This window comes from Aegilops tauschii, chromosome 5, assembly GCF_002575655.3.
Source record: "Aegilops tauschii subsp. strangulata cultivar AL8/78 chromosome 5, Aet v6.0, whole genome shotgun sequence".
Taxonomy (NCBI): Eukaryota; Viridiplantae; Streptophyta; class Magnoliopsida; order Poales; family Poaceae; genus Aegilops; species Aegilops tauschii.
This window is the reverse complement of record NC_053039.3, coordinates 463,323,065-463,395,153: the sequence shown is the minus strand read 5'-3', so window position 1 is coordinate 463,395,153 and position 72,089 is coordinate 463,323,065. Positions and strand designations below refer to the sequence as shown.

The following is a 72,089-nucleotide window of genomic DNA, read 5'->3' as shown; positions in this document are numbered from 1 at the left end:
TCATGACCATACCACTGTACCAAACAAGTACAATGTGACAATGTTTACAAATAATAACCACCTCGCGCATAAATAAAGGCTACGGCGTTTCAGTTTGCTAATTGTGTTGTACTACTACTTACTTGAAAACGCTCATAGTACTCGTGTATGAGATTGTTAATTGAGTTTTCTTGGCATATGAAAATGCTAATAAATAAAAGATGCACTTTTGTGTAGTTTCTCCACGGTTAATTTCTTCTCGTGTATGAGACGAAGTAATTTATCGATGGTAAATTTCTTCTCATCTACTCCCTCCCTCCCGAATTACTTCTTGCAAAAATGGATACAAATTGATACATCCATTTCTGCGACAAGTAATTTCGGATGGAGGGAGTATGAGATTATTAATTGAATTTTATGGAGTATTAAGTAATTTGTTGACGGTAAATTTCTTTTCGTGTATGATATTATTATTGAGGTTTTTTGGCATTTGAAAACACTAATAAGTAATATGATGTATTTGCGTACTATCTTCTCGTGTATAGATTAAGTAATTTCTCAAGGGTAAGTTTCTTGTCATATAAGTTAGTACAAAGTTGAGTCACTTATTTTGGGACGGAGGGAGTGTTTTCTGGAGTATTAAGTAATTTCTCGAAGGTAAATTTCTTTTCGTGTATGAGATTATTATTTTAGTTTTCTTGGCATACGAAAACGCCAATAAATAAGAGGGTGCATTTTTTGTGTACTATCCTGATGTAGGTTTTAATAAAGGACTCTGCTAATGACCAGTCGATTGGTCGTTAGAGACAGATCCGCACGACTAGTTCCGACGTGATCGTTATCATCCCACGCTCGCTTCCACTGATTTTGTTTCCTTCTCTCAAAAACCGTTGATGGAAATAATAAATCGCTAGTGGTTTTTTTTTGGTTTTTCGTTGCATAATATGAGAAGAAAATAAAAGTGCTTGAAAGAGGATTCGAACCCAGGTCAATGTAATAGCTATTTAGCTGAATAGCCAACTTAGCCACCTTTAGTTGTTGTCTTTTGTTGATAAACAACGTTATTTGAACCTTTGTTATTTCTGTCATATCAGAAAAATAATAAACTTTGGCTTGGTAACTTTGGCATGACCAGCGTGATAACTGTGGTATGAGCAACATGATAATTATATCATGATAGGGCTGGTAACTACAGTACGAGAAGGTTACAACATGATAATTTTAGCATGGGGAAGTATGATAATTTAACACCGAAATTACCGGTGAATGTTTCAAAAACTTTTTCCCTTGGATGAAAGGTACCATGATGTTTAAACGTAAGATAGCAGGTCTGTGATGCATAAAATTTTCATAAACTTACATGGAAGTTATTGAAGGAGTTATGTTTCAACGTTTTTTCCTCGAAGTCAAAGTTAACATGGTGGTTGAACGTAAGTTATAATGTCTTCGATAACATGGTGGTTGAACGTAAGTTATGAGGTCCGCGGTGCATAAATATCATGTCAAAGTACCATGGTCCTAGAAAGTTACCATGGGGTGTACATAAGTTATCATGTCTTCGATATGTAAAATATCATGTCATTTGCACAGAAGTTACCGTGATATGTTTCAACAACTCGCCACCCCCACCTCGGTCGCCAAAGTTTCTTGGACCGGGGTACATACGTTATCAAGTCTACGGTGTGCGAGTTACCATGCTATTCACACAAAAGTTACCGAGAGGATATTTCATCAACTCACCCCCCCCCCCCACCCATGTTACCAAAGTTATCAGGATCGGGGTACATAAGTTATAAGTTCTACGATGTGTGAGTTACCATGCTATTGACACAAAACCTACGAAGGGGATATTTCATCAACTCTCACCCCCACCCCCATCGCCAAAGTTTCCAGAACTGGGATACATAAGTTATCAGGTCTATGATGTGTGAGGTACCATGCTATTGACACAAAAAGCTATGGAGGGGATATTTCATCAACTCCCCCCACCCCACACCCTCGTTGCCAAAGTTACCAGGACGGGGTGCATAAGTTAAGGCGATATGTGAGATACCATGCTATTCGCACAAGAGTTCATCAACTCCCCCACCCCCTTTCGTCGCGAAGGTTACCAGGACTGAGGTACATAAGTTATCAAGTCTGCAATGTGTGAGTTATCATGCTATTCACATGAAAAATTTACTGGGGTATATTTCATCAACCCCCCCCCCCCCTCCGGTCGCTAAAGTTACCAGGACCTGGGTGCATGCATACGTTATCAGGTATGCGATGTGTGAGTTACCATGTTATTCATACAAAAAGGCATCAAGGGTACGTTTACACTAGTTCTGTTTAGGGTAAAAAACGCTACCACGATATTTGTACATAAGCTATCAGATTTGTGGTGCGTATAATTATCGGGCTCATTCAAGAGAATTTGCCGAGGGATGACACACGGGAAAAAGACTGATGTCCGAATTCTACAGGAGCAAAACATTTATTTCTCTAGAAAATATTCATCACTACAAAAAAGAGACATGCGGAGTACAAAACACGTTGCATCAGTCCTTTAAAACACGTTTCATCGTGTTTTAACAAGTTTTTTAGGGTCAAAGTTACCACATCTGAGGACTTAGGTTTGATTCTCACTCACCGCAGCAATTTCTGTTCATTTAAAAATGTGTGGAAAATATAGAACGTATGAGATGCAGGCCTTAATTTTTCTCAGAAAAATCATTCGAGGGCAACGACTCGATCCATATTGAATGGGAGCAGAATCTGCTGTTAGAAATGTACAAAATTGACTTAACTACTAATCAACCACAAGAACTACTTAGAGCAGATGGTTACTACTACATTTCCACTCGTGAGGTCGAGGGATCGAATCCCAGTTCCTTCATTTTTTGGCTTAGCGAGCGCCCAAAATAAAAATGACAAGAGCGGTAGTGGGCCGTGAGTCTCGCCAGGTGAACTGGGCTGGGCCGTGGAATAAAACATGGGCAATTGGGAAGGGAAAGGAGCGATCCCAGTCGAGGTGTGCGGGAAGGGAAAGGAGCGAGCGATCCCAATGGAACGGTAGAGCGGTAGTGGGCCGTGAGTCTCGCCAGGTGAACTGGGCTGGGCCGTGGAACAAAACATGGGCAATTGGGAAGGGAAAGGAGCGATCCCAGTCGAGGTGTGCGGGAAGGGAAAGGAGCGAGCGATCCCAATGGAACGGTAGACCAGTCGTGCGGATCTATCGCAAACAGACAGTCGGCAGGAGAATAGCTTTCTCGTTTAATAAAAAATGTTTAAATAAAAAACATCTGGTAGCTGACAATTTTTCCATATACAAACTTGGCCTGATTGTAAGAAAAAGAATGGTTGGGAACAAATATGTTCAGTACAGATGTTTATGTATCCGGCAAGTGGAACATTTGTTAACAGGAGGCAGAAACAGAAACTAAAATAATAGGTCCCTCGTGAACCAACCTGTGGTTGGATGGTTAGAGGGACTATGGTATCTCCGGTCCACCAGGGTTCAAATCCTGGTGCTCGCATTTATTCCTTGATTTATTTTAGGATTTTCGTCGATGCACATTCAGTAGGAGGAGACGTTCTCGTCGACGACGAGGCACCTATGGTGACTTCGTAAATCTCAAGATGATATGCCGGCTCAGTCTTTCGGAGATGCTCATAGGGGTAGGGTGTGCGTGTATGTTCATAGGGGTGAGTGTATGCGCGTGTATATGAGCACTTGTGTCTGTACTTATGTTCAAAAAAAGATAATAGTTCCCTCCCATAAAAAAAAGAGATAGCAGTTCCCTAATGGAGCTGACTGCGTCTCTTAGGAAATAATTGATTTTGTCTTGTAAATGAAATTGCCGTCTCCTTGCTGGCGTGTGTGTTTGGGGGGTTCAATGGGTCTGGGGACCAAGAAAAAGCGGGCAGCGGCATTTTTTTTTGAATGAAAGTATGTGTCCTATTCATATCATAAAGATCAATGTATAAGTCATATCAAGGACTATTTGACAAAACTGACAGAACAACAAAACGTCTCTCATCTTCACATCAACGTCTGTCACCTGCCTTCGGCACCGCCACAGCAGTCACAAAAAAAATGACGGATCACCTTCTCACCCGAGCTTGATACGGCTCCATCATTAATATATGCAGCTTTGCGGACCTTCATGGTGGCTCACCAAAGGTGAAGCCATTGTTATTAAACGAACTAGAACGGGGCAACATCCAGAACACGTCATCAAACTTCAGACTGACTCCCCACCACGAATACGACACCGGAAATCATACCTGGCATCCATCAACCACGAACCCGGCACATGTTTCGTCTTCTAGATGTCGTCGATGCAGACCACAACTACCTTTAGACGCTGACGCACCTCATCAGAGTGGATGCCTTGAAACATGTTGCGTGACTAAAATTCCGCAACTGACGGTACCTCTGCAAGCTTGCCAAATAGTCATACATCTCGTTCATTCTGGTCGGAGCGTATGCAAATTTTGCACGCATTGTCCACCTAGTGGGAACACAACACCTTGGTAGTCTTTCTTCTTATAAAATTTCAAATATGTAACATATGTGGGAAGATGGTCTCCTGCGCATTCCACCTTACGACAAGAACAATTGATCCTGTGTAAAAGACCTTCCTGCTCCTCACAGCGCACTTCGAATTTTTTATTCATTCTTTCCTTCTTAGACACAACATAGGTGGTAACTTATGATGCATCTAGTACCTCTCTAATCACACATTTGCTGCCAGCATTTATGCTCCATAAGACCAACTTAAACATAGTAGGAATGATAAACTTTGTGGCATGTTTCACAAGACTTGAAGCATTTTCCTCTGTAAATGGAACGGAGCAAGGTATCGATGTCTTGGAGAGCCTCATTCAAGCGTCGTGACGCAATGCAACTCTCATAGTGCTCTAGCATTTGAAACAACATCATATTATCCTCAAGATGCATATGGCACAGAGTTCAAGCTCTCACTCCGCCGATTGCTGCTCAATCCTAGGAAACAACACCCCTCAAGAGATGGAGCACACCACAACTTTCTCATCTGATACATCTAATGCAGCCAGGACTCCTCACTTGTTACTTTATTGCGTTGTGAGAATTGTACCCATTTTCTCTCATGATCTTAAATGGAAGATGAATCGTGTATGAAAGATCTAAATTCCTCCTTTGCCACGTCATCATGCAGATGATGTACAATGTACTGCTGAATGTGCTATATACACAACTTAAGGTTTGAGTCATGCCAGACCACCCTGATTGCTCTCTGCATTGTCAGGTCCTCGTCCGTGAGCACAGATATCAGATGGTTCTATCCCATGGCATGAGAACAGTTTTGCAACATCCACACGTATGTCTAGCTTGTTTCATAGGAAATGATACCACATCCAAAGATAACAATGTTGCGGTGGTGATTCAACCCGACAAACGGCACAAATGGTAGATTGTACTTATTGGTTCTATATGTGCTATAAAAAATAATTGTCTCCGAAAGCCTCGTAGTCAAGTTGGGATTGACTATCAGACCAGAACAGTCCCTTCAAATGGCCAAGTTCATCAACCAAGTACTCGAAGAAAAAAATCTGGATCTCGCTCTCACCGCACCATCATGTGGCTGATCACCGTTTGAGCATCACCGACAGCGATTGATTCCTGCTTACTAGCATGGCAGAAATTGTAAATGTCCCTCCTCGTGCGTCCAACCTGATCACATCCACCGTATTGAATGCACAAAATATCCATAATATGGTGTTTACGGATCCCAGACTATTTCCATGTATGTAATTACAATGTCCGCTTTCTGCTCATCGCTAATTCTTCTGTGTGAATGCAAAAGACACGAAAGATCTCGTGGGGCTAGAGGATGGTTGTGTTCATCGATGAAATCCTTCACAAACTACTGACATGTTTCTTCCTCTCTTGCAATGACCAATTTAGCTTTACATCCAACACGAGTTATACTCTGTGCCTCCTCTTTCTATCTTCCATCTTCCTTTCATGTGCTTCTCTTCTCGAACCCATCACGACTACAGGTAATTTTCTTTAAATTTATATGATTGTTGGATCCATCCCACTCAACATAGCTTCTCCCCACAATAAAGCATCTCTGAAGAGCATATTTTTTATAGAATCTATAAGCTTCATCCTCGCTATGAAACATCCTATTGGCAATATGACAGTACTCGAACATACAATCATCACTTACATCCACCATGTCTTCCTTCATATAACGTACAATATTCACAGTTGGTGTTTATCCATGCTGCAGATGAAAAATAGCTCACATGCAAAGACAAATGCATGCAAAAGCCAGTACGAAATCTCAAATATTAAACTTTGCTCCATGTACCTGTGAGGGCAACCGATCATCAACGTCGATAAACTACTGAACTAAGCATCGACGATGAAAAACCTAAATTATATTGCATGCACTACGGAAACCTAAATCGATGATGACTAAACTAAACTAAGTAGGAAGAGGAGGCTACGAATACAAGTCGGATTCATACCTAAGGATGGCAGGCGGGAAGTGATGGGTCTGCCGGCGTGGAGTTCCTCCAGATTGTAGTGCAACCGTCGTCGCCGCTGATTTAGCCGGCGTAGATGTGGTGCCTTATTCTTCTTCTTCTCGCAGGGCACGTCGAGGACAGTGAAAGGGAGGAGAATGAGGACGAGGACGGTGAATTGATTCCTCTCACTGGGCATGCTGGGGCCAGTGAATGGGACGAGGACGAGGACTTGACCTCGATCTGGATAGGTTATATGTGGTTCTGGTTGTGGACGAGATCGCTTCAAAACAAATTCATCGTGGACCATTATATATGCCCTTCTTGGATTAACAAAATTAAACTTAATCTTTTTTAATCACCGCACATATTCATCGGCTAATAGAAATCAAGGGGGGGGGCAGTACTGGTTAGTACTCCCAGTACTGCCCCAATCACCGTAAAAGAGCTCTTTTCAAATTCGTGTTTAGCTCATGGATTCTCGTTTATATCTCTAACTTCCATGTTCACAAGGAGGTAAATTATCATTTCTTATGTGTATTCTTAATTACCATTGATGGGAATGACGACTTTGTTGAGATGTTGTTGACCATTGAATGACTTTTCGTCCAGAATGAAGCATATTGGCATAATTAGTGTAATTTTATCACTGCTAATTTATTTCAAACCAAGCATGGCTTCAAAGAGTGAAGTCCATATTACAACCTTGAACTACCATAAAGTCTAAAAGACAACCATGAACTATGAAATAGTCTAATTTACAACCATCAACTTTCAAAACCGGACAAGAACCAACCCTGAGGTGGTTTTTGACTTTCTCTAATTGCTTTTGACCGGTCAACATCCTAGTCAGCGCCTAGTCATATGCCATGTCACCATGTCCTGAATTAGAAATTTGCTTGTATTTTTTTATCCATTGGGTAAATCTTGTAAAGACTGTCCAGATTGAGTATAATGGTTGGGTTGATTTTTGACAAAATTTTTAAGTTTTTCTGGAAACTTTTTTTTGGCCAAAATTTGACCCAAAATGGGTCTGAATTCAAAGTTCACTCTAAATGTTTTGGCCACTAAACTGCGCCGGCGCACCGGTGCAACCATTCGGCCGGACGCACCCCACCCGTACGATCATACAGCGCCTAGCCGCACGATTATCTCTTCTTTCGTCAGTCATCTTCTTCTTTTTAGAAAAAAAATGCTTCTATCTCCCTGCCACGAAACAGCTCCTGCGTGCGCTCGCCTGTCGCTGCCCTCACCGCCAGTCGCTGCCGGCCGCTGGTCGCCGTCGTCACTGCCTCTCAGCTTTTCCGTCGCTCCACTATTGCATCCATGTTAAGCTCATTGCACTCTGACCGCAAAACACAAACGTTCCTCACCGGGGCTGTACACCACCGATTGTAGCATCAATGGCGAGGGCGGGCAAGCGAAAAGGCCGGTGGTAGCAAAAGAAACTTGTGCATTTTGTTCCAGCAGAAAATAGAGCATTGTGGAAGCAAAAAAGAAAAGCTGGATCCAGCAAAAAAGGGACACGGTGGAAGCAAAAAATTGGAGCTATTTTTAGTATAGAAAGATGGTGGTAGCAAAACAATTCGCTGGATCCAACTCCCGGTGGTGCCCATGGTAGCACCCCGGTGGCTGGTTGCAACATCTCTGTATCCCTCTTCACATCGAAAAGATGCAAAACGCACGGGTCGTAGCATCCTGGGTGGCTGGTTCCAGCTCTCGGTGGCGCCCGTTGTAGCATCTTGGGCGCCGGTTATAGCACCGCCTAGCTCTCTCCAGTATAATTTACCGTTGTGACCTCTGCAGCTCGCCGCGGTCACCCGTTCCAGCAAACCAGTACGAGGTTGCAACTCCCTCCCAAGTTGGTTGTAGCATCCGTGTGCTCCACCGTCGTGCCTGACGGTCGAGGTAGTAACAACCTGGTTGCCGGTTGCAGCTCTTCCCGCAACGGTTGCAACAGCCCCCTAGTCGGTTGTACCGGCTTGTGGTTGCAGCTCCGCTGCCGGGCCGGGTGTGGTCGCCGGCGTGGTCGCCTCCGGCACCCCGAGCAGCAGGAAAAAAGGCAGTAGAAAAGGGACGCATGGCGTCGGTGGCGCAGCGGGGGAACGGGTGAGGAGCGCTGGAGGTGGAAGAAGAGGGGGAGATGAGAACGGACCAGCGAGAGCGAGGGGAAGGATAAGGTTGGATGCGGTTTGCACGGGCCCACGGAAGGAAGACGTGCTCTATGAGCATGTGATGTAGCGCGTGACGAGGACGATGCCGGCCCAAGTTTCGGCCGGTGCGTCGGATCTAAACGTTTCCCAATTTTTTGTGTGCTAACATACTAATACTAACAAATAACAAGAAGTAGGCGCAAACCTTGTTTTTTCTGCTAATTTGGAGCAGCAGTAGCCAAGCCTTGGATTTCTGCTATCTTGGAGCAACAGCAGCCAACAGGTGGACCGTGCGGTAGCAGGAGGTGGGATGGCAGCACACCTAGCCGAGAGGCGGCAGTAGGGGAGTGCAGGTTGCAGCGGCAGCAGCAACTTGACGGCTGGGGGAAACCAAGGTCAGTGACAGCGTTAAGAAGGGCCAAGGGGGGCATCTTGATGTGTGTGGACACCGGCGACGAGGGGCTAGGCGCCGCCGCTGGTCGCTGGGAGTAGGGCGGCTGATGGATGGGGGAGAAGAAGGCCAGAGACAGCGCAACGAAGGGCAGAGTGGGGGGTGGGCATCTTCACGGTGTTGGAAGCCGGTGACGAGGGGCTGGGCGCCGCCGCTGGTCGCTGGGAGCAGAGGGCCTAGGGTTGCTGGTGACGACGGATAGTGGTGGCAGCGGCGGGTCAGGGACCAAAGGAGGACGCGGCGGTTGGATAAATTCCCTGTGGAGATGCGAGAGAAGAGAGAGGGAGGCGATAGGTTAAAATTTAGACTGTGACATGGCATATGACTAAGCGCTGACTAGGATGTTGACCGGTCAAAACTAGTTAGAAAAGTGAAAAACTATCGCAGGGTTGTTTCTTGTCCAGTTTTGGAAGTTGAGAGTTGGAAATTAGACGGTTTCATAGTTCAGGGTTGTCTTTTAGATTTTGGTGGTAGTTCAAGATTGTAATATGGACTTCTTTCGGCTTCTAATGCACAGAGCAACACTCCCAAGTCAATAGTGGATGCATAGATGGTTTCTGAGCCAATCTAATTTAATGTAGCTTACTTATATGGCTGTCTAGCTTTCACTGGGAAACAAAATTCTTTGCTAACAAACTTGGATCTCACTAGTATTTCTGACTGATATGCATGGTTGTGTTGCTACAGAATCTGTATGTCCTCCTTGATCTGTTTTTTTTTTGTTAAAGGTGAGATCATACACTTATGCAGAATAAAAATATCGAATGGGTGGGAATATATACTCACAGGAGTATAGAAAATGTGTCCGTATTTAGTTTGTGATAGCATAATACAACACCTAAATATATGTATGTGTGACGCGACATACCACTGGTCATTTAAGTAGGGTCATAATTATCATACACTGAAACGGTAATTATGTAAAGAGAAGAGGCGTGACATTAATTCTTATTAGAAAGCCAACTTGCTTTTTTTCTGACTTAATGGGTCCAAGAAAATAACTTGACTTTTATTTTAGATGTCATATCATTACCTATACCATACCACTATAAATACTGCGACACTAGGTGGTTGATGCCACAAACAGGAATCTCAGAATCACTTTATGCACCTATACTACACGCTTTGCCCTTCATAGCAGAGCAACATGAAAAATTGAGTTGAAAACATATGTTAGCTTGTCCTTCTCTTGGGTAGCTGCTGCGACCTTGATATGGACGCAAAACAAAGGTTCCTTTTAATGGTTGAGTGTAGATGGCTGATGTTGACTGACACAAGTTTCGTAGAAGTGGGAAGCATTGGGAATGCTAGGTCAAGATAAAACATGTAGTTTGGTCACGTGTTCGTCCTGAAAGTAAGACAAGCCTTATGAGGCACATCCGGTGACTGCTCTCTGCATCCTAGCATCATCGCATAGTCTGAAACTATACAGTAGAATACTAGGATGTTTAGCAAAATCACGCCTAGACCTGTGACACTTCGTACAGTAGTTCCCTCATGCAGCTCTTGTCATCTTTTTCCGGGAGTGAGAGGGAGAGAGAGACCAGATACTGTGATGGCACATTGATGGCAAGATGATGACCAACTGGACCTCTCAACTAGCTACCACTACCAACCACCTACTCCCTCCGTCCCAAAATATAAGAACATTTTTGACACTAGTGTAGTGTTAAAAACGTTCTTATATTTTGGGATAGAAGGAGTAGTAAGAAAATGATGAGAGCTTGATGTCTTTATGACGATCTTGAGTTCTTGACAATTGTCACCTCGGCAGTAGTTCTTCCATTGACAGGCGTGGCTGGCATCGTAAGCAAACTGAAACATTCTCTATTCGCAACGTATACCGTCCGTGTAACAGCAGTACGGGGATGCGCGGCTCCAGGAGAATACATTTTTGCTTGGCTTCTGACCAAAAGATAATTAATGTCCGAGATGTTCTTCACAGCCAACAAATACGTGATCACTGTCTTTTTGGTTGCGCTGATAGTGAATTGGTTAAACTATTTTGCACTTGAATTAATGTAACCAAATGAAGCGCATCCTAATCAGTGTGCCATGCTTGCAGGCCAGGAACGGAAATGACTGGCATTGCCATGCTGAATTGTAACCAGCGTGCTATGCTATTGTAGTTCGGATGGAATCCAAAAGTAAGTTTTGTTTAGGAAAATAACAATCAAAATATAGCCGGTGATTAGGGTAGTTCCTAGCTCGAGTACTGGTCTGGCTAACTTAGTCAAAGAGAGTCCAATACGATCTATGCTATTAGTTGGGGAAGTCCAAGCTAGTATTTCTTCAGTCAGGATTTCTACCTGGTCACGCATGTGTGTCAGAGTAGGTATAGGATGTTGTGGTCTGCTCTTGCCTATATACACGGCAGCGCGTGAGTCTTGTAACAACGACAAATCGCGAGATTGTACCAGGAGATAACAAGTAGAAGTGGGAGACACTGCGAACATGATCTTAAGTGAAATATGGGGAAAAATGCAAGGTGGTTTGGCATTTGCTTGATCGACGGATTCACGAGCGGTTTGGGCTGATTGTCCCCAGTTCAACCATCCGGCCGATGGACCAGTGGAACAATGTGGCTTGTCATTTTGACCAGAGGAAATTATCCACTTGCACATTAGGTGTTCTTGCCTCAGCCTGCCGCATGTCGACGGGCATCTGACCAGCTCATCAAGAAATTTTTCGCAAGGAGTCAAGTGTTTCGTGTTGCCGAGACGCGACACGACAACACCGGCTACAGAAGCCACCCGTCTTTAATTAAGCTTAACTTGCCGTGAGAGTAGCCCGAGAGCTACCCCTTTTGTTCCGTGTATGTGTGCTTACATGCTGCAACAAGCACTGTGACGCTTTGTTGGGTCACCTGTGACCATTTATTGAACTACCTCTCTTTGCGCTTAACTCTAGTTGTAAAACTTAAGGGCCTTAGTTTAAGGCCGCGTGACAGCCTGCATTCTAAGAAAAGCACTATTAAAGCTTTAAACTTAAGAGGCAAAAGGAAATACTTGCATGTTGAGTATATAAGCAATTTTCTGATTAAATTAATCCAGGAATAAATCACGAGCATGACGTAAACAATAGTAAGCACATGCTAATACTTGATCATATTATCACGTACTAGACGGATAGTAGAAATATCTACGCAAATCGCTAGTACTGCACACACAAAAATAAACAGGAGTGGGTTAAATGTGTTATACCCTCTAGTAGGCCAGTTGGTAGTAGCGGCGGCAGTGCTTGCGGCAGCCCCGTCGGCCACCTTCTTATCAGCAGCTGCCTTATCAGCATCGAGTCTCTCAACTTCGGTGGACATGTTGACGACAAAGGAGACACAGATGTAGTGGAAGCAGACGAACGGAAGGGAGCAATCGCGTAGGAGACGCTCCCAAAAAACCTAATGGCCCCTCTCCCATACAGGATCTAGAGACGGGATTTTAGAGGCCTGGTATCCCTTCAACCGTGTACGCGGTGGACGGGATGGGATCACCGGCGGCAGCAGCGGCAAAAGGAATGACAGTGCGCATGGAGAGGCAGAGCAGATGTGATCTGTTCTTCTGGTAGCGGCTAGGATTGCTGATGCCTCCACTATATAGGCGCGGTTGAGTAGGAGGTCGTGGGCTGGACCCATGTCCTAGTCGGCTGACAGCCCACGATCCAACGTCTTAGATTCGCGGCGCGTCTGTTATGGACTCTTGGTTTCTGGCCGGCAAAAATTAAGCGCATAGGTGTGAGCTCGGCTCGTCTCATTCCCGAAACCACACACTGCATGCGCGTCATGACGAGGCAGGCGGAGGAGGAGCACGTGGGAAGCACTTCCATTCTCAAGCTCCAATAGCATGTGGGGAAGAATCCCTTATAAGGAGGTCAACCTCCTCCTCTAAACTTCACACCCCCTAGTCATATAACCCACATGGGTACTTAGAGATTTTTACAAATTGTTAGATGGGCCTAAGGCCCACCCTATATTTCAGCAGTACCCCACAAGATATCGTGCGCCCATTGTGTTGTCCTCTTTTCTAATTGTTGTATTGATATACCCGTATTTTTAGTGGAGACCAGTTTTTGTTGAACATCCACATAGAACAAGTAACTACACTCCTTCACAACTGAACAATGGACTATGTCTTGAATTGTTAGTTTGCCGTAAAGAAGTTTCACCAAATGTCTTACCAATTCTAGGTTGCGAAAGGCTGACCCCTCGGGTGGGGCATATTAGTCATACTCCTAGCCTATTTATGAACTTACTATAGATCACCCCAATCTCATAGACCATGACTAGCAGTTGGGCTCATATAGATGTGTCCCACTAATGATCGCTCTATAGGATAGCATCTTGCTTATACAAACTTTGAAACTATGACGCCCGGATAATTAGACTACAGTAATTCCCTCCTATTGATGCCACGTCACCTCTGTCACTGTAGTTAATCCCGCGTTAGTTCAAAAACCAATTCAAATTCAAAATTGAATAAAAGGCAAACAACAAAAGTTTTCAAACTCTAAAACTAAAATGTTCGGGTTGTGTCAAATAATGTGTAGGTAATTATGGTGGAGAACCACACTTTTATAAAATGTTCAAATATTCAAATGGTAATAAAACAATAGCAAAACTATTATTTAAATACTTTAAATACTAAACAATTACAAAATATTTTATTTTAGGTGCCAAGTTAATTGTGGCAGTGGACTAATTAGTAATACTAACTTAGGTGCTCATTTGGCATTTTATAAAACTAAAATTAAATGTAACTAAAATAAAACAGAAAAGAAACACAAACAAAAAAAAGTGAAAAGGAACCCCCTGGCCAACTGGGCCAAGCGGCCCAGCCGGCCAGCACCATCCCCCCGGCCGAAAGGCCTACTCCGACCCACCTGGCCCAGGCCGCCCCCACACAGTCCCTTATCCCCTTGCAACCGCTAACCCTAACCCACTACCGCTCTCCCACTCCCCCCCCCCCCCCACGACGCCACTCCCTCTCCCCCTCTCCTCTCGATCCCATCTGGATCGGCGAGGGGCTCGATCCCGCGCCTCCCATCGCCGCCGTGCTCCACCACCGACGCCGCCGCTCGGACTCCCCCCCTATGCCGGACCGCCTCCTCGACCCCGTCGCTCGCCTCCCCGTCCTCGCCCCCTTTCCGATCCATAACTGGATCGGGGCACGACCCCGACGCCGCCATCGCCCCGCGTGCCTCGGCCGCTGTTCCTGCGCCGCGCCATCGACCCCGTCGTCTCGCGCACTCGTCGCCGGCGACCCGGACGCCGCCCCTTCGTCGTCCTCCTCCCCGTGCCCCCGACGACGGCGCCCGTCCTCGGCACTGCTCTGCCCCGTCACCGGACCTCCTTCGCGCCATCCTCTTCCTCGTGCGGCGCCGGCCGGAAGCCATGGCCTCGCCCCTGTCACCGATCCTCGCCGCCCGGGGCCCGACGCGCCTCCACCTCGCCGGACTCCATCGCCCTCGTCTTCTCCGTCAACGCGGCCGTCCCCGTCTGCCTCTCCGCGCCCCACTGCCAAAACCCTACGGCCCCCGTGAGCTCTCCCTCTCCTCCTCCTCTCCCCCTGCCGGATGCCGTCCGCCGTGCCCGACCGCGCCGTCCACCGCTCACAACACCCGCCACCGACCGCAGCCCCCCCTGTGCCCGCCGTCGAGTGTTGCCCCGCTTCGGCCGCCGCCTCAACCCCGCACTTCGCACGCCCGTGTATTCTTTGCTCACCGCGGCCGCCCGTGGGACGACCCAGAATGACCCCGCCCGTTCGCCGGCGACCATCTTCGCTCGTTCGGGCTGGTGCCCGTAGCAGCGCCCACTCGGGCTGCGGGATGCGCCCGCACCGTCCTGCACCTAGTGCCCGCAAAGGCCCCCTTAGCTAATGACAGAGGGGCCCCACGGTCCAAAACGTTTAAAAAAAGAAAAAAATTAAATAAATAAATAAAGAATTAAAAAATAATAAATAAAAATATTATTTAATTAATTAATTGACTAAATTAATTAACTTAATTAATTGAGTTTAATTAACCTAATCACTAAATTAAGTTAACTAATCCTGTTTAGTTAACCTAAGTCATTGACAATCGGGACCCACTAGTCAATTTGACTAGTCAACGGTCAATGCTGACTGGGCCGTTGACTTTGACCGGCCCCATCAGTCAGCCTCTGCTGACTGGGCAGTTGACCAAGTCAACTGGGCCTACCGGTCATCCACACAAGCCCATCTGTGGGTACACTTCTGTGTACCCATAGTAATTTAACATTTAATTTTCGAATTAAAAATAATTTAAAATGATTTAAATCTTTTAAAATTATTATAAAATAAACCGTAGCTCGGATGAAAAAACTTTGTACATGAAAATTGCTCAGAACGACGAGACGAATCCGAATACGCAGCCCGTTCGCCCGCCACACCTCCGTAGCATAGCAAACCTGTAACATTTCACCTCCGGTTCATCTGTCCGAAAACGCGAAACACCGGGGATACTTTCCCGGATGTTTCCCCCCTTTGCCGGTATCACTTACTACCGCGTTAGGGCATACCTAGCACCGCATATTGCCTCGTTATGTTTTGTGATGCTTTGTTGCTTCGTATTTACTGTTTCTTCCCCCCTCTTCTTCTCCGGTAGACCCCGAGACCGGCGCTGATGCCACCGAGTACGACTACGTCACCGACGACCCTTCTCCCTGTACAACAGAGCTTCCAGGCAAGCCCCCCCCTTGATCACCAGATATCGCCTGTTCTTCTCTATACTGCTTGCATTAGAGTAGTGTAGCATGTTACTGATTTCGGTTAATCCTATTCTGTTGCATAGCCTGTCATTGTTGCTACAGTTGTTACCCTTACCTGCTATCCTACTGCTTAGTATAGGATGCTAGTGTTGCATCAGTGGCCCTACACTCTTGTCCGTCTGCCATGCTATACTACTGGGCCGTGATCACTTCGGGAGGTGATCACGGGTATATACTATATACTTTATATACATGTCACATGTGGTGACTAAAGTCGGGTCGGCTCGTTGAGTACCCGCAAGTGATTCTGATGAGGGGGCTGAAAGGATAGGTGGCTCCATCTCGGTAGAGGTGGGCCTGGGTTCCTGACGGCCCCCGACTCATACTTTGTGGCGGAGCGACAGGGTAGGTTGAGACCACCTAGTAGAGAGGTGGGCCTGGCCCTGGTCGGCGTTCGCGGATACTTAACACGCTTAACGAGATCTTGGTATTTGATCTGAGTCTGGCCATTTGGTCTATACGCACTAACCAGCTACGCGGGAACAGTTATGGGCACTCGACGTCGTGGTATCAGCCGAAGCTCTTCTTGACGTCAGCGACGGAGCGGCACGCGCCGGATTGGACTGGAACGCCTGCTAGGCTAGGTCTGCTTCCGGCCGCCCTCGCAATGTGCAGGTGTGCAATGGGCGATGGGCCCAGACCCCTGCGCGCATAGGATTTAGACCGGCGTGCTGACCTCTCGGTTGAGCCTAGATGGGGCTGCGACGTGTTGATCTGACGAGGCCGGGCATGACCCAGAAAAGTGTGTCCGGCCAAATGGGATCGAGCGTGTTGGGTTATGTGGTGCACCCCTGCAGGGAAGTTTATCTATACGAATAGCCATGTCCCTCGGTAAAAGGACGACCCGGAGTTGTACCTTGACCTTATGACAACTAGAACTGGATACTTAATAAAACACACCCTTCCAAGTGCCAGATATAACCCGGTGATCGCTCTCTAACAGGGCGACGAGGAGGGGATCGCCGGGTAGGATTATGCTATACGATGCTACTTGGAGGACTTCAATCTACTCTCTTCTACATGCTGCAAGATGGAGGCTGCCAGAAGCGTAGTCTTCGACAGGATTAGCTATCCCCCTCTTATTCTGGCATTCTGCAGTTCAGTCCACTGATATGGCCCTTTACACATATACCCATGCATATGTAGTGTAGCTCCTTGCTTGCGAGTACTTTGGATGAGTACTCACGGTTGGTTTTCTCCCTCTTTTCCCCTTTCCTTCCTACCTGGTTGTCGCAACCAGATGCTGGAGTCCAGGATCCAGACGCCACCGTCGACGACGACTCCTACGACACTGGAGGTGCCTACTACTACGTGCAGCCCGCTGACGACGACCAGGAGTAGTTAGGAGGATCCCAGGCAGGAGGCATGCGCCTCGTTTGATCTGTATCCCAGTTTGTGCTAGCCTTCTTAAGGCAAACTTGTTTAACTTATGTCTGTGCTCAGATATTGTTGCTTCCGCTGACTCGTCTATGATCGAGCACTTGTATTCGAGCCCTCGAGGCCCCTGGCTTGTATTATGATGCTTGTATGACTTATTTATGTTGTAGAGTTGTGTTGTGATATCTTCTCGTGAGTCCCTGATCTTGATCGTACACATTTGCGTGCATGATTAGTGCACGGTCAAATCAGGGGCGTCACAAGTTGGTATCAGAGCCGACTGCCTGTAGGAATCCCCCTTTCCAACTCCTTGGCCGAAGTTGAGTCTAGTCAGTGAAAACTGTTTTACTAACATGGTTGTGTGGCTTACGGGCCCACGTCACCATTGGGTGGTATTAGGATCTTTTACTCCTTGTCTATACTCTGGGACTCTGAACTCTCTCCTATTCGGGTTAAATGATTTTGCTAAAAGGACTAACTGTAGGTTCTCGTAAATACTTTCTCCCGGAGAGCCCTTTATCACAGATGGTCGCCGACTGCACCACAAGAAGTTGAAGATACTCTTCGATCATTCCCGAGACCCTTGTGCCCTCTGCCTTTTCAATTCCCTACTACCGATATATCCATATGGATAACAACATACACTTGTTGTTCATACAATTACTCTGAGTTTCTCTTGTTATTACCAGATACATCGAATTGCTCTCCGGCTTTTTAAGAACCCCTTGTACCACTGCCTTGCAGTTCTTGCCACCTGAATACCCCTACAAATAATTTCTCGCACTTATCGAGTATCCGCTCATCCCCAAATGATTCATGTATTTCACAAAGTCTTCGAAATACCATTCGATCTTCCGAAAATCCTCAGCAACCTATTGCTCTGGAATTTCTTGCTTGCTTTAATTATGATTAATCCCATAAGTCTGGTGATCTTATTGGCATCCTTTGTCATTATCATTTGAGTCTGTTGATTTAATATGTTGCGATGCTCGCATTCCTCAGTCGAATCCTAGAATTCATCCTTCCGGCTCAGATGTCATTTGAACAGGAGCTGGTTCTCGACTAATCAAATTACTGTCGATTGTATCCCTAAGGCTATTCAACTTATCCATCCCTAATCAGAGCATTGCTTCGGATCCCTTGATTTGGAAATCATAATTCCTTTGCCTTTGAGCTTTGAGTTAGTCAGTTGTTTCTATAATCTGATCTCCTTGCATTCTTCTTCCTCTAGTGGAGTATCGTTGCTCACGTCAGATCCCTTGTGGACCACCAGATCCTTTGTTGGATTTTATCCAACAGCGTCCTTCATATTCAATAAGCCTGTGAGCTTTTCCTCGGATACATAATGCCCTTGGTAAATTGTATCCTCTGCTTTGTCAACCATGCTCTACTTTTGAGCTTGTGTTATTTACTCCTGAAGTTTGTAGTATATCTTTCTACGATGCCCCGATGGGTTGAACCTATGCCTTCCTTAATCTGTGTGAACCCGAAAGATTTCGCGGGACATACTTATCTAGTATTGCACCTGGTAAAACTTTCGACAACTAATGTCATTATCAAAATACGAGAGGCGAATGGAAGGTTATGCATTGAAGAAGTGGGAGTCGACCTTGAACCTTTGTGTTCATGCCCATGGACACGATGTAGATCCTCTCATGGAACCTTCTTATAATAATAGCTATTTCCCTGGTATAATATCATCTGGTATCGGTGAATTGATCCTTTGCAATCGTGGTTCCGACCATGTTTCTCCTTGATTCCGTTTCTCATGCAAGTTTGAGCACTTGTGTTCTGCAAAGCAATACCCTAGTCCAACCTCTACCTTGATCTGTCGTCGAGTATTACCCCCTGGTATCTCGAGATTATCATGGAACTGCATAACTTCTTATGAGTTCTTCATCAAGTGCTACATTCTCACTGATTCCAATTTCCACGGGCTTTGAGTTATTAATCACGCAAAGACACCGATAACTGAACCGAGTCCGCACTACGGTTCAACAACTCTTAGTAATCTTCTTTAAGTATGAGTTTGTACCCGATCACGCCATTCCTAGCCTGTTTGGCTATATCATTATCTTGATGATTTTAACTGTGCTACCTTGTCCTTATTCCCGGAGCACCACTTTCGACGATGAGCTAAGCTTACGTCGATTTTCCTCGTCATATCGTTTCACCTCGGACACAAACTTGACCCCGAGTTTGTGTAGTATCTGTGGCTCCAATAATCTTTTGTTGCATCAGTCCTTTTGCTTGATGCAATCGCTGATCAATTGCTTCTTCGTGGATCCCCTCGACAACAAAATGTCGTGATCATCATCAACATTTTGACTCCTTCCAGGATATCAATGGAATTCTTGATGATAAGTGCCATCCTCGTTCCTTGGTAATTTGAGTTACCATCGACAACATCCTTACATTCCTTTCATCACAAACTTGATCATGTTATGGAGCTCCTTGCTAACCAGCTTATGTTATGTTCTACCTTGGAGTATTACCATCTTTTATGTCAAGGATATTGTGAGAATTTCTCCACCTCTTGAGAATTCTTGATATAGTAATACTTCTCGCCATCTCCATTTGTTTTCTGATCCCCGTGTTGTTTCTAATCGGAAAACCGACAATTGAACTATGATGTGTGACTTCAAAACTTCTAGCAACCCTATTGCTTTGAAGTTAATGGTCGATATTTCATTCTTAGACCATTGGTTATCGAATCACCGTTCTAACATTGATCATTCTACCTAAGCCCATATTTCGGGTGCACCTTTCAACCAATGTTTAATTGTGTATGTTTTCCTCGAGCATACCTCATTATATCATTTGATCTGACAAATGTTATCTCCTTGTTCACATAAGTGTGGAAATCCCTCTTTTTGGAAATCTCGAGGAATTGTCGCTGAGTCCATCAGCCACCCCCTCATCCTCTCCTTGGTTTAATGATGAACTCTTGTTTCGGAACTTGCTTTCATAGTTCATTTCCCGAGAATCTTACAATGTCATCCCATCAATTTGTGTTGCACCTTTCTTCTCAGACATCCTGAGTCTGAGGTATCCTGACACCAATCAGATCTGAACCTCGGTCAGATATGATGGTTGGAACATATTTCCAAGAGTTATACATTGGTCTTTATATGACCCGGTAGGGTGATGTCATGCCTAGCACAACTGGCCGGAGGACCTATTGTTATAGTTCTTCCTTTCAGCAAGGTTATCCATTCTTCCATGAGGAAATTGTAAGACTTATTCTATAAGTTGTTCCTGATGGATCCTTTTTGTTTCCAAAGTCTGATCTTCACCTGTTGACCATGTCAATGCTATCTCGAAGCATGTCTATGGTACTCCGATTTTCAACAGGAACATTTGAAGCCCAATGCTAAATGTTTCCCGCTCAATTATCCAAACACCGTTGTATGGGTAATGTCATAAAATTTCTCTCCCCTACCTAAAGAGTTTTCTACATTATATACTGTCATGGATATCATGCTCAGCTTGTCCTTGGGAAGGATATACCCTTGAAATATGTGTTTAAACACATTTTCCTTTCCATTGTTCTGTTTAATCTGATGATCACCCTTTTCCTTTCCATTATTTTATTTAATCTTTCTTGTGATCTATATGATCTAAGCAGTAATAATTCACTGCTTATGTAAACACCTCGGTGTACTACTCTGTCAATAAGACCCTGTTACTATTGTTGATGACATTCCGGTAGCCACCGACGGACGAGAACCTTGCCTATTGGTCCGCCTCGTTCAACGAGCAGGAAAGTGGTTCTCTTCGTCCCTTGCCCTTGGTACCGACGATGTTGCTGACATATAACTGACAGGCTACCCTCTGACATGCCTTGCTATCATGATCATGCAAGATGTCACCGCCCTTCCTACTTTAACCACATGGTGGGCCCATAACCCACAGTTCCACAGGATCGAAACCTGACTCTCCTGTACACCCCCTGTTCCCAAGGTTGTTCCTCGCGCGTGGCCTCGTATGTAATTCACGGGCCACCTTCCTAGTGATATATTTTCATAACAGACGCAATACTTAATCTCGTTGCTCTGGACCCCTTTCGCACATGGTTTCAGACATCGAACCATTACCTATCCATTTGAAACTTCTCATGGTACCTTCTTACTTTGCTCTCGATATCTTCTTAAGTTTCAATTCGAGAGATACTTATGCTTCTTCCCCCGAGTTAACCGTCTGATGCTCAATCCTGCTAGAATCCGTCCTTATAGAGTTTTCCCCTCTTAACCTTTCGTAAGTACGGTGGAGTTCCCGAAGAAAGGACGACAACTTTATCATGATGCATTGGAATAAAGAATTGAAGACATCAACGGAAGGGATTAACTTCTTCGAGAAGATCCGTTAGAATATCGTTACCAGAACTTTCCCCCTTACTCCCCACTTAAATCTCGGGACGAGATTTCTTGTATTGGAGGAGAATTGTGACGCCCGGATAATTAGACTACAGTAATTCCCTGCTATTGATGCCACGTCACCTCTGTCACTGTAGTTAATCCCGCATTAGTTCAAAAACCAATTCAAATTCAAAATTGAATAAAAGGCAAACAACAAAAGTTTTCAAACTTTAAAACTAAAATGTTCGGGTTGTGTCAAATAATGTGTAGGTAATTATGGTGGAGAACCACACTTTTATAAAATGTTCAAATATTCAAATGGTACTAAAACAGTAGCAAAACTATTATTTAAATACTTTAAATACTAAACAATTACAAAATATTTTATTTTAGGTGCCAAGTTAATTGTGGCAGTGGACTAATTAGTAATACTAACTTAGGTGCTCATTTGGCATTTTATAAAACTAAAATAAAACAGAAAAGAAACACAAACAAAAAAAAGTGAAAAGGAACCCCCCTGGCCAACTGGGCCAAGCGGCCCAGCCGGCCAGCACCATCCCCCCCGGCCGAAAGGCCCACTCCGACCCACCTGGCCCAGGCCGCCCCCCACTCACTCCCTTATCCCCTTGCAACCGCTAACCCTAACCCACTACCGCTCTCCCACTCCCTCCCCCCACGACGCCACTCCCTCTCCCCCTCTCCTCTCGATCCCATCTGGATCGGGGAGGGGCTCGATCCCGCGCCTACCATGGCCGCCGTGCTCCACCACCGACGCCGCCGCTCGGACTCCCCCCCCTATGCCGGACCGCCTCCTCGACCCCGTCGCTCGCCTCCCCGTCCTCGCCCCCTTCCCGATCCATAACTGGATCGGGGCACGACCCCGACGCCGCCATCGCGCCGCGTGCCTCGGCCTCCTCCTCGTCCCGTGCCGAGGCCGCCGTTCCTGCGCCGCGCCATCGACCCCGTCGTCTCGCCGCACTCATCGCCGGCGACCCGGACGCCGCCCGTTTGTCGTCCTCCTCCCCGTGGCCCCGACGACGGCGCCCGTCCTCGGCACTGCTCTGCCCCGTCACCGGACCTCCTTCGTGCCATCCTCTTCCTCGTGCGGCGCCCGTCGGAAGCCACGGCCTCGCCCCTGTCACCGATCCTCGCCGCCCGGGGCCCGACGCGCCTCCACCTCGCCGGACTCCATCGCCCTCGTCTTCTCCGTCAACGCGGCCGTCCCCGTCTGCCTCTCCGTGCCCCACTGCCAAAACCCTACGGCCCCCGTGAGCTCTCCCTCTCCTCCTCCTCTCCCCCTGCCGGATGCCGTCCGCCGTGCCCGACCGCGCCGTCCACCGCTCACAACACCCGCCGCCGACCGCAGCCCCCCCTGTGCCCGCCGTCGAGCGTTGCCCCGCTTCGGCCGCCGCCTCAACCCCGCACTTCGCACGCCCGTGTATTCTTTGCTCGCCGCGGCCGCCCGTGGGACGACCCCGAATGACCCCGCCCGTTCGCCGGCGACCATCTTCGCTCGTTCGGGCTGGTGCCCATAGTAGCGCCCAATCGGGCTGCGGGATGCGCCCGCACCGTCCTGCACCCAGTGCCCGCAAAGGCACCCTTAGCTAATGATAGAGGGGCCCCACGGTCCAAAACGTTTAAAAAAATTAAATAAATAAAAAAAGAATTAAAAATAATAAATAAAAATATTAATTAATTAATTAATTGACTAAATTAATTAACTTAATTAATTGAGTTTAATTAACCTAATCACTAAATTAAGTTAACTAATCCTGTTTAGTTAACCTAAGTCATCGACAGTCGGGACCCACTGGTCAATTTGACCAGTCAACGGTCAATGCTGACTGGGCCGTTGACTTTGACCGGCCCCATCAGTCAGCCTCTGCTGACTGGGCAGTTGACCAAGTCAACTGGGCCTACCGGTCATCCACACAAGCCCATCTGTGGGTACACTTCTGTGTACCCATAGTAATTTAACATTTAATTTTCGAATTAAAAATAATTTAAAATGATTTAAATCTTTTAAAATTATTATAAAATAAACCGTAGCTCGGATGGAAAAACTTTGTACATGAAAGTTGCTCAGAACGACGAGACGAATCCGAATACGCAGCCCGTTCGCCCGCCACACATCCGTAGCATAGCAAACCTGTAACATTTCACCTCCGGTTCATCTGTCCGAAAACGCGAAACACCGGGGATACTTTCCCGGATGTTTCCCCCCTTCGCCGGTATCACTTACTACCGCGTTAGGGCATACCTAGCACCGCATATTGCCTCGTTATGTTTTGTGATGCTTTGTTGCTTCGTATTTACTGTTTCTTCCCCCCTCTTCTTCTCCGGTAGACCCCGAGACCGGCGCTGATGCCACCGAGTACGACTACGTCACCGACGACCCTTCTCCCTGTACAACAAAGCTTCCAGGCAAGCCCCCCCCCCTTGATCACCAGATATCGCCTGTTCTTCTCTATACTGCTTGCATTAGAGTAGTGTAGCATGTTACTGATTTCGGTTAATCCTATTCTGTTGCATAGCCTGTCATTGTTGCTACAGTTGTTACCCTTACCTGCTATCCTACTGCTTAGTATAGGATGCTAGTGTTGCATCAGTGGCCCTACACTCTTGTCCGTCTGCCATGCTATACTACTGGGCCGTGATCACTTCGGGAGGTGATCACGGGTATATATTATATACTTTATATACATGTCACATGTGGTGACTAAAGTCGGGTCGGCTCGTTGAGTACTCGCAAGTGATTCTGATGAGGGGGCTGAAAGGACAGGTGGCTCCATCTCGGTAGAGGTGGGCCTGGGTTCCTGACGGCCCCCGACTCATACTTTGTGGCGGAGCGACAGGGTAGGTTGAGACCACCTAGGAGAGAGGTGGGCCTGGCCCTGGTCGGCGTTCGCGAATACTTAACACGCTTAACGAGATCTTGGTATTTGATCTGAGTCTGGCCATTTGGTCTATACGCACTAACCAGCTACGCGGGAACAGTTATGGGCACTCGACGTCGTGGTATCAGCCGAAGCTCTTCTTGACGTCAGCGACGGAGCGGCACGCGCCGGATTGGACTGGAACGCCTGCTAGGCTAGGTCTGCTTCCGGCCGCCCTCGCAATGTGCAGGTGTGCAATGGGCGATGGGCCCAGACCCCTGCGCGCATAGGATTTAGACCGGCGTGCTGACCTCTCGGTTGAGCCTAGGTGGGGCTGCGACGTGTTGATCTGACGAGGCCGGGCATGACCCAGAAAAGTGTGTCCGGCCAAATGGGATCGAGCGTGTTGGGTTATGTGGTGCACCCCTGCAGGGAAGTTTATCTATACGAATAGCCGTGTCCCTCGGTAAAAGGACGACCCGGAGTTGTACCTTGACCTTATGACAACTAGAACTGGTACTTAATAAAACACACCCTTCCAAGTGCCAGATATAACCCGGTGATCGCTCTCTAACAGGGCGACGAGGAGGGGATCGCCGGGTAGGATTATGCTATACGATGCTACTTGGAGGACTTCAATCTACTCTCTTCTACATGCTGCAAGATGGCGGCTACCAGAAGCGTAGTCTTCGACAGGATTAGCTATCCCCCTCTTATTCTGGCATTCTGCAGTTCAGTCCACTGATATGGCCCTTTACACATATACCCATGCATATGTAGTGTAGCTCCTTGCTTGCGAGTACTTTGGATGAGTACTCACGGTTGGTTTTCTCCCTCTTTTCCCCTTTCCTTCCTACCTGGTTGTCGCAACCAGATGCTGGAGTCCAGGATCCAGACGCCACCGTCGACGACGACTCCTACGACACTGGAGGTGCCTACTACTACGTGCAGCCCGCTGACGACGACCAGGAGTAGTTAGGAGGATCCCAGGCAGGAGGCCTGCGCCTCGTTCGATCTGTATCCCAGTTTGTGCTAGCCTTCTTAAGGCAAACTTGTTTAACTTATGTCTGTGCTCAGATATTGTTGCTTCCGCTGACTCGTCTATGATCGAGCACTTGTATTCGAGCCCTCGAGGCCCCTGGCTTGTATTATGATGCTTGTATGACTTATTTATGTTGTAGAGTTGTGTTGTGATATCTTCTCGTGAGTCCCTGATCTTGATCGTACACATTTGCGTGCATGATTAGTGTACGGTCAAATCGGGGGCGTCACAGAAACACATTAAGACAAAAGTCCACATGCCATAAAATGTCCGAGAGTATTGCATCTCTAACAGAGTGGGTTAGTAAAATTACTCTCCTCAGTTAACCACTAGCTTGTTTTCCTAGGTCCTACTTCACAGGATCTCCGATCACATAGGTTGGGTTAGCACCATGGTAACTCATGTGGGCCTCATACCCATCTCCCTCGGTGCATTTTCCACACAACACGTGATAGCTCTTTAGTAAAGGGATCTGCCAAATTCTTAGCTGTATGGATATAATTAAACACTATCATCACTCTGCAGTTTCTTAAATGACTGACAACTTTTAATCTCATTCTTATGTGCTTTGTGGACTGCATGTTCTCCTTTGAATCTTTTGCCTTGGCAATGTGTGTCTTGGATTCCTTTCTAGAAGTGCTTTGCATATCTCTCATAAGAAAAATATTCTCAAAGAATTTAGCATCCTTAGACTCAATAATAGTACCGACGCCAATATAGCCTCCCCCACCATGCCATTGGTAAACCCAATGTATGGTGTTAACCAAATCCATTAGAGTACGGGTTTTCCGTTTGACAACCCCGTTTTACTGGGGTGAATAGGGAGGCGTCCTCTCATGAATAATACTAGAATGTATATATGTGTATTTGCCTTTGAGTAGAGTGAACTAACCAAGACATCACTAGGTATAAATTTTCACTGGGCTAGGTGTGAGCTCTTAGATAACAAAACTAACCAATGCATTTCAAGTCTTTCTCACAATGTTATACAAACATCTATATATTTTTATATATTCATATATTCGAAATGCATATACCCCAAATATTAATTTAGTTAGAGTTTTAAAGTGTTCATCGCATACTTCAAAATATGACCACCCATTGTAAAAAGAGGCTTGCATAAATTGAAAATGTTGATAGCATTCGGAAACAACGATTTTGACATTTATATAATGTTCACGGGTTTGAAAAATATGTTTGTGATATTTTTATTAAATTTCATACAACTTAAAAATGCTCGTGTAATTAAATAAAATATTTGTACTACTATAAAATATTCAACCGGTTTGGAAAATTTCTATGGATTTTTAAAAATATCTGTGTAACTAATTTTTTTTGTACCATTCATAAAAAAGTTCATGAAATTTTTAAAAAGTATTCACACAGTTCTAAAATATGTTCATTATATTTTGAGAATACGTTTATACAATATAAAAAATGTTCGCGTACGTTTAAAAAATTGTTTCATACCATTTATAAAAATTTCCAGCGTGTAGTTGAAAATTGTTTAAGATATAAAAGAAATGCTCAAGAATGTATTTGAAAAAAAGTTCATCATTTATTGAAGAATGTTCAACGTGTACAACCAAAATTTTCCACATGTATGCAAAAAAAATTAGAACATCTATTAAAAATGTAGACACTTACTGAAAAAAGGAAAGAGCAAAAAAAAAAGAAAATGAAAAAAGGAAAAAAAAACACATGGATGGTTCTAAACCAGTTCGACCTGTATGTAGAACCTTCCCAAAACTGGTTTAAGGTGCCGGACCACTAAGGGCAGAGTGCACCAGCATCCGAGTAGAGGTCAGGCTACGTCTCCCAGTAATCAAGACATGGCCACCCTGTTTGTGTGCTTGGGATCGAAACCAATCTAGATATCGGAGCTTGGTCTCGGCCTATGGAAAATATCATGGCGGTCAAAAAGTAGCTCAACACATTCATTATCTCTTTCTCTTTATGATAGCTGCAGAATAGAAGAAAGGCACCTACACATGCTCCCAAGCATTTGTGTGACCCTATAAATAGTGGAACAACCCTCAATATTGTACGCACTAGCTAGAAAATTCAAGGCCACAACAAAATTGAGTGTGAGAACATCTGAAGTGAGTTAGCTAGGCAGAGCAAGGTACACGCCTGATCAAAGATGATATTGTGTGGCTCATATGTATACATTGTTAGAACAAGTTCTTGATGAGACTGAGTACGTACATACTAGCAGGGGAGTCTAGAAATGTAAGGCATTGGGAACAGGAAAGCCCGAAGGTCACACCACATTGGTAGATCTTCAAAGGCGTGCAGAACATGGTTACACCAATTGGTAATTAACTATCTCCACATGCTCCTCAATTCCTGTCAAAATAAATTTATGTGCAGTTCACTTTGGCCAAAGGCTTGTGGGTTTCACTTAGATTGAGATAATGATACGAACCTTACTAGCTACTACTCGATTTACTATCACGTAGTACAACATCCGGGATATAGGTTATTTGGGAACAACTTGAAGGGGATCCAGCGATTAGGGCATCTCCAACACTAACATGCAAATTTGTTCCGGCATCCGTCCGCTGACAGGGGTACCAGTCCACAGACACGGATGCGGTAGGCGCCATCCAACGCTGCCTGCATACATTTTAAATACGGTTCAACTGAACCAGATGAAATTCATGCAAACACTGCAGATTTTCATATAAACCGGATGAGATTCATTACCTTTCAGACATTTGTAGATAAACCGGACGAAATTCATTACATTTTAGACAATTTTTAACTAAACCCTATTCCAAACCTAATCTAAATGATCGTCGGCACCCGTTCCCCATGTCCGGCAATGAGCCTCTAGAACTGAAGCTCCGGCTCTTTCCTTCGCATTCTCCAGTTCCGCCTCGGCACTCTCCAGCTCTGCCTCCGCAGGCTCTTCCAGTGCAGCTTGAGCGGCTAATCGGCCGACGATTTTCAGTCCGCCATGCTTGGCTTCAGGCGGAGGGGAAGAGCGGTGGCTTTCTTGGGACCCGAGCGGTGGTGACCTACCATGCACTACTCGCTATCGGCGGCGCCCACGGACATGTCGGCTTCCTTGTCGTGGTGGTTGGGCGCGGCCTAGGCAGAGCCGGCGAAGTCCTCCTCGTCGCCGCTCTCGCCGAACACTTCGTCTGTAGCCTCGTCCATCTCCTTGTAGGCGGCCTCCAGTTCCGCCTGATATTGGCGGTACCGCCAGCGGTCACGACGGATGTCGCGGGCGGAGCGGTAGGATTCGTGTAGCGCCGCCTGCTCCACCCCGTCCGCATCCGGTGTGATGGCCATGCCGGCTTCGAGTTGCTCCTCCACCTACTGGTGCTTGTCGAGGAGATGGAGGTTGTTGGCCTGGTCGGCCTGCGCCTCCCGGAACTGCTCCTCCCGCTCCTCCCACACCATGTCCATATAGTGGGGGACGGGCCTCGCCTATGGTCATGCCGGCATGCACCGACGAGGAGTGTGGCGCCGGCTTGTCCTTGGCCAGGTCCTCCATTGGGATGTTGCCAGCCTCCGTCCGCCTGCCGACCTTCCAGTCGGCAGCAATGACGTCAATCTCCTTCTTCTACTCTGACGATAGTCCATCCAAGAGGGCTTTGGAGCACGAGGAGGCCATTGTGGGCGTGGTGCGGAGGGGAGAAAGGGACCCGAGGAGGATGGGTACGGCCGATAGATAAGATCAGACGATTAGTTGGTACTTCAACAATGATGCTTAGGAGTACCACCAACAAATGATGGGGAGAACCATGTTTTCAAGGGAAAAATTGCAACCTACGTTGGAATTATAGAGGAATGTACTACATAAGGTCTCTATCATTCCAATGATAATTACATTATGTTATCAACATGCAACACAAACCAGCTGATCGGAGATCTGTCAGCCAAGTGTTATGGGATGCATTGTAGTAAGAGCACGACAGAATTGTTGGCTACATGATGAAACCAACACATGAGAGATGCACAAATAAAAAAACTACAATGCTACGAACATGTAATTAATAACACTGCAAAGTTTCCAGAAAAAATTGCAAGATTATCATGAACTGTAGGATCAACGTAATGCCCGGGGATGTCCGATTACTGGGATACAACCGTGGGTCGAGAGAATTTACCTGTAGCCAAGGTGTCAAAATTTATGCGTGGGGTGGTGGCAGCACCTGCAGCGCGGAAGAGGAGGCAATGACTGCCACACAAGATCACACATGCTTGATTGGCGTCTGGAGGGAATGAGACAATAATTCTAAAGTATCACCCTATTTCAAGGGTTAGATTTAGTTGATATTCCCGCCCTTATCTACCGAGTACCAGGGTGTCATAAAACAACTCAAGACGACTCTATGTGAACCATTACTTTGGTTGTTGAGTGGTGTTATTCGGAACACACCCTTGTTTAGTAGACTAGCATCATGGTCGGTCTTTTTGTCAGTCTATTTTTCATGCGCACGTCAAACTGCACACTCAGCCGTTGAACTCCTACGCACCCACGCATAATGATCAACTTCTTTGATTATCATGCACCTCTTTTCTTGGTCGGAAGGGAAGGTGTTGGTTGAACTCCTATGCACCCACACATGAGCAAGCACGGATTTTATTTAAACTACAACTTTTTCTGTTGATCAGTAATGAACACCTCATCTGGTTGATCGGTCAGAGCACAGATTCAAAGAGGGGTTCATGCTTTGGTAGTGTGGCATCAACCATCCAGTATTGTTCCAGTAGTTATACCGTTAGCCATATCTGTAAAGAGTTGGTATGTAATGAAAATGTGTGGTTATTTCCTTCAACCCTTACGTTAGAAAAACATGAGTAGGGCTTCCATTAAGAATGAATTAAAAACCCTTTTCTGTGTAGGAATAGCACTTGTTTTGCCGGCCAAGTTCATGAAACTTGTGTGGTTTTTTACCTACTGCCAACTTGACTACTAAAAATTGTTTGATGCGTGTTGCAAACTTGTACGAATGATTTAAGAGGATTAAATATTGGTAAATTATGGTGCTACCTAAATAATGTGCACTATGTTGCATACATATATTTAGATGTTGTATGTTATCACGGACGAGAACGTGTGGCTCTCGGGTGCTGATGCACCTGAATTGCAAAAAAATATAGTAACTGGAAAAGGTAAAAAGAAAATCCTGAAAATTTCTGGAAACATAGATGACCAAAAGTTGTATGCGTGCAAAAAGTTTTTTTTTTACTATGTACATGTAAGAAGTTTTGCAAAGGAATGCCTTCTAGGTTCATCGTCTTGATGATGAATGGGTAAATGTGCATCAAGAACATTACCACCCCAGGGTGGTACGAGGGCTATTCTTGTTTCTCAGGTGGGAGGTGAGGTTCGTCGCGGCAAAAACGTTTCAGTTTCCATCTGGTTGCAGACCCACTTCTGGGCTGAGTTGTATGCTGCTAGAAAGGCAGTAGAGATGCTCCAAAGCATGGGACTGCACATTGTTCAGATAGAACTTGACTATGTGGAGGCAGTGATCGACATGCTGGAGGAGCTGGACAGATCGCCGTACGGCCCATCGAGCCATCAAAATAAGGGGATGTGCTCCTGTAGAACTGCAAATGCACGTGCACACGTTCGCGTAGCTCGTGCTCCACAAGAGAATCCTGACGGTCGACATGTTGTCCATTCGCGGATGGACACATGGCCCTACCTCTACCTGCTAGCTATGCCCCGAGGCCTCGAAAACGACCGTGCACATATGCAAACACTACCCTTATTCCACTTCGTGTGGGACCATGTGATAGCATGGATGTGTGAAGCCATCACGATCGACCTCGCTTAGGGTTCGAGGGGTTCGGATTTGTTGGACAAGATGATCTCCAGGTCTCCTAAGGAGACAAGGCGACAAGGAGGTAGCATGATACTATACACGATCCGGAACCTATGGAAGGAGCGCGAGACAAATCAGTATGGCTGGTGACATTTCTAGGGATCATATAGAGGCCGTCCGTTTTTCTTGCTGTCCTGCCGAGTCAAATCAAATGGTAATATTGAGGAAGCGGAGGCGCAGGCTGTGCTCCCAGGTATTATATGACGCTATCAATCATGCTCAGTGCTCAGGCTGGTCATAATGGTTGTATCTTAGTCGGCATCATGCACTTGGGACTAAAAAACACGCTGATATGACGGACAATTAAAAAACAGAGAGAAGGTTAAAATAACATAAATATATACCGTCTTATAATAATTCTATAATACTATGTGCCACGCATGACAACTAATAAGGTCATATCTATGATACTATGTACTATGATCCAGCTATCTGTTTTCCTGCAAAACGGAATCAAACTAGGAGGGTGAGGGGCTTTGCGGAGTCCGTACCGCCACCATGTAGGAGTCTGACACCCCCGGCCCACTCAATTCCCCCTCTCGATCCACTTTTCTTTCACTTTGCTCCCCATTTGCTTTGCATCCACACCCTGCTTGTCCGCCACCGCCGTTGTACCTCTCCGGCCACCACCAACCATCATGTCTGCAGCCCCCACCTGTGCACCTGCCCACCTTGCATGATGTTGCTGTCCACCCAGGATCCCTTTGCAGAGAGGTGTCCAATCAAATTGCCATTAAGGATTTTTGTTGAACTTCTTGTTGTTTTCTGGAGTAAGCACGATGACATGGTACTCGATGATCGAGGATGAGTTGATGTGTGATACATGGAACGTCATACCTACAGAGTTTGTAGGCATGAGGCGGGGAGGCTCGACCTTTTAGCAAAACATTTACGCTCATACATTGTTGAATGAAGCCCAAGGGGAATTATGCGTGGGACGAAATATGCAGATTCCAACTCGAGTACGTTTAATTTGGATTCGACTAATTCAAAAAACTTGTGAACATGTGGTATCTCGGATATTTTTATGTTATTTATGGATGAGTTGTGCTATTTTCTATAATTATTTTGAATATTGGGAACTAGAGAAAAAAGGGACAGACATTTAGGAAAAAGGGTACGATGGCCGTCTCATATATACTTGGGTGTTGTATGTTATCCGTAGCTAAATAATATGTATAGAGTATAGAGATGTTAGAGTAATCCCCTCCCCCCGCGTCGTCCGCTCCCGGGCGACACGGGGGCGAACCCCTAGCTCCGGCGCAAGGCAACCCCCGCCACCTTCCTCCTCCCTCCGCCGTCGGCGGCGGCCGTCCCGGGCTTCGCCCGTGCAGTTGTTGGCGGCGGGGGGGCGTCCCTGCGTGCTCCCCTGTGCGGCTGCATGCCCCATCTCTCCTCCCGACGGCGACCCTCCTCCCCGACAACCTCTCCTGGCGTGGTGCTCGGCACTGGATTTGGCCTCTGTGGCGTCGGCCATGACGGCCGCCGTCCTAGCCGTGCTTCTCGGTGGCCTAAGATCCAGCTGCTCGCCTGGCCGCCATGGTGGCCTCCCTTCCAGATCTGTGTTGGTGGCGGGCGGTGGTCCTTCTCTTGACCAGCGGGAGGACAACAAGGGGATGTGGCTCCTCTGCTCGGCCTGAGCATGCTGCCCCTGCCCCCGTTCTTGGGGTCACCCCCGGGCTAGATCTGGCGTGTTTGAGCGCCGCTGGCCCCATTACCTGGTGGATGTCGTGGTGGTTCTGCAGGAATGGTTGCACACCGGTGACCGAGGGCTGCTGTCTCCTCTTCGCCCGCGTGCCCGAGAAAGGGGCCTTCCCAACACTAGCAGGAGTGACCCGCCGCAAGGTCTACCCCGCACTCTCTGCCCGGGACTGCCACCCCAGATTGCCAAGGCCCTCCACACGTCGTGGAGCCGCCATATCCCCGCTGCCACCTTTATCGACGTCAGGCGCGTGCGTGAGAGCGCACCTCTGGCAGCAGTGAAGGGGGCAGAGGGGGGAGGAAGGAGTGCAGTGGCGGCGGCTAGGATTACACCCAAGTCGCCTTGGCGGAGATGATGTGTCTGTGGTGTGGGGGTGGGGGGGGGGAGGGGAGCCAAACTTCTGGTCGACATTTATCCTAAAGCATTCTCTGTAGTGGTACCATGTTGTCAATGTTATGATTGGAATTAGTTTTCCGAGGGATTCATTCAGGTGTCAAATGGAACTCCTTGTTAGATCTTGTGACCTTTGTTGTTGGATGTGTAATTTTGTTTGAAGTTTTTCTTTGCACCCATGATCTCTATTGAGCTCAACAATATATGTGTACACTAAAATTTCGAAGATGATCCTTTGAGGATGGAGAAAGCTGGATGTACTGTACTTGATAAGAGACATAGATTGTACTTTTCTTGTTTTGTGCAGTGTGCTGAAAAAACAGTTAAATATAAAATGTTGAAATATTTATGTGTCGAAGTCTCGGAGATCATCTTAGATATCAGTGGGTGGCCAACTTCTTTTATTATGCACACATCTATCATTATTAAGAAGTTGCTCCCCACTTTTCCGTATTCTCTCATCATGCAGCCCATCCACATCATCAAGTAGGTCCCATGTGTAAAACAGCCACATCATAAGTATTTAGTACATTACATTCAACTTTTTGTTTCATCTCCATGTTAAATTTCCTTCGTTGCCTGGCTAAACAAATGGACTGCAAGTGCCGACATGACCTTCATGTATATGCTCTCGGCCCATCTAATTAGTTTTCCACACGTTCCTATTCATCTTCTTTCTTTGTCTAAAGAAACTATTCATCTACTTCTCCGCTGGTCACTTTCTCTACCACAGAGGAAGAAATTAAGTGCAAAGTAATAATGTGAAATGAACATATGGTCACTGAGGAGTCGTCTGCACCTTTTAAATATACTACACAACGCCTCGCAAGACTGCCACTTGAATTGCGCTTGCAGCCTCACACGTCTTCTCCTCTCCCCCTTCACGGTTCACACCCGCATCCAGGAAAAGCCACTAAAAATCTCTCCTTCTGCCTGGTGTTCCCCTTGCTGATGTGATGCGTGTGTCGGTGAGGTGGCGTCCGTGGTGCCCTGCTCCTCCTCTCCCTTCTCAGTCTCCCTTATAGAGAAGGTACCTCTGGTTAGTTCACGGAAATCGTACCAACCATTGGAACCCGGAGATGCCTTTCTTTCCGGCCTGGGAGGATACTCATGTAGCAACGTGGGGATTCTCTCCGACAGGGATTCTTTCCGGCCTTGAAGTCGATGCTGTGTAGGGCGGGCCTTGGTTGACAACGACAACTTGGAGGGGCGGGGTCCTCTTCGTGTGCTTCGGGCGGGGCGGCGGCGCCGATGAGGAGAAATAGTCGGGGTGCGGAGCCGTGGTTGGGTCCCAGGTCGGTGCGGCGGCGGTGCACGTTGATGAACCTGCGGTCGCTGTCCTTGGAGGACCTGTCGCGGACGCTGGCGAGGACGAGCTTGCACGGCTGCAGCTGCACCCTGAACGATCTCAAGTCAATCACCTCCATCTCCAACTTGCTTCAGCCTTGCAGCGAGTTACCGCCAACTATCTTGACCTCCACAGTGATGGCATCTAGGAGCACCGCCAGGGGCTGCCCTAAATTTGTACCAGATGCCTTGTGTGGCCGGCTGCAAAAGGCACACCAACACAGAAGTACATGTTACGATAGAGAAAAACAAGAAAAATGGCCATGGGCACTGATGCACCTTTTTTATCCTGATCCCGCATCTCCTATTCACCTGTATCTATATGTTTTACTGTGCAGATTTGTTGCAATAGAAAGGAATATGACACCTTCTGGTGATAGGGCAATGAGTATTCTGTTCCATATATGGCCAAGTGGACATGCAATATACTAAGTAGTGATCTAAAAGATATTATATTAGTTTAAAGGAGGCTTTAATGATCTAAAAGATCTTATATTACTTTACAAAGAGAGTATATGCTTTATGTTTGTCTCACAAAACACATGAGCTATTTAGACTAAAATGGTACGCATGAGGTCTGCACTCTTCATTCAGTAATAATTTGGTATACATCTAAAAGGAACAACAAGACTGGCTGTACAGAATCAACTTCTAATCTTGGCAACACCACGTGACACATGTGGTAAGCAATCCAAACAATTGAAAAGAACTTCTAATCTTGGCAAGATGACTTGGGTACTTTTTTAAATAAAATCTATATTTACACAAGCTTTTTTCCTATGGAACAACAGATAATAAATTTGAAACACTTCTCTTCCATTTTACCTTGAATACGCATATTTTTTTAAGTTTATATTTTACATATTCCGCAGCAACAAACGGGGTATTATCTAGTTTTGTTGTTCTTTTAAACATAGAAATGAAAGTAAGTTTATATAAATTTCAGGTCATTGCATTTAGGAGTATCTTCACATCATAAATGTTACCGCAATAGATGATTGAGTCCTTACATTATAGGAGCGTCTCCCTGTGTGTGTGTGTATATATACTTCTACACCCTTCATCTCACTATGTTCATGGCTAGCTTGGCATTCATCTTTCCGTGACTCTAGGGCAAATTAACACAGAACCGCAAGACAAAAAGTATGGTCGCCCATGAAGAGATTTAGCATTTGTACTATGAGCGTAGAAGTGGGATGCACCAGAAATACCAGTTGAACTTGAAAGAAAGTACTTGCAAAAGTGAAACAAAGGAAGGCAGGTGACAGGAATGTTTTGGTGGCAAGACAAGATTTCCATGAGGGAAGGAGCGTCTGGGACATCCTAGTTAGGGTTGATGTACATGAAGAAGGTGGCTTACCGGGCGAACCAAGTTTTCAACAAGCTCAAGTAAGAGTCGCTCCCCTACCAGGCAGAACGGCCACTACACCAAGCTGTGGGATCAAGGCTTTCAAGCTAACGCCCACAAACAGGTAGTGTCAAGGCTCAATAAAAACTAGCCTCATCAATCATATGTTAGCCGTAGTGTGTGCATGATAGGAATTCTGGGCTCCAGAGCCAGTGAAAGAATCCGTAGCCCGTGGCTGCGGCATTCCATTGAACAGGTGACATATATGCAATCAGTGATAAAAATAGATGCGAGGACAGTAGGAACAAAGATAGAAGCATGTGCCAATCAGTGACAGGCCGGTAGAGTGGCAGCATCCACACTTGGTGACCTTTTGTGCTCAGCCGTGGCCCGTGGGCAAGCACGAACATTACGTGGCTGCCTCCGGCTTTGCCTTGTCCTCTCAATCATGCTGAGATGGTGTAGAGCGTACGATGGCTGGCGAAGAGGCCCCATGAAAACCGGATGACAGAGATCTGGTGGCCTCCTCCGTGTGGCGGCAGAGGCTTCAGGGTCTGGAGGTGGGAACACTCTGCTCGTTCGTCAGCACTCTTCAGTCCAAGCCTTTTGCAAACCGCATAAATACAATGGCTTTATGCTGTACAAGAAAGAGAACATCAAACGACACCCCTTTGCATCAGAGCTCTGCAGGCAAAGTCTGAAAATTATGATACCACATACCAGCAGCACTGCGTTCGTTAAACTTAGGATCCGGCATCGGATCACTTGTTCTCTAGTTGACCACCTAACATATTTTGACATGTATGTATTGGAACTGAAACTTCTAAAAAGACTGCACATCAATCACAGGGTTTTCCACACACAAAAAAACAATCACAGGGTGACAAACACATAAGAGAAATAGATGAGCTGATTGTTCATCTGACAATTGTCCTCATCCTAGGACAGAAAAGGAACACGTTACTAGCAGCAAGTACTGCCAGCCATGACATCCAGCTGAATCAGGAAGCATCAGACAAGATTCAAAAGGGGCTCGGCCGGTGTCAGTTCCTGTGAAACAAGTATACAGAGACCGACCTAGAGTGATTAAAAGTAGATTCTTATGACCATCTAGTCCGAAATAAATTTTGATTTTACAATAAATAGGCAGACAGAACAGAGCACATTGGTTCTTGAAGTAAAATGGGAAAGCTAGTACATGTTTCAGCTTCAAAGCTCTGTTTTGTCAAGATAGCATTTACATTTTAAGTATCAATAACGTTGATGGCGAGAGGGCCAACCAAATGGCGAGTGGTACCATCTTCCCAGGGCGCCACCAAAGATGACACCACGCGGTCAAAAACTCAAAATTAATAAATCTAGAGTACAGTTTTAATTGAACTTAGCTTGAATAATCACCTCAATTTCTAAACATAGTCACATAAAAAGATTAGCACAAGATGTTCCATTAATCTTATCACATGGCCATATGCAGTTAGTTTAAAGAGGCATCTATGTAGTCTGCAATTAGTTGATTGATCGCAGCTAAGCTAACCATGAATATATAGTGTTGTGATTAATCTGGACGGAAACATACGAATCCCTCCGGCCTCGGCTAACATATCTTCCTTCTTTCTCTCAAGCAAATGTTCGATGAAATTAACCCGTTGGTGCATCATTATATCATGCGTGTCTTTGGGTCTTGCCCAGTAGACAGCACAAACACACGCGGGCGCCCACACATCTTTTATTTTTACACACACACACACACACATCTGGTGCTGAACCCCCTTGGTTTTCGAGGGCCTGGGGCGGCCACCCCACTCCATGGCCGGGCCAAAGTCATTTTATTAATTCAGAGTAGTACTCATTCTTAAAGGAACAAAGTCGGCATTTTTATTACATGCCACAGTACAATATCATAGTCGCGTGATAAATACTAGTTGCATGATGGCATACTTCCGAAGTTCGAGTCACTCTTTGCACCAACACAGTAGGCCGCATATGTCAGATCAGCACTTGAAATTACAATTGGAAAGTCGGTCATCTCAGCTATATACCTGTTACTGCTTGGTTGGATGTAAAGAAGAACTCTTGCCTAACTTCGTGATGTTGGTGGCACCTTTACTGTAGTAGAAATGAGACGCATTGGGAACATAAGCTCAGTAGCTAACAAAGTAGCACGAGCAAAACTTCTCAACATGATGAGCCTGTTCCGCCACGACCGGCATGAATACAAAGATGGAGAAACTGATATTGCCAGAAGAACTACCTCGTTGGTTCCACAAACTGAATGAACGCTACCCTGTTCAAGAATGCTCTCGTCTTTGCTGCAGTGGCACACGAGGTAAGATCAGCATCTCCCTCCTTAACAGCAAGCACTACAAGCTCCTCTCCCCTCTCGCAATCCTTTTGGGTGTATCTGTAGACTGGGTTGGGTCAAGTTTCCTGCCAGCAGAGGCTTCACAGCGATGGCCCCTTGGTGCTTGCCTGGACACTCGGGTCTCGCACCCTCGCAGAGTTCGGGAACACACAAGCAGTGCACAACGAACAAGGGCAGGTCATGCGGGCCAGCAGTTCGGGGAGTAGTTCAGCGAGTCCTTTTTTGTAAGGTCACTAGAAAAAAAAACTTTGTTTCTTTGTACACTCAAGCTCCACTGTTCTGTTTCACATTTGTCAGTGTTTGTGTTTGAACCAAAGGGATATTAGAACTCTCATGTAGATGACCGATGCTATGGGATTGAGCAACTTCAGCGGTAAGACTTGAATCTTGCCTCACACCACCTGTGTCACATTACATCAAGTTTTTGCAAGTGTTTTCGCTCCATAGCACCTCCACAATAACATTGCCCCTTTGTGCCTTCCAATAAAAACACACACATAAAAATAATGTGCATCTACTATGAAAAAAGAGCAATCCATAATATAAGAAGATTCATATGGAATCTATTTTCTCGTCTTTTTCAAACTTAAGGCAGATGAAGGAAATAACTCAGCGCTCATTGCATGTATCTTCCTACAATTTCACATAGTTACACCATAAATAATATGACAATAGCTAGGTGAGTGCTGCCACACCACTGAATCCTGAATCACTGTTTGTACCTCCGTTACATAAAACCCAATATTACTCCGTGGTATATCAACACCAATATTTGTTATAGATAGATACTCCTACATAATTGAGGTATTAGCTTAGCTGCACTCGTGGAGGATGATGACTGAGCGGCACTGTTGTAGTAAAATAAGTGGGATGCACATGCTTTTAGGTGAAACCCAAAAAATTGCAAGTTTGACCCAAAAGCATGTTGAGTGTTTGCTGCAAAAGTGGGATGCACTGGGAACACGAAGCTGAGTATGATAAAATCAAATGATAATCCACTAGTTTTAGGACTCCGGGAATAGTGCTAAGTTTCTGCAAGACGGAGAAAACAAGTTTGTCGGGGCAACAACGTACTCAAACTTACCCAAAGAAAGAAACAAAGTGAAGGGGCATGCTAATCTTTAGAGTTTGTTTGTAAGTGTGAGCTCTCAGATAAAAACACGAGTATTTCTAGTCTATCTCCATGATGTTATATGCACATGTTTCCTCCGTAAAAATTGATTTTCCACAAAAAAACTACACATGGTTCTATAATTTTCCACCATCTCAGCAAGAAAATTAGTTTCATTTGGATATAAACTGTTTTCCTTTTGCGAGAGGATACACTCTGCTTTGGACACCAATATGTGCATGCGTATCCTATGGTGCACTTTGAGAAGTTGGAATAGTTAGGTCTTCTGAGTTTTGTTTCGGTACGTCCTCTTTTTTAAAAAATTAAATTTTCTAGGCAAACCAATGGTGCGGATTAAAACTTACCCCTTACTTAAAAAGGGTAGGATAGAGAATTACATGTTAAAATAATCTGGATCAATGTGGTTGCTAACGGCCAGGCAACCTACTCACGGATGGGCATCTTCAACGGCAACGGCGTTTTCCTTTTGAGCCTACATGGCGGGGTACAGGCAGTGGCGGTGCCAGGAAATTGTTACTGGGTATTCTTGTAAAAAAAACTTGCGAAAGCAATATAATAGAACGATAAATGTATAGTAAGAAGGCAACATCGATGACTCAATGACCATACATTGATAATAGTAGCAAAATATCATTGTGGCAATATCTCTAACAAGTAAGAAAGATTACAAACAACAAAGGAAATTACAATATAACTTTACGATCCCCTTTTTGAAAGAAATTGATGACATCCTCATCTTTCACTTGCTTGAAAAATTCTCTCTCAACGAATGTAACCAAGCAATTGTTCAAATATTCATCACCTATTTTATTTCCTAGTGTATTCTTCACGTATTTCACTAAGGAAAATACCCTCTCAACGCTAGCAATGGCTACCGGAAGAATGAGCACCAACTTAAGAAGTTTGTAAACAATGTAATATTGTTCATTCTTTCTTGTCTCAACCATCAGAACTGAAAGCTCACATAGATTCTTCAAATTGCTAAACCTTGTATCCATACGCACATGAGAAATGTACACACTTAATTGCCATGGAAGTCTTGACAATTCATCATTTGTGAAATATTTAGCATTGAACTTCCTAGCAAGCCTAACCAACTTTTCTTTATCATAAGCAGCGAATGAATCACGTGGACTGAATGCTGCCATCCAAGTAAGTAGTTCAGTGTTTACCTCATCAAATCTTGCATCCAACTCTTGAAGTTGCCTATCAATGACACCCACAAACATTTCAACCTTGAAGCGATGGTAATTCTTTGCACCATTAAAGAACCCTCTTTTTGGTCTCCCAGCAGGATAGTAAGGAGCCTCCATGTCAATAACTTTGATCTTGTGCTTTACACAAAAAGAAGTGACATTCTGAAGAAAATCATTCCATCCTTCCTCTTTTCGCAAGCATTGCAAGTGTAGCTTTGTGAGCTCAACAATCTCCATAGCATTAACAATATCTTGATCTTTCTTTTGCAAAGCTCTACTCAAGTCATCGGAGAGGGCCGAATGGTGAGGGCAGGGGAGGGAGAGGGCCGACCGGTGACGGAGAGGCTGGAGATGGCCGGCCTGGCCGCCGGAGCGGCGGAGCCAGACCTCGACGGAGGGGCAAGAGAGGGTCGGGCGGCCGGCCGCCTTCACAGAGCTAGGTTAGGAAAGGGAACTGGGGAGTGGGGAAGGGGATTGATTGAATCGGGGCAACCTCGACTGCTCGCGCGCCTAACCAGACGTGGGTCTGGTCCCGTGCATGGCTAAGCTGGAGTTTTGGGCTGCATTCGTGGGCCAGATATGTATACTATATCTAGTAGTTTTTTTAGGCAAAAATCTTGGGTATTCCAGGGAAGTCCCAAGAAGACCCCAGCGCCGCCACTGGGTACAGGTCGCCAGCGTTCCCCAGAAATATTTATCTCAATTTTTAAAGTGCCTAGTGATCTCAACCACTCATCTGCCACCGTCGTCGATACCCTACATGGGCCTTGTTTTAGAGGACACGTCTAACGAGTGGCCGTTGGCCCGCTAGTGCTCCGTAGTGGCCAGCTAAAAAATAATTTTGTCCCCCTAATCCATATTAGGTAAAGTGAACAAGTGTGAACAGGAAAAATAATTGCAAAGCACCCACCTGAACAGGTGTGAACGCACTTAATTCGGGTTTTCAAAATTTTTAAAAACAATAACTTTCAAACCGCGCATCGAAATTAAGATCCGTTTTCACGGCTGGAACCCCCGCGGCGTGCTCTTTGAAACTAGGTCCCGCATGGGTATGTTTCTATGAAATTTGTTGTGTGCAATTTTGTCCCCGTTTTGTGCAACTGCCTAGTTGTCGATATGCAACTACCAGACAAGGATGTGCAATTTTTCTCCTACCCGTAGACGTGCAGTTTTCAATGATGGTACTTCCATCCCAAACTACCTCCTTCCAGGGAGATGTGTAACTTTGAATGTTGCCTCAAGCAGCTGCATAATAGTTGATGTGCAACTTTTCCCTTCATGTGGATGTGCTTCACTGTTTGCTGCATCGGCCAACGGCCTAACAGTGGATGTGCAACTTCGAATGCTGCCATGGCCAAGTGCCTAACGGTGATATGCAACTTTCTCTCGTATCCCATGGATGTGTAGTTTTCCTACTAGCACTCAGGCCAAACCACCAATGCTAATGAGACATGCAACTTTAACACTCTGTTTGTATGCAACTTTTCACTGCCCTCATGAATATTCAACTTTTCACTACCATCATGACTGTCAAATTTTTCACCATTCAACTGTCCTTGCTTGTGAGATGTGCAACTTCGTATGTTGCCCTGCCAACTACCTAGCAGACTATGTGCAACTCTGTTAGTTGCCCCCACCAACTGAAAATAGATATCCACAAGTAGGGAGGGGAATAAGTTGCACATTGACTAATAGGCAGTTGGCTTGAACAACAGACTAAGTTGCACATATCGCTCGCAGGGGGAGGTGGGGGTAGGTTGTGCTAATAGTGAAAAACTACACATCCATGAGTAGGGAGGAGAGTTGCACATCGACTACTAGGTAGTTGGTCGGGGCAGTAGACTAGTTACACATCAAAGTTGTCCTGGTTGCTAGATTTCAACCTCATCGGAAGTTGAATCATACAGCTCCAAATATTGGTTTTGGAAAAAGTTGCACGATGTAGTACTAAAGTTACACAATACAGTACTAAAGTTGCACCATATAACATCAAAGTTGGCATCGAATTTTTTTTATCAAAACATACCCATGTGGGATCCAGTTTCAAAAATCTCGTCAAGAAGAATTCAACGGTGAAAACATATCTGAATTTCAACGCATGGTTTGAAAGATATGACTTTTTAAAATTTGAAAACCCGAAATGAACAGAGGTGATCTATTTTTCCCTTCACATGTGAAAAGTCTGACCGCATTTAATCCAGCACTCACATGCACTAGCAGACAAAAGTAATACACATGCAAGCGAGTGACAGAGCGGCCGCTCATTTCTACCCGATGGCGCGCATGCACTTTTTAGTTTTTAGGCGTTTTAAATCATAACGGTTCTGGTTCCGTAGTCGCCCAAGTTATCCAGACACATGCAGGACTCCTAGCAGTGGCCAAAATCGGTCCTACCTTTTTTGTTTGTTGTGGTGTAAAGATTTCGGGAGCATATCCAGCCAGTCAGGACAGCATACACAGCTCGCTGGAGCATGCTACCGGACGGCCATGGGGACGCAGTTCAGGAGGTTCACATATTGGAGATCAAAAACAGAATGGCAACCTCAGCAAGGACCTCGTCCGTTGCTTATCCGGCATGGTTATTGGCAGCGAGGAGACAAAGACCACGGTGGTGGCGTTTAAGAAGCCGGTAAATCGCGCTGCAGGGCGAGCACTAGTTCTGTGGCGGAGATGATGTTAACTCGTGGGAGTTATGTGGATGCTAGGTGCGGTGGTTTTACTTAGAATTCTGCATTCTTGCACAAATTTCAACAAAAATCATCACGGCCTTAGAGTAACTGAACGGACTCTAAGCAACCCAATGACCAAGCTTTGGATGAATCGTTAACTATAACTGTTTGTCATTTTCACATTTTCTGGGCCCTTGGTAAGTAGCGGTTGGATTATAGTCATTTCAGTCCTGAGATGTTTTTTTAGATGAGACATGATTTTCAGCACCCGGGTGCCCCTGCACCCTCTATGAACAGTAAATTCAAAACAAATAAAGAAATTTGAATATTTGGGACATCAAACTTTTGATGATCTTGCAAAGTTCTTGCTAAAAATAACATTCGAGGAACCCTCATCTAAAAAAACAAAATCATTGTTCAAAGTTTATGTACTTTTTGAGCAGTGATTTTTTTGTGAGGGCTCCATGAAGGTTATTTCTTGCTGAAACTTTGCAAGAACTTCAACTCATTCATCATCTTTGATCCCTGAAAGTTTCAATTTTTGACGAATTTACTGTTTATGAGGGTGTAGGGGCACCCGGGAGCTGTTACACTTTTCTCTTTTTTAATAATGAAATAGAACATTTCTCCTAGCCTCTACATCCGTAATAGGCCAATGACCATCCTAAGATATCTCCTCCAGTATAATTAACTTTTGCTATCAACTTACTCGTCTGTTATTACTCATTCTTGCCTTGCTCCGTGCAAAGTTTTCTATCTACTTAATATAAGTTCCTACAATTTGTTGGTCTATTCAGATTCATCTGCCCGCAATATCACACCTACGGGTGTGTGGCCAGCAACTTTTCTGCAAATGCTCAGTTTCTTATTTATTTTTAAATAAGTTACTTGACATTTATTTCATGTTATATCGTTTCCTAGAACATTCATCTTATTAATAGGAGTACTGCGGCAACATGTGGTGGAGAATACATCAAGCCTCTCCTTGCATATATACACTTGGACACCCTCACCCCAGTTAACTACGCCCATGACTAGTTTGGCATCCATCTCTTTTTAAAAGAAAATAGGGATACCCTTGCAACTAGGCCCAAACCCCCTGACCGCCTTTTCAATTTTAGAGAAAACAAAAGAAAATGATGGAAATGTCAAAAAAATAAAATAAAATAAGTTTCCCATGTGATATGTGGTCTAGTTGTTGGGAAAATTTACAAATATGAATTTCGACTTTATTTGCAAAATCTCTTTGGGATTTGTAAAATGGGCATAACTTTTGCATACGAACTCGGATTAAAAAGTTTTTTATATGAAAAATTATCTACTCGAAAAGTTACATCCGAATTTAACAAGGGGAACCCCGTTAAACATTTTCAAAATCCTCAAAAACCTAACAGAAAAAAAGTTACGGGGCTTTTAAGATCTAGAGTGGAACAAAATCGAAAAAATTTCAAACTTACTAGTGGCGCATCATTTGCTAGGTGCGCCACTAGTAACAGAAAAAAATATAGTTTCAAATTTTTTTTAGGAAAAAATGTCGTCAAACTGTGGTCAAACTAATTATTCTAGAATATTAGTGTTACTAAATAATTATTTCATTTTTTTAATTTTGGTCAAATCTGGTCAAACTGTGGTCAAACAATGGTCAAACTAATTATTCAAGAAATATTAGTGTTACTAAATAATTATTGTTTTTTAAAACTATAGTTTCAAACTCAAACAGTGAAATGTGTCACTTCATGCTCAAGCTAAATTCCTGAGGGTTAATAGGATTGACAACTTACTATTGTCAGGAAAACAACAAGTGCAGACTTGGAATGATGAGGGGTGATTAGAGATTAGAGGATAAATTGAGCAGTGATGAGGGGTGGTGATTAGAGATTAGAGGTTAAAATAATTCAGAAATTTGAAAATCAAAAAAAAATCAATTTTTTTTTTAAAAAAAATCAAAAAAATCATAAAATTTCCTTTAGTCCCGGTTGGTGTTAGTCCCACGTGGAGCTCCACGTGGCCGCGGCCTTTAGTCTCGGTTCGTGTAAGAACCGGGACTAAAGGGGAGAGGCATTAGTAACGACCCTTTAGTCCCGGTTCAAAAACCGGGACTAAAGGGCCTTACCAAGCGGGCCAAAAGCCCCTTTTTCTACTAGTGTGATATCAGTTTCCCTAACCTGATCTTTGCCTAAAATCCTTCTGCTCATGCCGCCGCCGCACCCTCCGTGCCGCCGCCGCACCGCGCCTCCAGGCCGCCGCCGCCGCATCCTCCCTGCCGCCGCCGCACCTACGTCACCGCCGCCGCATCCACCTTGCTGCTGCCGCACTTAGATCGCCGCCGCCGCAAACCCTCCCTGCCACCACTTCTTCTCCAAGCCGCCGCAGCTCCTCCTTCCGCCTCCCAGCCATGGCCTCGCCCGGTTCCTCCGCCTCCGGTGCCACCAACCCTTTCGTCGGTCCCGATCCCATCCTCATCCGTGACCTTGACATCCATCGCCGTGTTCCCGTATGCCTCGTTCACTCCACCTCCACCTACTACTCCTGGAAAACATACTTCTCCTTGGTGTTTCGTGAGTATCATCTGCATGATCACATCGACGGCTCAGTCGACTCCAGTATGATGCTTGGCGATGATGAGTGGATGACCATCGACGCCACACTCATTCGTTGGTTTTACCTCACCATCTCCAAAGATTTTTTTCCACACGGTGATCGCCGATGGAGATGACGCCCACGCTGTTTGGACCAAGCTCAACAGGCTCTTCACCGACAACCAATTTCAGCGTCGCGTTTTTCTTCAGCAAGAATTTATTTTCTGCCACCAACCTGACTCCTCCATTGATGATTTTTGCATGCGCCTCAAGAAACTTGCAGATGAGCTCCGTGACCTTGGCGACAACATCTCTGACGAGCTCCTCCTCGGCACCCTCACCGCCGGCCTCAATGAGGAGTTCGGCAAAGCTGCTTCGAATCTCACCTTGATTCCGTAGCCGACCTTTCCCAAGGTTGTGGCGTATTTGCGCTTGGAGGAGCGGCGGATGAAGATGGCCAAAACTAGGGCTACCCACACCGCCCTTGTGCTGGGACATCTCGAGGCGCCCCCTGGCCGTCGCCCTCACCGGCGCCTCCCGCGCTGCAGTTCCCCCTGCCGGAGGCCTCCTACCACTAGTACCCGCCGCCGCTCGCGGGCCCCTCCAAGCCGCAGACGCCCCAGCTGGCCTCCTCCGATCGACGCTGTGGTGGGCGTCGGGGACGCAAGGCCAACGCAACCGCTGGCATGCCTCGCCAGCCCCAGCAGGCCACGGTGCCCTGGGCCGCCGCCCAGAATCCTTGGACGGGCCTGGTGCATGCGTACATCATCCCCATCCCGCGTCCCCCGACGCCCGGCCTCTTGGGCCCCATACACCGCGCCGCAGGCGCCGTATGCCCCGCTGGCGCCATATCCCACGCTTCCAGCGCCGTATGCCGCGCCACCACCATTCGGGCAGCAGCAGCATGGCGCTGCTACTATGGCAACCCGACGCCTCCCCTTCCTCCCGCTCCATGGGACCCGGCGTTACTTGCAGCTCTTCACTCTGCTCCGTCTCTAGCCAACTATACGGGTGGCGGCTATTGGTATATGGACACCGGAGCCATCGCTCATATGTCCTCTCATCCCGGTAATCTCCACACCTCACAACCCGTCAAGACCTCCACACGTATTACTGTCGGTGATGGATCATCACTTCCCATTACACATATAGGCCATGCTTCTTTTCCATCTACATCCACACCTTTGTCACTATCTAACATACTTGTGTCTCCCGATCTTATTAAGAACTTAGTTTTCGTTCATTCTTTTACTCGTGAAAATCCCGTCACCATTGAGTTTGACATATGTGGTTTTTCTGTCAAGGACGCGCGTACCCAGATGGTGCTCCACCGATGTGATAGCACCGACGAGTTCTACCCGTTCCACCCACCCGCCTCCACCAACGCCTCTCCGCCGTTGTGGACCTTTGGCATGCTCGCTTGGGACTAGTCCTGGTCATCTCAGGCCCGCCCCTGTCGGCCCACCCAGGCTCGCCCCTAAAATCCAGGGCCTAGGCCCGATGGGCTTGCCCGTGGGCCGGGCTTGGGCCTGAGTTTTGAGCCCACCAGCAGGGCCTGGACGGGCTTGGGCTTGGCATATTGGCATTTTAAGGAAGAGGCCCGGCCCTAAGCCCTAAGCCCTAAGGGCTTTTCAAGGCTTTTTACTAGATGGGCCGGGCTTGGGCTTGAAAAGTAGGCCCGATGGTAGGGCCTGGGCCTCAGTTTTCTGCCATGGGCTTTTTCAGGCCCGGCCCATGGCCAGATATACTTGGGACATCCCAACCCCGCCACCTTTCGTCACATTCTTCGGAGTTTTCTTTTACTTGTAATAAGACCGACAGTCACACTTGTCATGCATGTCGTCTAGGCAAACATACTCGTCTTCCCTTCCCTCTTCGGTTGCGTCGTATCCGTTTGAACTACTTCATAGTGATGTGTGGACTTCTCCAGTTGCGAGTAATACATGCTATATTTATTATCTTGTCATTCCTGATGATTCTTCGCACTATGTGTGGACCTTCCCATTGCGGCGGAAAACCGATGTCATCTCCATCCTTACCGCCTTCTACTCCTATGTCACTACGCAGTTTCGTCTCTCCATTCATGCTCTTCAAACCGACAACGGGAAGGAATTCGATAACCTTGCAGTTCGCAATCTCCTCGCCACACATAGAATGATTTTTCGTCTCACTTGCCCTTATACCTCGCAACAAAATGGGTGCGCCGAACGGGTTTTACGCACTCTTAATTAACGATTGCGTCCGCACACTATTATTTCATGCTAATGTGCCGCCCTGTTTCTGGCCGGACGCCCTCGCCACCGCATCACTTCTCATTAACATCCGGCCATGCCGTGTTCGCGGAAAATTTGCACCGCATCACTTGCTTTTTGGGAGCCCGCCTTCTTATGACGACCTTCGCATCTTTGGGTGTCTTTGCTCTCCCAGTATCGCCTCCACCACCCTTCATAAACATGCTCCTCGCTCCATTGCGTGTATATTTCTGGGCTACCCTCCTAACACCAAAGGCTACCGCTGCTAGGACCCCATCTCCCACCGTGTCTTCACTTCCCGACAAGTTTACTTTGATGAAAGGGTTTTTCCGTTTCAGCAGGTACCACTGGTCGTCTCATCGTCGCCCTCGCCACCGGCAATCGGCGGCTCGTCATCGGTCTCCCATGGTGTGCGCCCTCGAGCCCACCTTGGGCCGCCCCTGGCTTTGGCCTGCTGCCCTGCCTTACGGATGCCCTGGCCGTGGCTGCCTCTTCACTGACCCGTACGGCTGCCACGGCAGAGGACTCGGTGCCCAGCCTCACTGATTCAGCTGATGGGGCTGCATCCCCGGCGCCCGCCTCACCCGCCACATCGGCGGCCACGTCAGCGCCAGCCTCACCTGCCGCATCGGTAGCAACGTCATCGCCCACAGGTTCGGCTGCTATGGGCTCTGTGCCGACACCCGCGGGCTCGGCCGTGGCGCCCTCTCCGGCGCCCTCCGTGGACTCGATCGCGACGGGCTCTTCCCCACCATCTTCGCTCGTCGCCCCCCCCAGACTTGCCGCCTCGCCACATGCTGACTCGTGCTCGAGCCGGTATTCACCGCCCGAGTCACCGGTACTCCGCCGATGAGTACCTCCTTGCGGCATCCACCTCGGCGCCGTCACCCCTCCCGTCGTTAGCTCGAGCCACTCTCCATGATCCTCACTGGCTCGCTGTGATGCAGGAGGAGTTCGATGCTCTTCACCGCAACCGCACCTGGCAGTTGGTTCCTCAGCGCTCGCACGCTAATGTCATCAGCGACAAGTGGGTCTTTCGCCATAAGATTCGGCCTGACGGGACCCTTGAGCGCTACAAGGCGCGCTGGGTGGTCCGTGGTTTTCGACAGCGCGCCTGTGTCGACTTCACCGACACTTTTGCCACGGTTGTCAAACCGGGCACCATCTGCACTGTTTTGCAGCTTGCGGTCTCTCGCACTTGGCCCGTTCATCAGATGGATGTCTCCAACACATTTCTTCACGTCCACCTTGCAGAGCAGGTCTACTGTCAGCAGCCCATCGGTTTCGTCGACGCCACTCAGCCTGATCACGTGTGCCTGCTCTCACGCTCTCTCTATGGGCTCCAGCAGGCGCCTCGTGCATGGTACCAGCGTATTGCCGCCTTTCTTTAGTAGCTTGGGTTCCGAGCTACTCGCTCCGACGCCTCTCTGTTTGTGTACCATCACGATAGCGGGACTGCTTATCTGCTGCTCTACATCGACGACATCATCCTGACAGCCTCTTCGGCCGAGCTACTTTGCCAGCTCATAGCTCACCTCGACACCGAGTTCGCCATCAAGGACCTTGGTCCTTTGCACCACTTTCTCGGGATTGAGGTGGTACGACGTGCTGATCGGTTCTTTCTTCATCAACAGTAGTACGCCCAGGAGTTACTCGAGCGAGCTGGCCTGCTTAACTGCAAGCCTGTACCTACGCCTATCGACACGAAGGCTAAGGTCTCTGCACTTGATGGCTCTTCAGCACAGGACGCTGCCTTCTACAGATCCATTGTTGGTGCTCTTCAGTACTTGACGCTCACTCGGTCAGACTTGCAGTATGCCGTTCAACAGGTGTGCCTACACATGCATGCTCCACGTGACTCACATTGGAACCTGGTGAAGCAAATCGTCCGTCACATCCGCGGCACCATGGCTCTGGGTCTCACGTTGACAGCATCCTCTTCCACTGACTTGGTTGCCTACTCGGATGCTGATTGGGCTGGCTGTCCCGACACTCGTCGCTCCACCCCCAGCTACTGCGTCTATCTTGGGCCCTCTCTCATCTCGTGGTCGTTTAAACGACAACCCACGGTGTCCAGATCGAGAGCTGTTGCCGAGTGTTCATGGTTACATCAACTTCTTCAGGAGTTGCACCTTGGCGTGGCCAAGGCTACCGTTGTCTACTGTGACAACGTCTCCGCCGTCTACCTCTCCGCCAACCCCGTTCACCATCGACGCACGAAGCATATTGAGCTCGACAATCACTTCGTGCGTGAGCAGGTGGCTCTCGGGCATGTTCGTGTCCTGCATGTTCCCACTCCTCAGCAGTTCGCCGTTGTCATGACCAGGGGTTACCGACGCCTACCTTTGAGGAGTTTACGTCCAGTCTATGGGGTGCCGTATCGACTGCGGGGGGGGGGGGGGGGGGGGGGGGTTGAGTATATGTATAGGCTAAAGCGCATGTATGGGGTAGGATCTTTTCCTAACTAGCCCCGCCTCCTGTTTCCTTGTATAGTCGATGCCGAAGGCTACATTTTGTACATATATACGTGCGTGTATGCACCCAATCAATTGAGAGTTGCATTGCCAAACAATAGTGTATGTGTATTGTCCTACTGGCTGGATCTTCTTTCCAGAACGGATTGGGTATGCTGTCGCTACTCATATCTTTATAATCCAGTATAATAATCCACTAAACACGTGGCTTTTCAAGAGAAAAAAGGAAAAGAAAAGAGAAAATAGAAAACAAGTAGTAATGCGTTCCACGTGCTGCCAATCATTCACACGAAGAAGAGTCTTTGTTTTTTTCTTGAGCTACACTGGAAGAAGCGTTGATTAGCACTCTAGAGCTCAATCAATCCCCAGCGGCCACCTTTAGTCCCCAACTCCGGCGAGGTCTCCCGCTCATCCATCCCCACCTCCGGCCGGCCGGCCAGCCAGCGATTCTCCTCCGCCCCCGTCTAAATCGCCATCTGTGGTGCCCGATTTACAGACAAGCAGCGGCGAGAGGGCAGAGGCAAGGGGAACTGTTCTGTTCGCCGCTGCAAGAGGGACGGGGAGCCGGCCCGGCGGCGCAGCGGCACCGGCACCGGCACACGCTCATCCCCACGAGGTATCGAATCCTTTTTCTCTTCTGGAAACTGAGCCTGTTTCTTCCATTGCTGCTGCTCTGTTCTGCATAGTTCGATGCCAGGTGTTTAGTAGCAGCAATGAGATGATGTTCTGTAGACTAAAATGAGATCTTGTTCTAGAAAGCATGAAAGCTGGGAAGAGTAGATTTGTGAAGGCAGCAATGCAAAAGAGATGAATTGCAAGAAACAGAGGAAGTTGGCCCTGAATCAAGTTTGGTGTCCTGTCACTGTCTTATATCCACTTCTTTTTTGAAGGGGTCCTATTTACTTATTTAATACACTGACATAGCTATGCATTTGGTTCATCGAATTAATCAAGTAAAACATTTCGGTTGTACATAATCAGCACCAATTAGTTCTAGAAAGCATGAAGGCTTGGAAGAGTAGATTTGTCAGCAGTTTAATGTTTCCCTTCGGATGCCTAATTGTATAACTGATACTAGTGTTGTTTAGCACAGCTTTTTTTTCAAGGAAGATCATGAATTGATGTATACTGGCAGGTTCCGTGGTCATGCATTTTCTAATCCCAGCCTAGTTGAAGGTGATGCAATAAAATGTCCAATCACAAGTTGTAGGAATTGCAGCGAATGGATCATATAGTGGATGATCTAGTAGCTGACAGTCCAGTAGCATTCTCTTGTGCTTAGTTCTGTACTCAGCTTTATAAGAATATTTATTTACCATAATGTTGGCCTATTATGAAATGCAGGAGCCTAGTTACTGAAGTCCCTCTGTTGGATCAAAGTCTTCCTTTTTCTACAGAACAGAAGAGTAATCTCCCTCTGCAGTTAGTCTATCCTGTGGTTACTGAGTAACTGGAAAGCTGGACCTACTGGCCTCAGTTTTCTCACGCTTCAAGGGCGCTCTGCTATAAAATCGCTAATGGATTACCGAGATACTGCAGCACTAAATGACCTTGAGCTCATGCTACTAGATGAAACGGCTGACCCAAAGGCCTTACCACTATCACTTCTGAAAGACATCACAAATGATTTCTCTAATGATCGACAAATCGGTAGAGGTGGCTTTGCAGTGGTATATAAGGTAATACAACTTTGAAATGTCTAGTTGATTTGTGAACTCCACATGGTGCTGAAAAGGCATGTTTCTATCGCAGGGAGTACTTGAGAGTGGTACAGTCGCTGTGAAGAGGTTGAGCGATATGTGTATGGATGAGAAGAAATTCCATGGAGAGGTTCAATGTTTGATGAAGGCAAGGCACAAAAACATAGTACGGTTTTTGGGATATTGTGCTGACACACAAGGGAATATGTTGAGCTACAACGGAAAATTAGTCATGGCAGATGTACGGCAAAGATTGCTTTGCTTCGAATACATGTCCAAAGGGAGTCTACGTGATTATATCAGTGGTAGGGTCATGATTTTCTACACTATATTATTATTTTTGTCAAGCATCCCCAACATATGTTATAAATCATGTACCATGCCATGTAGTACTACCTACCATTGAAATATTAAAGAACTCAAGTGTCTTGAATTCTAAACTCACTTTCTCATGACCCCATATAGATGAGTCTTGTGGACTTGAATGGAGAAAGCGCTACCAAATTATCAACGGAATTTGCCAAGGTTTAAATTATCTCCATGAGAATCGTATTGTTCACTTAGATCTGAAACCAGAAAATGTACTCCTAGATGACAATATGGTACCAAAGATTACTGACTTTGGTCTCTCAAGGTATTTTGAGGAAAGGCAAACTAGCCAATCTATTACTTCAAATATTTCTGGTACACTGTAAGTTGTCCAAGTCTCTTCTAGTCTCATTTTTCTTTTGTCCTGAATGAATATATTTCATCCACCTTTTCTTTATGATGCAGGGGATATATTGCACCAGAACTCTACGATGGGGAAAAAATCACAATCCAGTCAGATATATATAGTCTTGGTATTATAATCATAGAGATACTAACAGGAAGAAAAGGGTGTCCCGACGTTGGAGTTGTAAGAATAGCTATTCCTGATATTTAATTAGAAAAGATTACTGTTAATCACTTAGCTATTCTCATATGTAGACACGGAATTCACAGTAAACCAATAACTAAGCCAAAAAAAATACGGTTACTCTCCACTTTCAATGTAGAACAAGACAACCTTAACCACTAAAGTGTTGCCCCTCACATGTACATATTAATTCGCAACGAAATGTGCACCCAAGGATTCATTTTATCTCTAGGCTAGTTTTGTGAATATAGTTTAAGGGTTGAAAACTGTCATTCTTCTTTGGACATTATCTAATTAGTGATAACACAGTTAGTAATCAGGTAAAAAAACACAGTTAGTAATGTAATAAATTATAGAAAAAAATTAGAACAACACTTCTTGGAGCATATCAAACCAGGTCTAAATGTATTTTACCGAAAAAGGCTTTCGCCCCGCTTTATATATAAAGCAAAGGTATAAATGTGCTTTATGGTAAAAATAACAATGAGCTTAGCCATATAAATGATTAATGGAGACTAAAACGTACACAATAACCAAGTATTTTTTACTGTACAAAATCAGATCTGTCTTTGGAGAAACCATTCACTTAAAGAACTATATGGAAAAACTGGAACTAAAATAAAGGCAAAGAAGTACATATGCATCTTGATTATTACTTACATGAAGTACTTCACTTCATATTACCATTTTTTGTTATTGGCCGTGAAAGTGCAATTTAAATGCTGATAGATGTGACTAGAAACCATTTGTCCAAACTTCACTTTTTGAAGGACTTTTGTCATTAGTTGATGGTTGAATATTGCAGGTACTTGAGAGATGGTGTGAAAGGTTGGGAAAATCACTAGAAGACACACATGTGGAACAAGTACGAGTTTGCACTGAAATAGGGATAGAGTGCAGTGACTTCAATCCAGCAAAGAGGCCTGTTAGTACACACAAGATAATCGAAAGGCTCAAGGAAACAGAAACTACAGATGAGGTCAGGTATTTTAAAACAAAAAGGTCTAACAGCTCCCGGGTGCCTAGGCACCCTCTTTGAACAGTAAATTCAAAAAAAATCTGAAACTTTGTGACATCAAAGATGGTCAAACTTTGTAGGTTCTTGCAAGTTTTCATGCCAAAATATCATGTACAGAAAGGTGTACAAATGAGTTTCAGATTTCAGTGCTAAAAGTGCTCAAAACTTCAAACACTGAAATCTTTTTCGCATGTAGAGCTCCTCTAAAGGTTTTCTGGCATGAAATTTTTCAAGCACCTACAAAATTTGATCATCTTTGATGTTGCAAAGTTTCAGATTTTTTTCCTTTTTACTGTTCATATAGGGTACCTAGGCACCCGGGAGCTGAAAAGGCACTCTCATTTTAAAATAGAATCAGCTTCCTGAATATGGTGTGTGAGGTGAAGTAGACATGGTTGTTGGTACATGTTATTATGCGTCCAAATTTTGGTGGAGCTGTGATACTATGCAACATTTAAACACAATGACAGCTTAGGATCTATTTATATCATTGACAAGAGATGCATCCATGCATCTTACCACAAAATCTGAAATTAAATTGTTAAGACCAAAGGGAAATGGGGAAATGTACTGTGATTAGTTTATAGAGTTACTAATTATAATATAGTTTGTGAATTTAGATATTGTTACCATCAAGTAAAATGAAACATTATTGACTTTTTGTTTCATCATAGTTTTGGTTCCCCTTTGTCCTATTTTTAGCCAAAAAGAATTGCCTTTGAAATTCAGCAACGATTCTGATGATGTAAATTTTTAGTTAAATTCTTTGCTAATCTTGTTGCATGTTTAAACATCTAACACAAATGTGTAGTGGAAAAAATTCTAGTGATAGTATTTTTAAATTATTGATTTGCTTGATGGGATATTTCAGCAATTATATCCTTGTAAATATGCTTATATGATGAACCTGAGAACAATAGCTAGGGTAAGAATAGCTTAGGGCTCTAGGTCAAATTAAATATCGCCTCCATTGTTCTGAGCGACAAGTGCAATATCGTTGTTCTAGGAAACTCACTGAACTGCATTTATATTTAAAACTGATCAGGTAAGTTAGATGTCCCGCAATTAATTCAATAAAAAAGGACTTTAGTTGGAAATTCACCATGACATTAACAGCACAAGCTCTTCTCTTGCAGGTATCCAGTGTCTTATCCAGCATTGTACCCACCAAGCTATTTGTCCATCCGCATCTCCTCTGCTTTCCCTGCGTACCGAACAAGCTGATCCCAAGTTCGCTGAACCTTAGAAACTTCACAGATGAACATTTTGCATTTAGGCTTGTGGAATCCTATGCAGAAGAAACTCAGCGACGCTTTGCCAAATTGCCACTGTACGGAGTCGTGTCGCCGAGGTCAACACACACTCTTAGTTTGACACTCCAGGAACGGGACGAAAAATCCATTCATTTGGTCCTAGAGAGCAGTACATTTAAGGATGCACATATGCCAATGTACTGTAGCGAATTTAGAGGGGACAAATTTTTAGAAGAAACCAAAGAGAAAGGTAATATGGTGCAGCATGTGATAGTGAAAGCTGTTGCTACTACTGCACAGCGAGAGCTAACGTCTGAGGTGAGTTCGTCTTTGACAGAAAAGTCTCGGTACGTACATTGGCCAGTATACACCCCTTGCTAAATCAATACAATGGCATATGCCTTAGTCTACCAGCATTTATTAAACATATCCTTTTATCTTTTGGGGGGCAAATATTGGCCAGTATAACTTTCTTACTAAGTTTTGTCATTTTTTGTCTTTCTATTCACTTGCATGATCGATATGGTCATGATCGCATTCCACTGGCCATCATTTGGCAGCTAATCCCAAATAAAACGAAGGTATGCATCTGTTTTTGCACATCTCTCTGATTTGTATATTTATATTGTCCTAGACATTGCCATAACCTCATATTTAACAAACTCACTACTTTGCTTGCATGCTTTCTAGACATATATTTTATACACACAACTTTGAGGTTGTTCCTGAATATTAATCACGGAATTGTTCAATCAGATCTTATTCAAGAAGAGCCCATTCACGTCTCTGGACTGCCAAGATGTTAACCTAACCAAGCAATGGTGGGTCTATTATTTATTGAAAAACTATGTTACGCGAGTGGTCTTTTTACTACATCTTCGTTTTTGGATATTATTCAATGAAAATCTGTGTTGCGCAACACGGATTATATATTACTATTTCCATTGCCAAATATTCTTGAATATTGATGCGGCCACCCAGCCTTTGCCGGTCTTCAATACCAAATTAACAGATACATATAATTGGGATGAAAAAACTATACACTGTAGTCCATTTTTGGAGAGATTGCTAACACATAATTTAGGTAATTGACAAAAAATGGTTCTTCATTTATTTTTGAGAAGGATAAATAATAAATTAAATGCTTTCATTGAGAGTTGAACTCAAAGACCTCCCGCTTACTAAACGGGTGCTCTAACCAACTGAGCTATGAAGGCTTCTCTTGGTTTGTATATATAAGGGATAATACTTGTCGATGTTTTCTGATTTCATTCGAGTGTTGCAGGATAATAACAGGCCATACACGGGGATATGTTTGCATTTGGGACGGTCAAACACAGGTAAGTGATACATACTTATAGTGCAAAAATATAAGGACTAAAAGCACTATATTTGTTATCAACAAACTTATGGTACATCTATACTAAAGTACCATATGTAGGGCTAGTGACAATACATACGATGTAAGGCTACTACCCAATTTGGGGGCTCAAATTGTCTACATCAGTGTCGTCGGTGTAGTGAATTCACTTTGGCTTGAGGATTCCCTGAAACAAATAAATCTAATATACACACACACATACTACATAAGATCGTGATTACCGAATCAATAACAACTGCTGCGTTACATAGGGAACTCGCATCAAGGTCATCGGTATTCAACTACACCATCCCCATCCCAAATCTCATAATACACACATAGGTTTTTCTTCTGCATTGACTAACAAAGTACTTTGCTTTTGCTCGCAGAGGAAAGTAGATTCGTTTAAAGTCTCCACCGACAAAGGCATGCAATTTAAGTTCTATTTTTTTAATTCTTTCTTGTTAAGTTCTTCAGCCATATATACTGTATTACAAATAAAAAGATGGTGACTCTGTCTGCAGTTGTTTTGGTTAAATTTATCGTACGAAAACAATGGTTTGTGGCTGGAGCCGGAGATGGCTTTATTCACATCTACAATTACGAAACGAAACGGCAGCAAGTCCCAAGTTTCACAGCTCATGCTGGGAAATTGACATCACTGGCCGTTCATCCAAGCAAACCGTACTTGATGTCATGGAGTTCTGATGAAATGAACCTTTGGGATTGGGACAAAGCCTGGGAGTGCACACAAACGTTCAAGTGCAAACACTCGGGTTATATTTGCCAAGTCATGTTTAACCCAAAAAACTCCAACAGTTTTGTCACTGCCTCAGCCAATCACATGATAGAGGTATGAGTTTCCTATTTTATTTCAACTTAATTTTGACATTACATAGATATGTGGTTCTACTAGACCTTCATTGCGAAACCCAATGTTTGGTGTCCAGGTTTGGGATTTTGATTCTCCTCAATGTAAATACACACTCTCTGGGCACTGGGACAGAGTCAACTGCCTTGATTTCTTCACACATGACAATCAGCAGTATTTGATTACTGGCTCTAGTGATTGTAGCGCGAAGGTTTGCCATTTCTATAGATTTTTTTTGCTAATACAGTATGCGCATAACATTTCTTATGATCCACCCTTTGTTTTGGCAAATCAGATATGGGACATGCACAGCAATATGTGTACTCATACACTACACGCTTCCATGTCTCCGGTTATGTCTGTCATGTTTCATCCCAATCTTCAGGTTCTAATTACAGGTTTAGAAGATGGCACTGTTTATTTGTGGAGTTCAACTAATTTCAGGTAATTGGTTCTTGTGCAACATGTGCACATGTTTTAAATTGCTGTTGTTTTCATGGATTGCTGTACTAAATTTCTACAATCCCAGGCTTGAGAGGATTATTAACCCTCCTGTAATTGAACCCCCTGCTTGGGGTTTCGGATGGTTATACAATATTTTTAGCAGCCCCGTAAGTGAACATGTTTGGGGTCTCGCATGTTCGATGCAGTCAGAAGGGTAATGAATACTTTTCCGGCTATTATTCTTATTATTACCTTCATGGAGAAATGCTTAGAAAGATTATTTATTTTGGAGCGTTTACTGCATATTTTTTTAAAAAGAGTAAAATGGACATACAAATGTTATCCTCCACAAATGTGAGTGTTAATTCCGATAAATACTAGGAAAATTCGGGGCACAACAGCACGACTCGGTGAGGGAACAAGCTGTCTTACTTTAATTCATTTGCTTATACTCAGCTTGCCATGTTGATCTTTGGTATTGTATATCTACATGGTTCCAAAAAAAAATAGAACCATCCTCACTCTCAGCATTAAACCATGAGCCTATTCCTTGACCTTTTTTATATTTGTCCTGCTTCTTATATTATTTTCACTTCCTAATTCCATTATGAGAAACTTGGGAAACATGGTAACTTTAATTATCTGTTAGGTTTGTGTTTGGAAGAGGAGAGACGGTAGCAATGGTGGATGTCAGCAATGTAAATAATCAGGAAGAATCAAGTCATCACAGTGTACCGCAGATAAGAGCTGACACAACAACTCAGGTGAGCACATTAATGAAACAGACAATGTCATCTCTATATATATGCTTCATTTTATTCTGGAAAAACTTAATAGCACATACTTTTTATCCATCTTGTTTTGTCAATAAATTCTTTAAAAAATGCTGATCTGTCATCGATTCATTAACCACATAAATAAATTATTCTTGTCCAGTTGATCGACAACAGTGTGCTACTTGAAGTGCACCCGTCTGACCTGCGCTTCCCCTTGCAACCACACAAGTCAACCACGTGCTCACTGGACCTAACAAACCACACATATGAGCGTGTGGCATTTAGGCTTGTACAGAAGAATAAGAAGAGCCACTCGTTCGGGGAAGAAGAAGATTCACTTTTATCAAATGTGCCGATTTATGGATTTATAGCTTCCGGGTCCACGTACACTCTAGTCGTGACAACGAAAGAGTGGCCAGATCAAGGAGAAGACACAAGCTTGGATCTGCTTCTGCAGAGCAGTATATCGGGGGACAAGTTCATCGTCCCATTCGAGAACGAGACTGAGTGTGTTGATCTATTTGAGGAATTAAAAGAGATGGGGAATGTGGTGCATGAATTGACGCTGAAAGCTGTTTTTTATGCACAAGAAGAGGTGACACGCGAGGTTAGTTCCCTGCTGTTCTTTTCCTAATATGTACGTTTCGAAACAAAGTGGTTGGGCCAAAAGAATTAAAGTAAGACAGTCTTGCCTGTCCAATGCAATCGATTTGTCATTGGTTTTACATGGAACTACATACGATGTATGATCAGATCATATCAGCCACGAAGAAAGTTGATGCACTTGGATTCGGCAATAGTCTGGTATGCCTAGATGCACATCCAACAGAGACATGGTGAGTGCATATATACCACATAACACAATCTGGGCATTGAAATAATCTTTTGATCAGGTGAATTTTTTATCGTACGTTAAATTTCTTATGGCCTTGCAGGATCTTAACATGCAAGTTTTTTGGAGATGTTCACATGTGGGATCTTGTCTCTCAGGCATGTTCTGTTGGTATAGTTACTAGCATGTGTTTCTATTTATATTTGGCCATGGCCATCAATTATGACCATCATTTTCTCCTTGTACTCCCTCCGTTCCAAAATAGATAACTCAACTTTGTACTAACTTTATACTATACTAACTTTATACTAAAGTTGAGTCATCTATTTTGGAACGGAGGGAGTATATGTGTATCTTTTCTTTCCTCCTGAAAGTGAACATGAAAATGTGTGTAGGCCTGTTTTGGTTTGTGTCGGACTAACAAAATCGTTTGTATTCTATTGTACTTGTATCGACAGGAAAAGAAGGCCCTCTATTCTTTTCATGTCTACGAGAACGGAGATAGAGGCATGTTTCCAGCTGACTTACTCCTCTGTTAACCATATTTCTTTCTTCATCCACTGCCATGGTAATAATGGCACATTAATCAAATTTCAGGGCTATCAGCGACAGTTAAATTCCTTAAATTTATCGCACGGAAGCGATGGTTTCTGGCTGGTGCAGACGATGGCTTCATCCATGTGTGCACATACGGAACAGAGATAGTACAACAGATCATGAGTTTCAGAGCCGGTTCTTCCAGTGTCACAGCAATGACCATCCATCCAACCCAGCCATATGTGCTGTCCTCAGCTTATGAAAGCCCGATTAGGCTTTGGAACTGGGAAGAGGGCTGGCAGTGCACACGAACTTTCGACGATGAACACTCTGGAACTGTCCGTCAGATCACCTTCAACCCAAAGGATGCCAACTGTTTTGCTAGCGCGTCCGAAGATCAGACAGTAAAGGTATGTTCCTTTTCCTTTGCACTAACCAAAACTTAATACGCAATGAAACACTAGTTTTAATATTAGACCTTGATTGCGAACTTGATAATATGCACGTTTTGTGTCCAGGTTTGGAACCTTGACTCCCCGAAATCTAGCTACACTCTGTTTGGGCATTTGGCTCAAGTGAACTGCCTTGATTTCTTCGCACATGGTGATCAACAGTATCTGATTTCTGGCTCAGATGACTTGACCGCCAGGGTATGATACTTGCATTCTAAAAGATGTATTCTGTTCTATATATCTGATATGCATAACTGCTAATAACGCATGTATGCTTGATTTTGTCAATTCAGATATGGGACCTGGAGAACAGGGTGTGTGTCTACACAATAAGAGCTCTCATGGCTCCGGTTCTTTCAGTTCTATGTCTTCTTCCTGATCATCCATATCTAATTATAGGTTTAAAAGATGGCACTCTTCATTTGTTCAGCTCCGCTAATTTTAGGTAACTTAGCACCAAAGTTCATGCCATCTTTGTTGCTCTTGTAGTTACCGTTTGCTCCCCTTTCTCTTTTAAGTGACCGCTTCATATTCTCCAGGCTTGTGAGGATCATTGACTTAGGCTGTAGCAAAGTTCGCAGTGTCAATCTGATGGGATCAGTAAGGTGACAATTCACCTGCCATTCTCTTCATCTTCTTCAATCTTGTTGTCTGCCTTAGACTTGGAGTATTGTTATCATGCTTTATTTTTCTGAAAATTAACATATGTGTATGCCTTTGCTTGAATGTACATATATTAAGTTTGTTCAGCACGCTCCAAACTTTATATCTGTTCGACCGTGCATGTCACATTTCTAGCATTAGATATCATTACCTACTATGCGAAAACATGCGAGTAAAACGCTATTTTTAATGATAGGGTTGTGATTGAACAAGAGGGGGCAGTGTCAATCATGGATATAGACCCTGAACAACAAGGTGGTATTATCAGTGAAGTGGGGGCTAACATGGTCGATGCAGCGAGATTGGATGTTGCTTGGGAAGCACAACTAGACATCTTCCAAGAACCCAAAGAGGATTTGCCAGGTGCAGTGTCAGGGACAGGAAATACGAATTCCACACAGGCGTCCGAGGTGAGGACCTATCTTAGTTTTCTAAAGAAAGGCCATTTCGCCAAATGTTACTGTATTCCAGTATATCAGAGTTCTTGGTTGCATGAATTCTTACCTTTACTGTCACTGTTTATTTGTCTTCCACTCTGCTTGTTCATCACAGTGCAAAACTTAATTATGTTGTAACGCACAACTAATGTGTCTATTTTTCTGTAGGAATGCGATGGGATATAACAATAGATTAGTGCTTACAGAATTTCGCCCCCAAAGAAAATAATTTAACAAGTGATTACACCAGCATGAGTAACAGAATGAAAGCTAAATCTATTTGTGCGAAAACAGATGGATGAAGAGCAGAAAATAAGGATTGTGGGCGGATGTTGGCTAATCCTCTCCACTGATTTTTTGTTGTTGTGAAACTGATGGTCTCTACACTGATATATACACTGCATATATTGCTTGGTAAAATTTTGGACAGATGGAGAACTCGTGTGCTTTTCTTATTCGTGTATGAGAAATTATAGGCAAGACCTTGAAACCGCAATTTGTCTAATGGACACGTCCTTATGCCAACTCGAGCTCTCTATCTATGTTGTGAAATTTGGCTGGCAGGGTCATTTGCTTACTGCTCCCTCTGTAAACAAATACTTAGTAACCTAAAACGTCTTATATTTGTTTACAGTGGGAGTAGTAATATGTTTGCATTGCTTTATGATAGACACAAACATTACATGCATCACTACATGGAACAACTCGCAATTTAGCAAATGATTAGTAGCTAAACTGTGGTCAACCGCTCAGCATAGATACCGGCAAGAACTCGTCTCGGGTGCCACTTGGTAGCTTAGCTGGCCCAACAGCGCTGATGGCATTTTGGTAGTTTGGCCAAGTACTGCACCTGTGACCGCTGAGCTCTCCATCTTAGGACGAAAACTTGAAACAAGAGCTTTCAATAAGATATGTGTGAGTTTCCGACATAATCTATTCAATCTTCCAACACGGCAAATAACATTTGACTCGCACAAGAGCGCACCCAGAAAAATATTTGATTGAGTGCAGAATGTTTTGAGTATTCAAATAACTTGATTTTTTTTTTCTGAACTTACAAAGCCAAATTTTCATTTTTTGGGGACAACTTACAAAGCCAATCGCTTTCCAAAATTTTAGTTGGGCCACCAACCAACCTGTTGTAGACCGGAGTCAGCCCTTTTCACATGCTTTTTGTGGGCTCTTTTAAATGCACATTAATTACTTTTACCAACTTTATGGTGTAATATGAATGCCAACTTCAAAAACCATTCTTTCAACTTAAAGTTTTATATGTGATGCCTAATGTTTGATTAGATGCCCATCAAGAGAATGTATTGAAATTACCCACTTGGATGGATGGACATGGTAGCCAGGCGGGGAGCAAGCATCTTTCATTTCTAGTCAATGGAGGAGTATATACATGATAATATACTTATTTTTCATTAAACTTTGTTCATCACTTCCGGAAAAAAACAGTCATACAAGAAAAGATTGTTGTGCAATTTATCTTATTATGAACAGTATTCATGTTTTTTTTTCTAACTTAAAGGCTAAACGACGACATTCTCATTACTTGTCATCATTTATCATAGTCACACGATAAGGGCATATGTACGGCATGTTTGGGACTGCTCTGCTCCACCAAAATTAACATCACACCCCCCAATCCACTTTGGAGCAGTTTTATATAGGAGTTGCAGCTCCACCAAAGAGCACTTTATCATGTTTGGCTTCCAGCTAGCTCCAGCTTCAAGAATGAAAAATTTGGTGGAAATGACCTATTTGATTGGATGGCGTAAGGAGAACAACGAGGTTTCCACTTACTAGTGGCAATGATGGGTAATTTTCTCCCAACTTTAGCTTCTAGAGTTTTTGGAGCACCCCCTGAAGAGCTTCACAAAAAACACTGAGTTATACCCTAGATTCTACTTTTTATTTTGCATAGCGGCAATATCATGGAGCTACGCCGTTTGACTTGCATTTTTTAGAGCGGAGCTGAATTTTAGGGAGCGGAGCAGTCCCAAACATGCCCTTAGGGTGTGTTTGGATGCTGCCCTGGCTAGCCATGCCAACCGTGGGCGTGCCAAAAAATTGGCGCAGTATTCTGCCGCCCACAACTCGCCCGCGAGTTGGCGAAAAACTGAACTGGCAAAGCAAAGGCGGCCAGGGCGAGCCAATTTCTTGGTCATCAACGACCAACTTTTTGGCTGGGCTGCTCTTGGCTCCAACCCAAACACGCCCTTAGTTGCCCTGCACACTTGTGACAAAAGTTAGCTAGCAACTAAGTCTATGACAAGTGAGGTATGTGATCAATGAAATGTGGCAAGCCACAACTGTGGCTACAACCAAACACCTGCCACACTTATGGCAGAAAAGTGTGGCAAACTATGGATGCCAACCAGACATGCCCTAAATACTTCAACGATAGGTTGTTGCACTATATATTGAAGTTTCATCGCTGCAGCTCCACAAAATCAAATAGCCTCCATAGTAGAATGCTGAAAACTGTAACAATAACAACAAAAAATCCATCTCTCATACCACTCTTATGGCTGGTTGGATGCAGAAGCTTGGTTTTAGTTAGCTTCATGTACAGGAGGATAGTGAGTGGCATTGATTTTGTAGAAATGTGATGCATTGGGAACATGAGTTCAAGTCAAAACAGACTAACTTGAGTTCAACTTAAAAACATGATGAGAATTTCCAGCCATTTATCTCGGGAACTCAAAGATGGACAAGCTAAAGCAGTGTGAATATCTACAAGATGATCATGCCCGGGAAGAATGTCATCCCGAGTAAAATATTGTGATTGTCATGCAAGAACAAATTTTAGTTTGTACAAGAATTGCACTGTGTGTCCCAAATTTGTCTTACTGAAGGAATGTATTCCAAAACGGTTTCTTACATAAGACTTTTTTCAGTGCAAGGATTGAGACTTTTTCTTTTATTGATTCTTACACTTTTTACACTAAAAACTAATCTTGTGCGACTGATAAAATTGTCCAAAATCAAATAACTTCTCCACACTAAATAATTAGCTACATGGTGTAATATAATAGACTCATATGACAGCTAAAATTATATGTGTACGTGAAAGTAGCCTGACAATTTCACAAACGCCCATTAATCCTCTTAGCAGGAATGCATGTGTAAACGTGTAGTGCAGCACTATGACAGTCTTTAATAGTAAGTAGATACATACAAGTTTAAACAATAAAGAATACAACTTCCACGGTGAAGATCGTTTCGGATACCAATTTCAATGCTAGTTCTCTAGTGAGATATTGCAAATTCACTTCAAGAGAATCAAGTTACAAACACATTTGATGTCACTGGGATTGTAGAGATACTATCTTCTATCATGGTGTTCCTTTGAAAATAAGCGCAAGTTCACAGTTTGTCGACGCCATTCGTTTATTGGGACCTAATTCAAGATGAATATTGAGTACTTAGTAAGCCGAAGGGTAAAAACGAGGAACACAAGCTGAAGTAATATGGTCAATACTGAAATGCTTACAGCTGGAAATCCGCCATAGTCACCGGGCTCCTGAATGTCCTTTGTCACTAAACTATTTGCAGCGAGTCTAACCTGCAATTGGACCAAGGAAAATAAGTTAACGAGGGTGGTGGAAAAAATTGTGGGCAATCAAATATAATGTTGTCATCTAGGTCTTGGTCAAATGTTTGGACCAGTGTTATCTGGATGCTAGCCATGACTACCAACAGGAAAGATATGCATGTTTTGCCTGAACATTTGTTTGCTATCACCACTGGATATGAAGATGAAGTCATACATGGATTTGCTATATCACGGTCAGTTGCTCAACAAGAAGAGAAAAGGAAGACACGTTCTCCCTGCAACCTGAATTACTTGTGAAGCGCTATCGGGCACTAGAGTATGGTGAGCAATGCAGCTAGGTTGTAGCACACGACAACACAGAATTGCATGGAAATTACAAACATTGTGGAATAAAAAGAAAGCAAGGTCAAAAGAACAGAGCTGAGAAAACAGCACCTTTGAAGCAATGGAGACATGATCCCGGATGGCCACCCTACCACCTAATACTACGTAGTCACCCAACCTGTGTGTACATAATAGGACAAATCTCAAAAGATACACATGATGAATTATATGACACACCTAAAAGGAATGAACATTTCATCCATGAGATGAAGGTATACGTACGTTGCAGAACCTGCGATCCCTACTTGTCCACAAATCATGCAGCAATTTCCTATCACCACGTTGTGACCTATCTGCAAGAGGGATGCCAATTCACAAAAAAAAAAAGAAAAAAAAAAGAAAGAGAAGAGCCTGAATCTGATAAATAAAGCAAAGGGAGAGAATACCTGAACCAGATTATCAATCTTGGTGTCATCTCCAATCATTGTGTCTCTCCAACTGCAGTTAACAAATATTGATCGAAGTTGTCAGCAATAATCAGCTGCAGTCAAATGTATAATGATGGGTACGTAGTTCGTTAGGTATATTCAGATCAATTATGGACTAGCCAACAGAGGCCTTAAGCCAAGCTAAGCATTCTCTGGACATTACCACGCTGACTCTGCGAGCTTTGAACTACCGAACATTGACAAATTTAGAAAGGAATAGAAAGGTGACAAGTTACCTGCCTCTGTCAATGCATGTATTTGCACCAATTTCCACATTGTCTCCAATTCTTGCATAAAGCTCCTAACAAATACAAAGTTATTTTTTCTATGAGGGCCTCTATTTTGATTTGATATGCATAAAAAATGTGAAATTACGAAATACAGTCAGTCGGTCAGTAGGTGCTACTTAGCGAAAGATAGTATTTCTTCCATTCCATGTCACATTGTAACAGCATTGAACATTTGTTGTAACATATGTTAACAGAGAATTTCTTCACCACTCAACCCAATAATTATGTCACAACCGTTCAACCTTAGTAATACTGAGTAGTTATTTATAATCTTCACCAACAGTTCACCATGAATTTAATCTCCAGCGAGTGATAGTGGTGAGGACTAACCTGTGGTTTCTTCTTGACCTGTCCATCCTGGTCCACAAAGAAACCAAAACCTGAAAGAAATACATCAGTAATTGGCACCCACATATCATCAGAAACCCAGTCCTATTGTTTGACAGCTGTTTATAAACCAATATTTGCCATTCAGCTACCATAGCAGAAAAAGAAAGGAAATTCAAAATTTGATAATAAACAGCTCAGAATAAGCTTTGATACCCAAGAGGCTTAATACAACTGGAATGCTGCAATCAGCTCACAAGCTGCCACAGTTAGTGTTCCTAGTACACCATATCATGTGCAAGTAATACAACCGGCATGCTGCGATCACGTGCAAGTATCTGAAATAATGTAACATGTTCTTCCCAGTGTTGGAGAACATACAACATATCATGTCCACTGCATGACGTATTTGCGATACTCGGTGAATAAATGCTCACCATCTTGACCGATGCAGGCGCCATTGTGGATAGTGCAGAACTCGCCCACCGAGCAGTTGCTCAAGACAACATTGTACCTGGAACATAATGATACCAAAATCATTTCCATAACCAAACAGAGTTTGCTCTGTTTCAGCACTGATGACACCGGAGAAACACCATACCCGATCCTGGTGGACTGCCCCACAGACACCGAAGGCCCGACCACGGTCCCAGACCCGACGACCACCTCCTTGCCAATCACAGCGCCGGAGTGCACGACGGCGCCGGCCTCCACCACCGCGGTGGGGTCAACGGACGCCGCCCGGTGCAGAACGCCGCCGCCGTTGCGCCACGGCACGAACTCCTCCGCCGCCGAGGCCGCCGTCCCAGCATCTGTTTCAGGTCATTCAGGAAGCCAACAGGGTCATACACACTACATATCTCACAGGAGTAGTACAGCAGAAACATTTCTGGGAGAAACTGGACCGAGCCGCTGGAGCCGGTGGTCGGCTATTACCGGATGAAGCGGTGGGCACGCCGGCTCCAAGGAACCGCGCGAGCCGGCCGGCGCCGCGCGGCGTCCGCAGCAGCAGCGCGGTTCTTGGCAGGATGGCTGCCATCAGTAATCCCCAACCTTGCAGAGGTTTTGAGCAAGACCAGGATGGTGAACTTGCGGCGCGGCAGAACGCGAAGCCGAGCTCGTACGACTTCGGTGGCAGAGGAGAGGAGGCGGCGGCGGCGGTGGCGGAAAATGCAGCGGCGACCGGACGGACGGAGGAGGAGGTGACTGGGCCCGGGCCTTCCGACCCTGACGCGCAACCGCATACTACTAAGGTCGAACAGGGGCCTAGAGCCCATGAGCGACCAAGCGGGCCCGTCCATTCTGCTCTGGCAATGTAACTACTCGGATCAAGAAAGAGAGTGGTTCCATTTTTTCCATCTTCTGTTTTAAAATGTTTTTATTTTTTTCAGGAGTTTTTTCATTTGGACTTTTAAACACAAAAAAATCTTTTATGTTCAAAGGTCAACATATTTAATTTTCTGACAACATTTTACGAAAAAAGATGAAGATTTTTTAAAACGTTCTGTGTACATTCTCTTGGAAAAGGCTAACTTTTTTTTACAACTTTTTGTGAATATTTTATAAAACATTTCGAATATTATTTGTACCTTTTGATCACTTTCTAAAAACACAGAAAATAATTGATGATGTGAATTATTTTTAAACATTTTGAAACTGCATCTCATGACGGACTCTTCAAAATTAGATTCCATGTTAATAAGTTTCGAAGAACTTTTTTTCACTCAAAAAACAAAAACAAAAAAAACAAGAAAATACGAAAACCAAAAGAAAAAACTAACAACTAAAACAAAAAAGAATACCGTAAACCAGCAATCCGAAGCACGGTTGCGGTCACTTTTTTCTGAAAGCACAAGCTGTGTTTTTTCCTTTTTTCGCGGAAGCATGGGTTGTGCTTCTCACGAAGGCACATACTATGCCTTTCCTTTTTTCGTAGGAGTACAACTGTGTCTTTTTTCTTATAGTTGTGCTTCTCGTGGAAGCACAACGTGTGCCTCAGACGGAAGCACTGGTTGTGCTTCTCACAGGAGCAAATATGTGCTTTCTATGGAAGCACGGTTGTATTTCTAATGGAAGCATAGGGTATACTTCTTGAAGAAGTAATTATGTGCTTCCACGAGAAACACAATCATGTTTTCTTGTGAAAGCATGGATTGTGTTTTTTTTCTTGAAACACAGTTGTGCTTCGTCAAACAAAACTATTTTTTTCAAAGAACACAAAGAAAGCTAGGCAAAAGCCAAACCCCCCAAAAACCAGAAACACATGCAGAAATGGAAAAAAACATGCTCCCATGGATGCACCAAGCGTGCGACACTTGGCAGCAACTGGAGCGCCTGATACGTCTCCAACGTATCTATAATTTTTGATTGCTCCATGCTATATTATCTTCTGTTTTGGACATTATTGGGCTTTATTATTCACTTTTATATTATTTTTGGGACTAACCTATTAACCGGAGGCCCAGCCCAGAATTGATGTTTTTGCCTATTTCAGAGTTTCGCAGAAAAAGAATATCAAACGGAGTCCAAACGGAATGAAACCTTCAGGAACGTGATTTTCGGAACGAACATGATCCAGGAGACTTGGACCCTACGTCAAGAAATAAAGGAGGAGGCCACGAGGTAGGGGGGCGCGCCTACCCCCCCCCCCCCAGGCGCGCCCTCCACCCTCATGGGCCCCCTGTTGCTCCACCGATGTACTCCTTCCTCCTATATATACCTACGTACCCCCAAATGATCAGAAACGGAGCCAAAAACCTAATTCCACCACCGCAACCTTCTGTACCCACGAGATCCCATCTTGGGGCATGTTCCGGAGCTCCGCCGGAGGGGGCATCGATCACGGAGGGCTTCTACATCAACACCATAGCTCCTCCGATGAAGTGTGAGTAGTTTACCACAGACTTTCGGGTCCATAGTTATTAGCTAGATGGCTTCTTCTCTCTTTTTGGATCTCAATACAATGTTCTCCCCCTCTCTTGTGGAGATCTATTCGATGTAATCTTCTTTTGCGGTGTGTTTGTTGAGACCGATGAATTGTGGGTTTATGATCAAGTTTATCTATGAACAATATTTGAATCTTCTCTGAATTCTTTTATGTATGATTGGTTATCTTTGCAAGTCTCTTCGAATTATCAGTTTGGTTTGGCCTACTAGATTGATCTTTCTTGCAATGGGAGAAGTGCTTAGCTTTGGGTTCAATCTTGCGGTGTCCTTTCCTAGTGACAGTAGGGGCAGCAAGGCACGTATTGTATTGTTGCCATCGAGGATAACAAGATGGGTTTTTTATCATATTGCATGAATTTATCCCTCTACATCATGTCATCTTGCTTAAGGCGTTACTCTGTTCTTATGAACTTAATACTCTAGATGCATGCTGGATAGCGGTCGATGTGTGGAGTAATAGTAGTAGATGCAGGCAGGAGTCGGTCTACTTGTCTTGGACGTGATGCCTATATACATGATCATACCTAGATATTCTCATAACTATGCTCAATTCTGTCAATTGCTCAACAGTAATTTGTTCACCCACCGTAAATACTTATTCTCTTGAGAGAAGCCACTAGTGAGACCTATGGCCCCCGGGTCTATCTTTATCATATTAATCTTTCAACACTTAGTTATTTTCATTACTTTCTATTTTACTTTGCATCTTTATCATAAAAAATACCAAAAATATTATCTTATCATATCTATCAGATCTCACTCTCGTAAGTGACCGTGTAGGGATTGACAACCCCTTATCGCGTTGGTTGCGAGGATTTATTTGTTTTGTGTAGGTACGAGGGACTAGCGCGTAGCCTCCTACTGGATTGATACCTTGGTTCTCAAAAACTGAGGGAAATACTTACGCTACTTTGCTGCATCACCCTTTCCTCTTCAAGGGAAAACCAACGCAGTGCTCAAGAGGTAGCAAGAAGGATTTCTGGCGCCGTTGCCGGGGAGGTCTACGCAAAAGTCAACTTACCAAGTACCCATCACAATCCCTTATCTCCCGCATTACATTATTTGCCATTTGCCTCTCGTTTTCTTCTCCCCCACTTCACCCTTGCCGTTTTATTCGCCCTCTCTTTTCCGTTCGCCTCTTTTTCGCTTGCTTTTCGTTTGCTCGTGTGTTGGATTGCTTGTTTGTCACGATGGCTCAAGATAATACCAAATTGTGTGACTTTACCAATACCATCAATAATGATTTCCTTAGCACTCCGATTGCTCCTCTTACCAATACTGAATCTTGTGAAATCAATGCTGCTTTGTTGAATCTAAGGATGGCAATGGGTCGGGTTTGGATCGGGTTGAACAATATCATATCCATATCCATATCCATGAAGACAGTCTTTGCCCGCCCATGAAAAAATCCACGGGTGAAAAATTGTGTCCATGTCCAAACCCGATGGATATCCATACCCACTGGATATCCATTGGGTCCTCTCAAGACATATAAACAAGACATAACACAATGTTAACATAAGCTCTTCAATTGTTCACCTTGTGGCACGCTAGGCTTCACTTATGGTAAATCAACGTCCACTAACAACCTAAGATCATTTAGTATTTTTTTCTAACAGATGATAATGACGAGTCGTTTAACAAGGAGATAAAAATAAGGGAAGGGGCGTTCGAGTATGTTAGGGGGGATTGAATGTCAATTAATAAAAGTTATGATGGGGATTGTGTAATTTCTTTTGCATGTTGTAGATAACAAAGTGTAAAATTGCAGTGGGACATGTGTAGGGATAGCAGATTTTTGCCCATTAAGTCATACCATCGGGTCGGGTTTGGATATACCCATGGGTACAAGATTATATCCGTGCCCTACCCACCAGCAATCGGGTCGGGTTTGGGCGCTGCCCATGGACACAAAAGCATATCCAAACCCTATCCATTCGGGCCGGATATCCATGGATATCCATGTCCATGGGTAAAATTGCCATCCTTAGTTGAATCTTGTCATGAAAGATCAATTCGCCGGCCTTCCTAGTGAGGAAGCTGCTACTCATCTAAATAGCTTCGTTGATTTGTGTGATATGCAAAAGAAG

At 44.8% G+C, this 72,089-nt stretch overlaps 3 protein-coding genes and 1 non-coding gene across 4 annotated transcripts; 1 reads left to right on the top strand and 3 right to left on the bottom strand.

Moving 5' to 3' along the window:
* Window positions 1–34,502: 34,502 nt before the first annotated feature.
* On the bottom strand, window positions 34,503–34,889 carry LOC109777102 (uncharacterized). Its single transcript, XM_020335753.1, has one exon. It carries the CDS (start codon window positions 34,887–34,889, stop codon window positions 34,503–34,505), a length of 387 nt encoding a protein of 128 aa, XP_020191342.1.
* Window positions 34,890–51,103: 16,214 nt separating this feature from the next.
* Window positions 51,104–62,614, top strand: LOC109777104 (uncharacterized). Its single transcript, XM_045229160.2, has 27 exons — window positions 51,104–51,220; window positions 51,318–51,437; window positions 52,166–52,500; window positions 52,574–52,826; window positions 52,987–53,212; window positions 53,296–53,419; window positions 54,225–54,398; window positions 55,574–56,008; window positions 56,251–56,271; window positions 56,447–56,511; window positions 56,976–57,030; window positions 57,440–57,476; window positions 57,575–57,903; window positions 58,001–58,132; window positions 58,217–58,365; window positions 58,451–58,579; window positions 59,015–59,129; window positions 59,302–59,748; window positions 59,895–59,977; window positions 60,077–60,131; window positions 60,432–60,480; window positions 60,571–60,920; window positions 61,029–61,160; window positions 61,256–61,407; window positions 61,502–61,567; window positions 61,822–62,035; window positions 62,231–62,614. Exons 3-27 carry the CDS (start codon window positions 52,339–52,341, stop codon window positions 62,246–62,248), a joined length of 3,972 nt encoding a protein of 1,323 aa, XP_045085095.1. The 5' UTR covers window positions 51,104–51,220; window positions 51,318–51,437; window positions 52,166–52,338; the 3' UTR covers window positions 62,249–62,614.
* Window positions 56,833–56,907, bottom strand: TRNAT-AGU (transfer RNA threonine (anticodon AGU)). The gene has a single exon. It is a non-coding gene; the product is annotated as a tRNA-Thr (tRNA).
* A 2,538-nt stretch (window positions 62,615–65,152) lies between the features above and the next one.
* Window positions 65,153–68,289, bottom strand: LOC109777103 (probable UDP-3-O-acylglucosamine N-acyltransferase 2, mitochondrial). Its single transcript, XM_020335754.4, has 10 exons — window positions 67,990–68,289; window positions 67,655–67,865; window positions 67,491–67,567; window positions 67,057–67,106; window positions 66,673–66,737; window positions 66,395–66,446; window positions 66,231–66,301; window positions 66,060–66,126; window positions 65,562–65,633; window positions 65,153–65,468 (listed from the first exon to the last, which is right to left on the bottom strand). The coding sequence occupies exons 1-10, from the start codon at window positions 68,090–68,092 to the stop codon at window positions 65,394–65,396; spliced, it is 843 nt and encodes a 280-aa protein (XP_020191343.1). The 5' UTR covers window positions 68,093–68,289; the 3' UTR covers window positions 65,153–65,393.
* Between the last annotated feature and the right edge of the window lie 3,800 nt (window positions 68,290–72,089).

What these genes read in the sequence shown, in the direction of transcription:
- LOC109777102 (XM_020335753.1), bottom strand. Translation starts at nt 34,889, where the DNA reads ATGGAGGTGATTGACTTGAGATCGTTCAGGGTGCAGCTGCAGCCGTGC.
- LOC109777104 (XM_045229160.2), top strand. Translation starts at nt 52,339, where the DNA reads ATGGATTACCGAGATACTGCAGCACTAAATGACCTTGAGCTCATGCTA. An exon ending in GCTTTGCAGTGGTATATAAG is followed by an intron (nt 52,501 to 52,573) that starts GTAATACAACTT and finishes TTTCTATCGCAG; the next exon opens with GGAGTACTTGAGAGTGGTAC. An exon ending in CTAGTGATTGTAGCGCGAAG is followed by an intron (nt 58,133 to 58,216) that starts GTTTGCCATTTC and finishes TTGGCAAATCAG; the next exon opens with ATATGGGACATGCACAGCAA.
- LOC109777103 (XM_020335754.4), bottom strand. Translation starts at nt 68,092, where the DNA reads ATGGCAGCCATCCTGCCAAGAACCGCGCTGCTGCTGCGGACGCCGCGC. An exon ending in CGCCTGCATCGGTCAAGATG is followed by an intron (nt 67,107 to 67,490) that starts GTGAGCATTTAT and finishes TATTTCTTTCAG; the next exon opens with GTTTTGGTTTCTTTGTGGAC. An exon ending in ACTATGGCGGATTTCCAGCT is followed by an intron (nt 65,469 to 65,561) that starts GTAAGCATTTCA and finishes ATCTTGAATTAG; the next exon opens with GTCCCAATAAACGAATGGCG.